Source organism: Rhinoderma darwinii, chromosome 3 (assembly GCF_050947455.1).
Source record: "Rhinoderma darwinii isolate aRhiDar2 chromosome 3, aRhiDar2.hap1, whole genome shotgun sequence".
Taxonomy (NCBI): Eukaryota; Metazoa; Chordata; class Amphibia; order Anura; family Rhinodermatidae; genus Rhinoderma; species Rhinoderma darwinii.
In genome coordinates, this window is record NC_134689.1 from 20841973 (window position 1) to 20899914 (window position 57942).

At 43.7% G+C, this 57942-nt stretch overlaps 1 protein-coding gene across 3 annotated transcripts; it reads right to left on the reverse strand.

Annotated features, from left to right (window-relative positions):
* Positions 1 to 5195: 5195 nt before the first annotated feature.
* On the reverse strand, positions 5196 to 56805 carry CYFIP2 (cytoplasmic FMR1 interacting protein 2). Of its 3 annotated transcripts, none has more exons than XM_075856099.1 (32): positions 56602 to 56805; positions 51593 to 51666; positions 43300 to 43467; positions 37495 to 37584; positions 37166 to 37243; positions 36755 to 36856; positions 35785 to 35966; positions 35038 to 35134; positions 34345 to 34473; positions 33666 to 33770; positions 30912 to 31003; positions 28285 to 28402; positions 27098 to 27217; positions 26793 to 26918; positions 20752 to 20918; positions 19896 to 20043; positions 18606 to 18759; positions 17859 to 18015; positions 15598 to 15694; positions 13725 to 13801; positions 13201 to 13309; positions 12914 to 13033; positions 11642 to 11841; positions 11364 to 11451; positions 10497 to 10640; positions 10158 to 10248; positions 9901 to 10031; positions 9421 to 9493; positions 9026 to 9120; positions 8073 to 8311; positions 7129 to 7276; positions 5196 to 6404 (listed from the first exon to the last, which is right to left on the reverse strand). In XM_075856099.1, the coding sequence occupies exons 3-32, from the start codon at positions 43414 to 43416 to the stop codon at positions 6237 to 6239; spliced, it is 3762 nt and encodes a 1253-aa protein (XP_075712214.1). In that variant the 5' UTR covers positions 43417 to 43467; positions 51593 to 51666; positions 56602 to 56805; the 3' UTR covers positions 5196 to 6236. The 3 variants fall into 3 exon arrangements, with proteins under 3 accessions (XP_075712214.1, XP_075712215.1, XP_075712216.1); XM_075856100.1 differs by lacking the exon at positions 56602 to 56805 and adding an exon at positions 53727 to 53748; XM_075856101.1 differs by lacking the exons at positions 51593 to 51666; positions 56602 to 56805 and adding an exon at positions 46004 to 46140.
* Positions 56806 to 57942: the final 1137 nt, after the last annotated feature.

The following is a 57942-nucleotide window of genomic DNA, read 5'->3' on the forward strand; positions in this document are numbered from 1 at the left end:
GCGCCGTAACTATTGCCAACACTACCTAAACACTAGTACATAAAGTAGGCACATTATGCACAAAGTACACACAGTACACAAAGTACGCACATTATGCACAAAGTACGCACATTATGCACAAAGTACACAAATTAGGCACATTATGCACAAAGTACGCACATTATGCACAAAGTACGCACATTATGCACAAAGTACACACATTATGCACAAAGTAGGCACATTATGCACAAAGTATGCACAGTACACAAAGTACCACATTATGCACAAAGTACGCACATTATGCACAAAGTATGCACATTATGCACAAAGTACGCACAAAGTACGCACATTATGCACAAAGTACACACAGTACACACATTATGCACAAAGTACACAAAGTAGGCACATTATGCACAAAGTACGCACAGTACACAAAGTACCACATTATGCACAAAGTACCCACATTATGCACAAAGTACGCACATTATGCACAAAGTATGCACAGTACACAAAGTACCACATTATGCACAAAGTACGCACATTATGCACAAAGTACGCACAGTACACACATTATGCACAAAGTAGGCACATTATGCACAAAGTACGCACAGTACACAAAGTACCACATTATGCACAAAGTACGCACATTATGCACAAAGTAAGGACATTATGCACAAAGTACGCACATTATGCACAAAGTACGCACATTATGCACAAAGTACGCACATTATGCACAAAGTACGCACATTATGCACAAAGTAGGCACATTATGCACAAAGTATGCACAGTACACAAAGTACCACATTATGCACAAAGTACGCACATTATGCACAAAGTATGCACATTATGCACAAAGTACGCACAGTACACACATTATGCACAAAGTACGCACAGTACACAAAGTACACACATTATGCACAAAGTACACAAAGTAGGCACATTATACACAAAGTATGCATAGTACACAAAGTACACACGAGTATGCACATTATACACAAAGTAGGCACATTACACACGAGTATGCACATTATACACAAAGTACACCTTGTAAACACATGAATATGGACATTAAACATACATGAATATGGACATTAAACACACATGCACTTACCTTTTATGTCTTCACTGCAGCTCTTCTCCTGCTCACAGCACAGAGCCCGCCGACAGTCTCCCCTCCCCCATGTCCCGACAGCTAGCAGCAGAGGAGAGATGTTTAGAGCAGGCAAGGGGGGCTGGAGGGGGAGCTTCTATAGCAGCACAGACCACGGCTGCTAAGTAGAAGCAAAGCTCCCCTTGCCTAACAGGTGCGGTCCTGGCACCGGGGCTCCCTCCGGTGCTAGCGACGCCACTGGGCATGAGGGGGTTCGGGCGGTCATAGGCCCCCTGGGAGCCTTGGGCCCCCTGGCAGCCTTGGGCCCCGGGCGACCGCCCGAAATGCCCTAATGATAATCCGCCACTGGGTCCACCATCCGTTAATACACAACATGTACACGTCCACTTTTAATGTCATTGTAATCTTTGTTGTAATCATTGTACACACAGGACATATGATCAATAATGTTTAATAGGTTATTTGTGAATGATCCCATAAGAAATAGACCCTGGATGGCAAGAGATTGGCTCCAAAATCATCTCCAAATGGGGTTGTCTTTTGCTAAACCTTCGGGGCCTATTATTGTGTCAGAGCCTGGGCCGGGCCCTCTAGTGAGCCTGTCCGACCTTGTTGGTCCATAGAATTTCTCCACTCTAAGGGTATGTTCACACGGCCTATTTACGGACGTAATTCGGGCATTTTTGCCCCGAATTACGTCTGAAAATAGCGCCTCAATAGCGCTGACAAACATCTGCCCATTGAAAGCAATGGGCAGACGTTTGTCTGTTCACACGAGGCGTATATTTACGCGCCGCTGTCAAATGACGGCGCGTAAATAGACGCCCGCGTAGAAGAAGTGACCTGTCACTTCTTTGGCCGTAATTGGAGCCGCTATTCATTGACTCCAATGAATAGCAGCGCTAATTACGGCCGTAATTGACGCGGCGTTCAAGCGCCTGCACATGCCGGTACGGCTGAAATTACGGGGATGTTTTCAGGCTGAAACATCCCCGTAATTTCAGCCGTTACGGACCCCCGCCGTGTGACAGGTCACTTCTTCTACGCGGGCGTCTATTTACGCGCCGTCATTTGACAGCGGCGCGTAAATATACGCCTCGTGTGAACAGACAAACGTCTGCCCATTGCTTTCAATGGGCAGATGTTTGTCAGCGCTATTGAGGCGCTATTTTCAGACGTAATTCGGGGCAAAAACGCCCGAATTACGTCCGTAAATAGGCCGTGTGAACATACCCTAAGGTTTCATGCACACGACCGTGCTCGTAATTACGACCCGTAATTATGGGCACGGCCGGCCGCGGACAGCCGGACGTTTTTACGGGCCGTGCTATTATTATAAAGTATGGGAGCACGGTCCATAAAATAAAAAAATATGACAGGTCATATTTTTTTCGTCAGGTTCCTACGACACGGACACCCTCCCGTAGACATACGGGAAGGTGTCCGTCGGCCATAGAAATGAATGGGCTCGTAATTACGGGTGATTTTACGGTCTTGTGCATCGGACCTAATAGAAGGGAGGTCCGCAGTGGGGAGATCCCCCACTGTCTTACATGCGGTATATGGATAGGGGTTGTCTAATGATCGGGAACGAGCGTTCTGTGAAAACTTGTTTGCCCGATAATTGGCCCGTGTAAAAGGGCCCTAAACCAGACAACCAATTTAGTCTAGATTGGTGGATTTTCAATTCTATGTCCATGTCCCGCACGCTTGTCAGTGGAGTGCACACTTAAGAGAGCACAATTCCAGTAAGAACATTGGAATAAGGAATTATTATTTATGCAGTTTCCTAATATAATCAATGAAGCAGCTCCGAAGGAGTGTTAGGGTATGTTCACACGCAATGTTTTCAGACGTAATTTGGGCGTTTTACGCCTCGAATTGCGCATGAAAAAAACGGCTCCATTACGCCTACAAACATCTGCCCATTGCTTTCAATGGGTTTTACGATGTTCTGTTCCCACGAGGTGTAATTTTACGCATCGCTGTCAAAAGACGGCGCGTAAAAAGACGACCCCGTCAAAGAAGTGCATGTATCATAGGGGTACCCTCCACAGGTCTAGGACATATGTCTAGTGCCCCCAGGCCATGCTGCTGTCACTGACATCCACCTACTTCCATAGTTACAGGCTACCACTGTTAAGGGGGCACTGTTGCAAACTGCCTCCATTTAGGCTGTCTCTGTTGTGGAGGTACTGTTGCACTTTTGAGTAAGCTGTTATAGGAGCACTGTGGTTGGCTCTGTAATGGTGGCACAGGAAAAAGAGGACATATAATTGCTCTGTTGAAGAGGCACTGCTGCAAATAGACTCTAATATGGGGACACCGTGGCTTGCACTGTAATAGTAGCAATGTAATTGGCTCGGTTATGAAGGCACTATTGTACTTGATTGTAAACTTGGGGATACATAGTTGATTTCTTTTGGGGTACGGGGTTCATATGAATGCTCGTTCCTGATCATTACCTTATGTAAACAGTGCAATCAGCCGATGAAAGAGCAAACGGATGTTAATCGGCTGATAGTATCGCCTATGTACACAGGGAGATGTGCCGCCGACATGATGGAAATGTATGGGGATCAGCGATCGTAATAACATTCGCTCGTCCCAATACATAGCTGCTTGTAAAAGGAGCCAACGAGCTCCGATCAACGAGCTGTCTCTTTGATCAGCACTCGTCTTTACGGCCCATATTGATCAGTGAAAAAGCACCCTTAGGCCGAATTCAGACGACCGTAGTATGCGTCTGTATGACGCCCGTTAAAACAATGGCCGTCACACCAACGCATCTATTTCAATGGGGCCATGCACACAGCCATTGTTTTAACGGACCGTGTGAAGGGTGCGTTGAAAAATACAACATGTCCTATTTTCTTCAGTTTTCACGGATCCCTCGATAGACTCAAGTCTATGGGGATCCGTGAAAATGGGACCCGCACGGGTGCAACTGGGATGTGAAAAACGCCAGTTTTTCACGTCCGAGTTTGCACTCGTTCGTGTGAATCTGGCCTTAGCGACATTGAAAAACACTGGCTAGATCTTTTCTGTGAGTGGCATATGTTGGGCATCAAACAATGCATCTGTCTGAGCACTTATCACTTCAATGACCACATTCAAGCTTTATCTCATGTAGATCTGGATACCTCTACATGAATGTGACAAGAAACAGGATGTCTTCTGAGTTTCTGCTCTCAAAGGGGATTAGTACAGGTGGAAAACTCACTGATCTCAGACAAGAAGAATGGAGCTTTATATGCAAAACTGCAGCCAGATAGTTCTGGACGGTGGCTCTATAGTTATGGAGATCCATAACAGGACTGGTTTCTATATGTTTGAAGATCTGACAGACATGATTTAATCTATAGACTTCACTGTGTTTACATTTGCTCGTCACTTCACATACGTAATTGTTGTTTGGCGTCTGTTAGGACTCGTGCACACGTGCGTACAAGTTCCGAAATGTGCAGAGCTATAATACGGCACACATAGAAGTCCATGTATGAAAATGTTATGGACATGCTTATTCTTGGTCCAGTTGTGATGCTCACGTGCCCATAGTAGACGCTTTAGGCATTGGACAGGGTACAGCATGGGCATCTGCGAAGTACCGTGTGTTGACACCTTTCTATCACAGACAGCGGTAACCTTTCAGCAAATTGTGTTACGGTAGCTCTTGTGTGGGATCGGACCAGACGGGCTCGCCTTCACTCCCAACACACATCAATGAGACGTGAGCACCCATGACCCTGTCGCCAGTTCACCGTTTGTCCTTCCTTGGGCCCGATTTTGGTAGGTCCTAACCACTGCATAACGGGGACACCACACAAGTCCTGCCATTTTGGAGATGCTCTGACCCAGTCATCACAGTTCGGCCCTTGTCAGAGTCGCTCAGATCCTTACATTTGCCCATTTTTCCTGCTTCCAATACATCAACTTCAAGAACTGAATGTTCACTTGCTGCATAATATACCGCCCCCCCCCACCTTGTCAGGCGCCATTGTAACCACATAATCAATGTTATTCACGTCACCTGTCAGTGGTCATAATGTTATGGCTGAACATAAATATAATGCCCTCGACATAAATAAACTCAGTCACTCGTCTATCTATGAGAATTTAACTTTGTTTTTATTCACAAGCGAGAAAGCAAAATAATTTAACATAAGAACCGTGTTTTGTAACAGTGACTTTATCTTAAAATAAAAAAACAACCCAAAAAAAAACTATAAAAAAATTAAGTTACCACAATCCATGAATACAATTCTGTTGACCAGTGATAAAAAGAAAAAAATATACATCAGCGATACAATATGACTGCGTATGATGAGCGATTAGTGGACGACATTGGTCGGCCTCTCTGCCCCATACTGGTAAACTGAACCCATCAATAACGTGTATAAGTAATAGAGAAGTTGGCGAAATATTCTTCAAGCGCAGATGAGATTACCACAACACTGTACAGTCACAATAAATAGGGCAGGTCACCTGTATGTGGTTAGCCACTGATGGAGCGGCGATTTAAGGGGGTCCTCTGGAATTTACAACTATAGCCAAGATGTGCTTATTTCTATATGTCCCTCAGTAATACGGAGGGCAGATTCCGGGGATCATGGCTATACACGCTGATATGTTTACACACAGCAGGTCTATCGGAAGAAGCAGGTACATAGACTTCTATTTGAACACTCATCTATGGACATGCTGGTAGTGAACATCCGTGCTGATAGCAGTGATCCCCAATATCTAGTCTTGGGGTCCATATGACAAATTTTCCAAAGGTAAAACTCATCCTTTGGTAATTATTAATAGCTTTACAGCAAAATAATGGACAATCCCTTGAAGCCCCGGACTCATGTCTATGTTTATTAGATCAAAAAAATACTTCAAACCAGTATAAAACCATTGATACTGCTCAGTCTTCACGAAAACCTCGGCAAACTCTGGCGGCGATTTAATTATCAGTAATTAACCACCACAGACCCTGATAGGAGTGATAGTCAACACACACCCCTTTACATGGCTACTTCCTGTACAGTCCTGTTGTTTCCATAGCATCGTGAAGGTGTACGGTGAAAACAGGACGAACATGCACCACAACATTATGGAATTTGTCAAAATCGTCCAGTGAGTTTTGTCTGCGATCCCTTCAGCAGGTAGTAGCCAGTGACTGATGGATGGGGGGTTGGAAGCACCGTACATGTTCCACCGTGGAACTGTCGCTCTCTATGGACTTCATGTATTTGTTCAGGACTGCAAATATTTCATTGTTCAGGATCTGATACTTTCGTATTCGGTCTGCCATTTTCTTCAGGGGCTGGAGATAAGATAAGATATAACAATAATTGTTCAAGGCATAATTTACGGTTTATCTTTTCTGAATTACACAATTGTATAACACTCCTGGCAAAATTGATATACTGTGTTATATTTAGTGCAGGGCCTGAGGGGGCGGTGAATGACACAGCGATATCACTGTGGTGTTCTTTGAATTACAGTGTCATGCTCCGCCCCTTGGGCCCTGAATTAGGCATAACACAGTGTATAAATACTGACAGGAGCGTTCCTTTAAAGGGCAATTCCCTGATATGTAAGGAGTTATCTGGGCTGGGGGCTGTTTCTTATACTGATGACGTATCCACAGGATAGGTCATCACTTTATGATCAGTGGGGGGTCCGACATCTGGACCCCACACCGATCATCTATTCCGGGCGCCGTAAGCTATGCAGTAGTACTGCCGGAAGCAGAAGGCTCCGACCACTGTATAGCAACCGTGCTGCAGTACTGTAGCCCTGCTCCTATTCAAGTAAATAGTAACCAACTATCAAGCAACCAACACAGCCGCTATACAGGTCAGAGCATTCTGTCTCCGGCACCGACCACTGCATAGCTTTTGATGCCCGGAACAGCTGATCGGCGGGGGTGCCGGGAGTCGGACCCTGACTGATCACATATTGATGGCCTATCCTAAGGCTAGGCCATCAATTTTGAGGGACTGGAAAACCGCTTTAAATGTCATGCTCCAGGTGACTGTACTTACAACATTTTTTATAATTTCATCCTTCCCATCCTGCCTCTGGACTTTCAGAAGGTGATAGCAGAAGTCAAACAGATCGAATCGGCGCTGCTGTCCAAGAAGCACAATGATGGCACAACCTGCCCAGTTCAACCCATCACCAAAGCACTGTCTACAAGAGGAATCACATAGGTAAATGATAAAAAAAAAAAGGAAACTGTATTTACTGCAAAATAGTTGTTGCCCATAATTTGTTAGCAAGGTGCCCCAAAAAATAAGATTAACTCAGTTTGTCCCACTGCTGGGTCCCCCAGTGATTAGCTGTAATTTGTGGTTTAGCAGCAGCAAGTGTTCAATTTCCCTGCAGCACCTCCGCAGGGGAATCTAAGTATTACATGGTGCCCGTTTAAATCAATAGGCTGTCTGAGTAATTCCCTAAACATGATGGGTCTTCCAGAGCAAGAGAGACTCTCTTTGTAGCTATTCTCTGCTCTGTCTAATAGTTGAACCACCCCAATGGAGGTTTCCCCTTTATTCTCAACACCATAATAATGTGAAGGAAGCCCCCCGCTCCATAACAATAATTATTGTATAAGCTCACACCACTACATTCAGAGACAGTGCTTGCCTACCCCATCTCCACTCTGTTCCTTGCTTTCGATTGGAGGAGAAAAGGGCAGTGTGATCTCTGATCCTTAACCAAAGTATGCCCCCATTATCCCAAGTTATTTTGACTTGCATGCAGTTTTATTTGGGATACAATATATACATACTTTTATATATATATATATATATATATAAATATATGTGTATATATATATATATATATGTGTGTGTGTATATATATATATATATATCTATCTCTATATATATTCGTTTTTTACCATTATGTTTAAGAATCAATAAAATTGATGTTCGCCTCCTAGTGGTGGACCTCCGCTGTCTACCATACAATAAGTTGCACTTACTCAGCTGTAAATTCATTGGTCCCCACAGGAATACAGTAAACAAACTGCATGGCGCTCCAGAGACGGTGAAACTCCACACATTCATCTACATGCATCACTCCATTAGTGGGGGGAGGTCCACGCCATATAGGATCCTGTAGGTAACTGCGTATCCGAGTCAGGATAACTTCAAACATGGAGAGACCACAACAAAGTCTCTCCTTGGTCAGTAGGTCACCTTCCCTGGCGATCGCAATTTGCTGTAATAGATCATTGAAATATAAAACATGGATTTTTCTCTGTGACATGTTATATATATTTTGGTAAACGTTCTCCTGGGAGTTTAAAGGGGAACTCCATTAAAAACTTGTAGCCCATTGTAGTCCACCAAACGAATTTGGGCACTTCTTTTAGTTTGCTAGGCAATATTTGCTTAGCAACAGGAACAGCAACCAGTGGAAGACTATAATGGACTTTTATACTTTTGTAGTAGAATCTTTAGTGGTTCATATTCAAGAAGCTCCACCACAGGATTTCTCCTAGGAAGATCGTTAAAGTGGATCTTTCCGCTCTCCTGACTTGTCAGCTAGTAAATATTTGGATTCCCCATGAAACAACATTGCTGGAGCATCTTTTCTTAGAACGCTACATTGTACCGTTCCTCTGTTACTCCTCATGGAAATGTATGAATAAACTGACAACTAGGTGTTACATTCCTTTTGTCACTTGGGTATGGCCCTGCACAGTCTGACACTGGAAGCACTGATTCAATAGTGTCAGAGTGTATAGAAACACGCCCCATTGACAAGGGGAATGGTAACACCCAGTTGTCAATTTATTTATGCATTTCTAGTAGGAATAAAAGAGGAGCGTCACAAAACAAAATCCTATGAAAAGATACTCCAGAATTTTTACTTCATATGGAATGCAAGCAGCAGTGTCATTATTGGTGGTAGTTGATGAGATTTCTGTACCTGTGGTGTGCCCAGTCTCTCAATTAATGGGACGAGATGCAGTGGAGCATACTTGGCTTCAAGCCGCTTCATCCTCACCTCCAGACGTTCCCCCTCTAAGTGAGACAAAACCAAATGTGAATACATCACATATAACAGGTTTTGCACAGCAAAATATTAGCCCCAGTGCACACGACCGTCTGTGCCGCCCGTGTCCCTTCCGTGATCCGTGGAAAGACAGGACATGTGAATGAGTCCACTCGGATGCCGTGAAAAACCGTGAAAAACTTGGTCGTGTGCAAGCGGGCTTAGAGAGTCCAGGTGTCCTCAACCCAATGGTGGATATCTAGGACATATTAAGTACATTTTCCAGATCTTTCTATTTGCTTATCCATATTCTGACAGATAGGACATACCTTTGATGTACACACGAGGTAGGATATTCTGGAATGGAGCTGCATGAAGGAGATCACATACCTCCTCCTGGGACTAGCAAAGGGAACAAGAAGAAAATGTGTATAGCAAAAAAATATAGTGTGGAGGATAAATTATACTGTAAAGGGGAGACTTATCAGGACACTCTCTTTTCTAAATGTAGACACGATGGCGATAAAACTGATCCAGCAACTGAAACAGCCGTTACTGCCGCGTAAAACTAAGGACGGCCGCACATTAGCATTGGTGAAATGTAGGATTATATGGTGTCCATTTATAATCATGAATAGCTTTCTACTCTGGTTAATACAGGGTGGTCCCAAGCGACGCCAACTTGCCCTAATGTGGCATATGGAAAGGGGTAACTGAATGGACAACCCCTTTAAGAATTATTTTTATATACAATTTTCTATAACTTATAGGTGCAGTTATTTACTTAATATAGTTCATGAAGTTCTCACCAAAGCTTGTTCGATTAGCAGACAGAAGAGCACTGCGTTTCCCACTTCTCTCAGGCTCTGGAACACATCGGTCTTCAGTTCAGCATACTCAATGATGTCCTTCAGCTGATGGTGGAAGAACTCCAGGATGCCTGCAAGTGACAATAAATGATATACTGTCCTGCAATGTACAATATAATCGTCAGGGAGAAATGGCTACCACTGTATTAGAATGATCCCTTCTCCCAAAACCTTACAAATTCTATTCTATGCTTTACCTGGAGATCCGTACTCATGGCGAGGCAGGCGACAAATTTTTGGCATGACCTCAATGAGAGTCTTCACATACTGCAATATAGTTCCTTGAAGCTGTAGAAGGGAAGATAGAGATGTAACAATGATAATATCATAACGTGACAATATTACACTCCGCGAGTCTTCTTGTAGTCAGAGATCGCCTACCATGTACTGAACCACACACATTATTTAGATCGATCCAGTCACCCGACCGAATAATTTCTCTACAATTGCTCTGTTTATTTATTGTGTCCACCCCACTGTATCTGCCCAGCCCAAGGTTAAAATAACCACAAAAAAACATGGTAACCGCATCTTACCAGGCTTTTGACGATCTTCAGTAGCTCCTCCATCACCACAGCAATCCCCTGGTAACCCAGCAAGCGGCAAATGGTTTTGAAGTGGGGTGGACCCACAAAATTTCGGTATGAGCTGTATATGTGGCTGTAGGCTATATTGAGAGGCTAAAGATAAGCAGTAAAGAAAAAAAAACCATCAAAATTAAACTGTAAGGCCCCATGCAACGACCTTATTTTCATCTATCCGTAAATACGGATCCGTATCTACGGAAGGGAGTCCGTATTTGATCCCAGGTCCGTATTTGATCCGTATATAGGGATATGTAAAAAAAAGAGGGAGGCTGCAAATGATGCCACCAACATGTTGCATAGCAACGCTACGGATGTGCATCCGTAAACGTCCATATTTACGGAAGCACCCATAGGCTTCTATGGGAGAGTCCGTGCCGTAATTACAGACAAGAATAGGACAGGTTCTATCATTTTTTCACCATCCGTAAAAATACTGAAAGGTGTCCGTGGCCAATAGAAAGGAATGGGTCCGTAATTACGGATGAAATATACGGTCATGTGTATGGGGCCTATGAAAGAAGTGTAGTAATATTGGAGTACCCCAGTCCATGTCTCAATGTAACCTCAATTACTCTTTAGGAATAAGATAATGACATGTATCAACTGTGTGGAATAGTGTAATCGAACATTACGCCGCATCCTGCATATAAAGGTATACCATACAGTATCAATTTTTGTTTTAACATGGGAACCTATGGGGGACGCATGTCTCTGTATGCCCATATAGTGACATATGTCAGAGGTTTCTGTCAGGACATCCTCGTGACGTATAGAATATACCCTTACGGACCGATTTCTATACTAGTAAACACTTACCTTTGACCCATACAAATAATAAGGCTGAACATTGGCTGGCTTGTCTCTCTGCGGCTCCTGTGTGAAAGGGATAGCTGTACGGACAAACCTGAGGAGTAAATGGAACAAGTTAGAAACGTCCAAACTGATTCATAAAATGAATAAACTAAACTAAGTAGGCGAATAAATTAACAGCCATGGAGCACACCGGTAAGTGCTGGCCGTAAGATACACCGTCATGTGCAGAGTAAATAAGGTTTTCATCCCATTTATGGGTATATACACAGTATTTAACCCACCGGTTGGTTGAGCCGTTGTAGCAATAGTTGGGTAAGAAGTCAAAGTTGAGTTCCCAGAAGACGTGCAGTGTGTTTCTCCCATATGGAGCAGATACATTGTGATTGGCCTCCCGAAACATGGCGTCAAAGCTGTCCAATGTTAAGTGCTTGGAAAGCAGACGGTGTGTCAGACGATTGATGTCAAGAAGCCACTCCAATTCCTAATGACATGAAAAACAGGGAAGATGGTTATTATTAAGGGATGATTATGAAAGGTCATGGAAGGGAAACATTTCCTTACCCACAGAAATCCACAAAAAAAGCACTAGAAAAATGACATCCTGAGTAGTTGTTTTAGAGCATTTCTTATATAGTAAAATTCTGATAATCCAGCATCCCTGGAACCACTCAATTGCCGGATTATTGGATCTTGCAACCAAGCAGATAAGTCCATGATGGTACTGAATTTGACATGTCAGCACATTACCCTCAGCACCCCTCTATGGGTTTTTGGTGCTTCAACATCAGCACTTTCTCATTAAAGCGGTTTTCCCATAATCAGTATTCATCACCTATCCACAGAATAGGTGATAAACAACTGATCGGTGGGGGTCCAACCGCTGGGACCCCTAACAATCACGAGAACGGGCTTAAATTGCCGTTCCCAGGAGCCCCATAGGAATGGAGCAGTAATGCTCATATGCTCAGCCACTGCTCCATTAATTTCTATATGGCACTCAGCCGCCCACAGAAATAAATGGAACGGTGGTCATGCATGCACACTCACGCTTCATTCCTATGGGATAGGTAATAAATAATGATTATGGGGAAACCCCTTTAATGTGTGCGCGTGAGTCAGACACAGCTGGGGTGCCAAGATATGGCACAGACAAGTCATCGCAGACCCCCTGAAAAAGGCAAGTGTCTTGTAAATTTTTGCAAATCCAGCATTACACAATTTTTATGATGCATGCCAGATTAGAAGAATTTTCTGAACCATTATTACCGAAATTTTACTGAAATTTGTATTACTGCAGATGTAGTACATCTCAAAATGGACACCAGGCAATATTTCATTTCCCCTGAGGTGGCGCTGCAGTAGAATTGAACACTTGGTGACGGATTGCCTAACAGATTTCGACTGATTGCTGGGGGTCTCAGCAGTAGGAAACCCTTTGATTTTTAGCCTATTTTTGGAGGATCCTTCCCAAAAAAAAAAATATGATTTATTTTTTTAAAGCAGACAACCCCATTAAGGACTTAACCTGATATTACCGCTGACAGATTACTCACCACAATAGAGGTTAGATCCTCACTCTCAAAGCGACTGATCGCCTGATCCAGAGATTTGTACATGGCGGCTGAGATTCGCTGAGTGATCAGCCTGTTTAGGTCAATAGATCGGCCCAGCAGCTGTAAGGAGGATAAATATATGGATGCAGAATTTCAGGCATAGGAAAACTCAACTATTTATATATTTTAGGGGAAAATCTTGATATCTATTGTATGAAGTCAGTACAACGAGGTCCAACGACAAAGGCATTGTAAGGTTCTTAATATACAGATGAAGGACTATGCACCTGTACGTGTCGCTGTTTCAGCAGTGTCTCGTAGCGATTAGATGGCGGGTATGGGATGATCACTCCATAGTTCTTACATTCTGCCCGGAAGCGTTTATCCAGCAATACACTAGACGAAAGAAAGACCCTATTACCCCGGCCAATTTTGGCTGTTGCAACGAGCGCCGATCAACGAGACATCATTGATCGGCGCTCGTTTGCCCCTGTCACACGGAGCTATGTATGGGGTGAGCGGTCGTTACTCTGATCGCTCGTCCCCATACATTATTATCATGTCGGCAGCGTGTCTCCCTGTTTACACAGGTGGATGTGCAGCCGACAACGATGATATTTCAGTTTTTTAAAACGATACTATCAGCAGATGATCGAGCGTTTGCTCGTTCATCTGCTGATCGCTGCTCTGTTTACACAGGGCAATTACCAGCAACGAGCGTTATATGAACACTTGTCTGCCCAATAATTGCCCAGAGACAGTTTACATATAGCTCATCCATACAATCTATAGTACTAATACTTATCTATACCTGCCAGACATGGCCTTGTAGTAGGCGAAGATCTGGTCTGATAACTTGTACACAAACTGGTCAAAGCACAAATTCACCTGGAATAGAAGGAAGGAGTTAAATTGAATTATGCTGAAATCCTAGAATATAAGTGTGTGAAGTTGTAAAAACAGTTAAAATATGTCACAAAATAAACTATCTGGCCAAAAGTATGTGGATACCCCTCCTAATTATTGAGTTAAAGTGTTTCACCCACACCCATTGCAAACAGGGCCATAAAATCAAGCACACAGCCATGCGATCCCCATAGACAAAACATTACTAACAGTATGGGTCATACAGAGGAGTTCAGTGACTTTCGACGTCGCACTGTCATAGGATGCCACCTTTGCCACAAGTGAATTTGTGAAATTTCTGATCTGAAAGATCTAACCTGGTCACTTGTAAGTGTCATCATTAGTGGATGCGTCTAGGAGTAACAGCTCAGCCACATAGAGGTAGACCACGCAAATTCACAGAGCGGGTCCTAAAGTGCGTGGTGCATAAAAATGGCCTATCCTCTGTTGCATCAATTACTGAAGATCCAAACTGCCTCTGGTAGTGACATCAGCACAAGAACTGAGCGTCGGGAGCTTCACGAAATGGGTCTCCATGGTCCAACAACTGCGCACAAGCCTAAGATCACCATGCACAATGCCAAGAGTAGGCTGGAGTGGTGTAAAGCACATCGTCACTGGACTCTGGAGCATCGTGTTTTCCGAAGTGGTTAACCACGTTTCACTATCTGGCAGCCTGATGGATGAATCTGGCTTTGGCGGTGAAGGGAAATCTTAATGCTTCCGCATACAAAGATATTTTAGACAATTGTAGCTTCCAACTTTGTGGGAATATTTTGGGGTTTGGCCCTTTTCTATTCCAGCATGACTGTGCCCTAGTGCACACAGCGAGCTCCATAAGACCGCTTTTCCACGTAGCGTAAACGCAAATTACAGCAATCGCATTGTGTGCGGAAATTCCGCAGCATTTAGTGGATGAAATTAAGAAAATCTCATGCCCACGCTGCGGAAGAAAACGCTGCGTAAACGTTAATAAATTGATCTGCGGTGCGGAATTTAATTCGGCAGCATGTCCATTTATGCTGCGTTTTTGTTGATTTTCTGTGGGTTTTCCCTACAAAAAAAAAATCATATTTACTCAGAATGTCCTCCTTCTTCCTGCCGTCCGCCCTCCTGGGATGACGTTTCATCCCATGTGACCACTGCAGCCAACCACAGACTGCAGTGTTACATAGCCTGCAACGTCATTGTTGGAGGCCGGACTATGCGGAGAGAAGACGGAGGGGGTAAGTATGAGCGCTTTTTTACGTAGTGGAAATTCTGTCCGAAAAACCGCACCATAATGTGGTGCGATTTTTTAGACAAAAGGTGCTGCGTGTTCTCGGTCGGATACGCTGCGTGATTTTTACGCAGCGCATCCGACCCGTGGAAACCTGGCCTAAAGATATGGTGTGAGGTGTTTGGTGTAGAAAAACTTGAGTGGCTGAAAAGAGTCCTGACCTCAACGCCATCCAACACCTTTGCGATGAACTGGAACTGGAACTGATTACAATTCAGACCTTTTCATCCAACATAAGTGCCTGACTCACAAACACACTCCAAAATCTTGTGGATAGCCTTCCCAGAAGAGTGGGGGCTGTTATAGCAACTCCATATTAACACCTGTAGTTATGGAATGTGATGTACAACAAGCTCATATAGGTCTAATAGTCAAGTGTCCACATACATTTGGCCACATAGTGTAGCATTCATAATAAAATAATGTCATCACGTATCACGTGGAGATCGCTGCTGTTTGTCAAGTAAGAACTGACAGTCGCACAGAGATTGCCACTTACCTCAGCTTCAATCTCATCATAGAGGAACTGCTTCTTAAACTTGGTTAAGGCGTAATAGGCACTATCATTATACAGGTCAAGGGGATACAGAACGTACCTGAAGAAGGAGCAGATTATACCAATTATTTTATGTATTTCTATTCAAAATACAATTCACCACAATGAAACATGTTGCACATAGTAAAGCAAGTACAGATAATTCCTCCAATACAACTGTAAAGTACAGAGAAACAAAAGGCACCGACAATGCACCTGGCTGAGTTTTCAGTTTGAGCTGCCATATTGTATTTTCCAGGGTTATGTAAAGAAAGCTTAACCACTGTATAGTGAAAAGATCTGCAGCTTTCTAATATACTTGATGTTTCCGTTCTTCGTCCCTTTTAAGATTTCTGCTCTGAAGAATTTATGTTTGTATCCACGGGCTGGAAACACGCATAATAGATTTTACCTACTCATTAATACATTGTAGCAAACTATGACGGAGTTTGGTGCTGATGATATATTTAGCTCACAGAGGAATTGTCTACATTTGCAAACTCTCAACTGCGAGGAGCCGTTCACATATGTCCGTTGTCCCTTTCAGTTTCCCTCCAGCTTGTTGCAGAGAATCCGGAGGGAAACTGATGCTAGAACGGATCCCATAGCTTCCTATGGGATCTGTTCTAGCACATGCCACATAAGTTGTGGCGCCGTATGGCGCTCGACCTGTGCAGAAGCCGGATCCAAAAACGTTACCTGCAGCATTTTTGGGTCCGGCTCCCAGGGAGGTCCGGCGCCGTATCCTATCTTAATTCACTGTTAGCCGAATGAACGACGGGTGCTGCCGCATCCAACTTCCGGCAGCATCCGGTGTGGGAATCCCCGGCCAGAGCATTGGCAATGCTCTGGCCAGAGAGCAGGAACGGAATTTAGTGGCAACTATTCCACCCCTATAGATAGCGCCACCACCCACTGTATATAGCGCTACCTCCCCCTGTAGATAGCGCCACAGTTGCTCCCTCGACGAGTGGAATCCCCGGCCAGAGCAGGGGAGCCCCTGACGTCACTGTCCATATATGAGCAGTGATGTCAGGGGCTACTCCTGTAGCGGAATGCCCTGCCAGAGCGTCAGCAACACTCTGGCCAAAGAGTACGCTCTTAGAGGTAACCCCTGATGTCAATGCTCATATATGGACAGCGACATCAGGGGCTCCCCCAGGTGGGGCGGTGGGTTGTACTATCTACAGGGGGGTATGGATGACACTATCTACAGAGGGGCATAGGTGGCACTATCTACAGAGGGCACTGTGGCATTATCTACACATGAAATTCATCCGTTTTTAAAACGAACAGTTAAAATTGGATACACAAATGGGTGACATTCGGCTATAAAAAACGGAAACACAGAACGGATACAAAACAGATGCAAAACGGCTGTCAAAAACTGACCGAGACGCCAGTTTTTAAGGGCTGACACCTGGACCCTGTCGTGTGAATAGAAATAACAGCAATCCCTGCGTGGTGTGGGGTGGGTAGGAAATGTGGGGTGGGATTGGGTAGCTGTAAAGGTGCCAAAAACTAGCTACTCCCTGAAGTTAGGGCTAGTGTTTGGAGTCTTTGCAGGCTCCCTTGACTGCTTCGAAGATCTGATCTGAGGTCAGTGGACAGCAGCTGCCTTCTGGGCTCTCCCTCTGAGCGCCGGCCTTGGCGCTGCAGTGAATATGACACACATGACATTACAATGTGTGTGTCAGACTTCAGTGTAGCCCCGAGGCTGGAGCAGAGGAGAGCCCTGACACAACAAGTATCTAATCTATCATGTATCCAATCTATCACAAACTATGCACCACTCTGATAAAATTGGCACATTTTCAGACCCTAGACGACCCTTTTGGTGGACCATTGTGGTAAAAACTGATGACAACTAACAACAACTGACGACAACTGATGGTTTTGTAGTAATAATTGTGAAAAAGCCTGATGGCAACTGATACATTTTTGCATCAGTTTTTGGATCAGTTGTCATCACTTGAGAGACAAAAAAACCGGATATATGTGAAGACACCCTGAGAAGTATTGGGTCAGTTCACACTGAGTTTGTTTGCCACTGATTACGACACAGAAACGGTGTGGGAATCTGCGCCAAAAAGTGGGGGGTCTAACCACTGGAACACCCACCAATACTGAGAACCAGGTGCTCTGTCCTTGCTTGGTCAATGCATGCACAGCCAATATCTATTGAAATGAATAATATTAAAATGGACATCTCTGCAGTATCTTACTCCATCATAGAAGGCTCCTTGGTCTCCAGGATGTGGTCAGTAAGAATCCAAGGCATGGACATCTCAATGGGGAACTGAATGCGTCGTCCCATGGTGAGTTCAAGGAAGAATTCTCGGAACCAGAGCTGAGACAGGTCACAACACTGCTGGAGAGCCTCTGTAATAAATCAAGATTAAATCTATCAGTCCCAGTATAAATACATGTAGCAAACATGAAACACCCTCATGGCAGTTTTCGTTGTAGAAACCCGCAGGTAGAAATACTGTCAAGAGGACCCTGACATGTGTGCTTTAGTAAATACCAGCATTCCCCATAAAATAACAATTCTGGATTTTTTCTTAAAAAGTTGTGTTGTGCTGTTCCTCTGTTATTCCTCCTGGAAATGTTTTAATAAATTGACAGCTGGGTGTTACCGTTTCCCTTGTCAATGGAGCATGTCCTTACACCCTCTGCCACTGTCCAGACACACCCTATTGACAAGGGCAACGATAACACCAATTTGGCAATTTATTCATACCTTTCCAAGGAGGAAAAAAACAAAGGAACGGCACAACGCAGAGTTATAAGAAAAGATGCTCCAGGATTTTTATTTTATGGGGAATTCAAATATTTAGTAAAACAGACATGTCAGGAGAACTTACAGGTAATCTTTAAAAGAATACGAGAGAATAAGGCGAGCCTTATTGTTCAACTCACAGAATGGCAAATACTGTTTTTGTGTAGGGACAGTTTAACCCCTTACGCACCGCTGAAGTTGAGCAGGTGAGTGAAGAAGAAGGAATGTTTGTGGAACTCCTCGATAGCCTGTACGATTGGTCCATCCAGGCTGCTTCGTAATGTCTTTTTAGAGCCGCTTTTATCCGCTATGAGGGATTCCAGCATTGTGCGCACCATGTACAACTATAAGAAGATACAAGTCATTAACTATACATGAGAGTAAGGGTCTTTTTACACCGGCCAATATGGGCCGTCTAAACGAGCGCCGATCAACGAGACAGCACTTGATTGGCGCTAGTTTGCTGCTTTCACAAGGAGCTATGATCAGTAATGTATGGGGAGGAGCGATCATTACTACGATCGCTCGTCCCCATGCATTTCCATTATGGGAGATGTGCTGCTGACAACGATAATATTTTGTGCTGCATAAACGATACGATCAGCCGATGAACATGCGTTTATTAGTTCAACGGCGGATCGTTGCCCTGTTTACACAGGGCAATGATCATGAACAAGCTTTTATATGAACGCTCGTTTGCCAGATTATTGGCCTGTGTAAAAGGGCCTTTAAAGTAGCAGCTTCTATAAAGGACAAAAATATGGAAAATACTAAATAATAAGAAAGGTTCAGTCACCTTATCCCCCCTTTTGCATATACCCTGCTGCCAGGGCATGTAATAGAGGGGATTCTCTCTGGAAGGCCCATTTCATTTGTAAATTACATGGATGGCCCAATTCAATGGCACTGTGTGATGTTTCATTTCTCCTGCAAGATGAACACATTCACCAGCAACATCCGTGGCAATAGCAGATGATGCGGGGATCGGTAGGGGACCATTAATGTGAATGGGGCTCTGAACACCTCAACTGCCTACTAATGCAGTGATACAGGAACAGGAGATGTATCACTAAATACTCATTGTTGTTTCACGGGGAAAGCAAGGATTTACTAAAATGTCCTCAATGGATTCAACAAGAAAGGAATTTTACGATGAGCACAAAAATCCAAATCCTGCAGCTAGTGGAAAAATATAAATAAGTAAAAAAAATTAAAAAATAAAATAGCAGCAGACCTGAGTATCAGGTCATTTCTGCCTCCTACGAACACTAGGCTAAAACGAATTAAGCCGGTGTCTGTGGGAAGGGTACGGCAGGCCTGGGCCTGGTCATGACTCTTTCCTACCTAGTATCTGCCTCCTAGTGGCAAGGCCTAAGCCCATGGTGCTGTGTTCCCCAATGATATTAATGAGAAATGTAGTTATTTATGCGTTGAGATTTCCTAGGCCACAGAAAATATTGATATGAAATGTCATACAGACCTGCGTGCTTGATGGCCCCACTGCCCTCCGAGGAACTTTGATGTCAAAGCCACCTTTGGGGTCCTTTTCTCCCCTTAGACATGGGTCATTGGGGGGCTCGCGGCCCGCTTCCCAGTCACAGATAGTTTTACGAATAGCTTGCAGAACACTAAGAATAAGCAGATTATTATACTATTGACAGTAATCTATTAAAAAACGATTTCTAACACACATGGGTTCTCTACCAGATGGCTATTGATGCCAGGGGTAACCTGTGTTAAAGGTTGGCCTCTCCTCAGGGTCATATAATAGTTCATGTATTGGGAATTGTGTGGTCGGTTTCATTTAGTACTTTTACACAAACGATGTAGCTCTAAGGGTATGTTCACATGGCAAACAAGAAACGGCTGTAAAATACAGAGCTGTTTTCAGGAGAAAACAGCCTCCGATTATCAGCTGTTTTTTATGCGTCATGTTGTTTTTTACGGCCGTTTTTGGAGCTGTTTTTCTATTGACCAAATAAAAAACGGCTCCAAAAACGGCTCAAGAAGTGACATGCACTTCTTTTTTACGGGGCGTTTTTTTACGCGACATTTTTACAAACGGCCGCGTAAAAAAACACCCCATGGGAGCGAAACACAGTTTTTCCCATTGAAATCAATTGGCAGATGTTTGGAGGCATTCAGCCTCCGTATTTTCAGCTGTTTTTCGGGGCGTCTACGGCCCGAAGAACGGTTGAAAATAAGCAGTGTGAACATACCCTAATGGTTCTTGTATCCTCAATAATGTAATTTTGTACCTATATCTGACATTACCTCTCAGGCACAACCTTTAAAGTAAATAACGTATATATTCTCATGTCTCTGATTCCTCTCACCTTATCAGCACATTTTTCTTTTTGCGCACGGCCTGGCGGAGTGGTTCTCGTAGGGTGCTTTGAGCAAAGTCTTGAAGGGCAGCGTATATGGTATTTCTTATGGCTTGATTAAATACACTTTCCATGCGGCCCATAAGTACCTGCAGACCCTTCACCATGGCAATCACCTTAAAGAAATTCACAAGAACAATAAAATGCAAGGTGTGAAATTCGCATTCATTTACATGTAACATATAGGCATTCTAGAAAATTAGATTTTTGTAATCACTGTAAATCCCCTTCTCGTTGTATTAATTGGGAGACACAGCGCTATGAGTATAGGCCCTTCCCACTAGGAGGCTGACACGAGGTAAGCAAAATACTCTTCCCACAGACATTGGCCTAATCACTTTGTACAGCAGCAGCAGTAGGAGAAGAAAACAAAACAGCATATCCAGGGTCCTGGGAGAACAATAAAGTAACCATAACCAAAGTACCAGACACAGGACAATGAGCAAGGAAGCGGGGTCCGTAGCCCCCCCCCCCCAATGAATACAACGAGAAAGACCTTACGATTACATAAATCCAATTTTCTCGTTTATATCATTGAGGGACTCAGTGCCATTGGACATCCTGAAGCAGTCTCAGAGGGTTGGCAAAGAAAAAACTACCCTGTGACCTACCTAACGTACAGCAGCTTGGAGTATCTTGCAACCCAGGCTGGAATCGGAGGAAGTCAGAGAATGCATCTGGTAGAACTTTATGAAGGTGTGAACTGAAGCCCAGGTAGCAGTCTTGCAAACCTGAGAGACGAAGCTTGATGTCGTACCGCCCAGAATGCGACCAAGTGGAATGGGCTGTAACCCGAAAGGGGGGAACCTTACCCTCGGACCAATAGGATTCCTCAGACCTAATTCAATGAGCAATGGTAGCCTTGGAACCTGTCAAGCCCTTGCGCGGCCCTTTAGCAATCACAAACAGAAAATCAGAGCATCTGAAGGATTTAGTTACCGCAAGGTAGAAGCAAACTGGTCTGACCACATCAGAAGGGAGGACAATCTCCTCATTGATGTAAAAGGCAGACTACCTTCAGGAGAAAGAATGGAATGGATTGGAACACCATCTTATCCTTGTGGATAACCAGGAAGGGAGACCTACAGGATAGAGCCGTGAATCCCGAAAGCCGTTGGATGGAGGTAATAGCCACTAGGAAGGCGACCTTCCAGGAAAGAAAACAGAGTGAAATGTCCTGTAATAGCTCAAAAGGAGAAACCTGGAGGGCTTTCAGGACCAGGTTGCAGTCCCAAGGCTCAGAGGGGTGTCGAAAAGGAGGGACAGCATGCGCTACCCTCTGCGAGGTCTTCACCTGGGAACAGAAGGCTAGAATACGCTGAAGAAGCACAGAGAAAAAGGAAACCTGGCCTTTCAGGGAAGCCAAGGTCAAACCCTGCTCTAGACCAGATTGTACAAAAGACAGTGTCCTAGAGGTGGAGGACACCAAGGGATGGAAAGTATGTTGCTAACACCAATGGAAATATGCCTTCCACATCCTATGGTACACCTTAGCAGACTGAGGCTTCCTGGCCTTTAACATCATCTGGATGACAGGTTCGGAGAGACCACAGAATCGCAGAACCGTGGCTTCAACAGCCATACCGTTAAGCGAATCTGAGGTAAAGTGGGGTGGAATAGCGGACTTTGGGACAGGGGGCGTGCCACAGCAGAATGTGTCAATGGGTGTCCGCGAGCAGATGGACCAGTAGGAATACCAAGCCTGGCGAGGCTAGTCTGGGGCTACCAGGATGGCCGGAATGACCTCCTTGATCCACTTAAGAGCTCAGGGAGGAAGAAGAGGATGGAAGAGATACAGGAGGAAGAATATGGTCACATAGGCCAGCACTTTGTGGTCGAGAAAGGAATAGATAGAAATTTGGAGTGCCCCACCTTTGGCAGATTTTGTTTAATATGTCCAGATGAAGCAACCACTCCCACAGATCCAGCTTTTTCCTCACTGAGCAAGTCGGCTGTATAGTTGTCCACATCCGGTACATGGACTGCTGACAGAGCTAGGACATGACTCTTAGTTTGCCCAGTGAATCCTGAGACTTGTTTCAGAGTGCGATGATAGTCCTCTGGAGAGGTGTCGTGTGAAATTGGCCACAGGGAATGACCTTGAAGACCGCCACTATCTTGCAGAAGCGAATAGGAACTGGATCCTAGCCTGGATGCTTTGATCTTGTCCGCCAGAAGAACTCTGCCCAATCTGGTGTAAAAAATAATTCCCATAAACTGAGCTAGTACCAGAGATGACTTCTCGTTGTTGATGATACAGCCAAAAATCTTCAGATAGGGATGTGGAGGTAGGCATACCGGATGTCGATCGAAAGGTACTCGCCTTGTTCCAATGAGGCCACCACTGACCGCAGGGACTTCATCCGGAACAGTTGAGCATGTAAAAAAATAGTTAAACTTATTTTAGATCCAGAGTGGATCTGACCGACATGTCCTTTATGGGAACTGTGAAAGGGTTTGAGTAGAATTCTTGGGAGCATTACAATGGTGAAACAGGGACGATCAACTCTTCATGAAAAAGAAAATATACAGTGTGGTAAAAAGCGGAGGCGAGCTCTGGGGCTCGAGGAAAGGTGGACTTGGGGGGACTTTCAGGAACTCTTTTTTGTATCCTGACGACACCACCTCCTGGAACTAGGCATTGTCCATGTGAGCCAGCAACATCTGCTGGAAGGAAAGAAGACCTCCCCCTACCCGGAGAGAAGGCTCAAGTGGGGAGACACCTTCAGGCGGAAGATATCTTGGGAGTGGAGGTCTTATGTGCCCTAGGGCGGCCCTGCCAAAAATGCTTAGGCTTCAAAGAGGGACGACCCAATTACATGGGATGTTTGGTCCACCACTCTGAACTCTGAAAGTTGCAAAAGGAGCCAAAACTATGGGGATGTTGGGAAGAATGCTGGCGTCGAGTACAGTTCAGGAGGAAACTCTTGACACCAGTGGCCTCAGAGATAAGCTTGTCCAGACATTTACCGAAAAGTCTGCTCCCGGTAAAAGGAAGAACAGTGAGTGCCTTTTTAGAAGCAGGATCAGCCGCCTAAGATTTGAGCCAAACCAAGTGGTGGAACAGGCAGACTCCAGAGAGGACTCGCATAGGAATTTTAAGACATGGATAAGCTGAAAGGCCAGATCAGTCAAGTCCTCCTTTGGAGCTCCCTCGCAGATGCCCTGATGTAGCCATTTAGACTGAACTGAGCTAGCTTTGCTGACGCAGGAGACAAATGCTGAATATAGGGCAGAGCCTGATGCCACAAAGGCAGATTTTGCTGAAGATAATCTGACCTCTTGTCAAGGGAGTCACCTAGAGATGCTGCATCTGACAGTGGAGAGTGGGGCGCTTGAAGAGCTTGGACACTGGTGGACCCACCAAGGGAGTGACAATCCATTTGGAAACCAAATCCTCCTGAAAAGGAAATAGCATGTCAGTCCTCTTGGAGATGGGCAAGTGCCTGTCAGGGTGCTTCCATTCTTTAGAAAGGAGATCCTAAAACCTGCCATGGTTTGGGAAAACTAGAACCTGGCGCCTGTGGTGGCGGAAAGAAACCTGTCCCTGAGGAGCATGAATCAATTTCTGCATAGCAGCCACCATCTTAGTGTCTTGTTCGGACGCAGAACGGAGATAGATTAATCCTTCTGAAAGGCAGCTTCACCAGTGCTAGTCCTAACAGGGGATGCTGGTGAAGAACTAGAAGAGGAACGGGACCTGTACATTGAGCCCCTAGGTCTCTTGCAGGATAGAATTACAACAGAGGGAAATTACAGGGGGATATTGAGATCTGGGCCGCAATCTGGAATGGCAGGCATTCCAGAGACTGTGCCATATACTAGCAGTCTAGAAAGGTCACCTAAGGTCTAGGTGAAGGATAATGCCAGTCAGAGGAACCACACTCCGGAAGGGTGCAGGATCCTAGGAGCCCTGGGTTGGAGGCACTGAGAGCATAGCGGAATAGGCTGGCCGCATGTGAATTTAGTATTACAGCAACTACAGCTATAGTGAGACATTAAGGCCACAGGGGCTGGTTGTCTGAAATCCTCATGCTGGGATAATAACTTCCACACTGAGTAGATGAGTGTCAGAGAGAGCCCTCCTAAGGGAGAAAAAATGGACGACTTAGAAGAAAAACATAGCTCATAGAGCTGGCCTGCCGGACCAAGTCCTACCTGGTGCTGTGTACTGGGCAAGGCTAGAGAGAAAACGGAGGATCCTATAGCTGACAGACTGGAGCAAGCTTAAAGAGGATTGCGCTGACCGCAGCAATGGCGCTGACAAAAGAGAGAATACTGTCCGCCCTGAAGAGAGAGAACGCCCAGGAGATAGCGTGCGTAAAAGAAAACCAGGCCCTGCCCCCTCAGCAGTAGAACACAGCAGCCAAACATTTGATAGGTTCAGAGGACGCACATGACCAGGTTGGGCAGTATAACTGCTGAGAACCCTGCGGCCTAGTCTTCCAATAATTCGGGAACTAAACTAATAAGGCCCCACGGTGGCAGTGGTGACGCGGCCAATAGCGGTCAGTTTTATACCCCTCTTTTTACTCCCAGTGGTCTTCAGGTGTGCGCAGGGTCACCTCTTTGGTAACCACTTAAATTTAGTAGGGTTAACGGCATGCCATCTGCGGAAGCAGAGACAAATATTAGCTGACTGGCAAAAGAGGAAGCACAGAGCAGAATACTGCCTGGTTTCCAGACACCCTGAGAGGGTTGACTAGGCTGGCGACTGACAATCCACCCTGAACCTAGAGGGAAAGAAAAAAATACTAAAATAAAAGCACATCGAGCCTGTCCCCTTCGGATTAAAAACTGATTAAATTTGTGTCATTGGGGAGGGAGATGAGTAGGCTGAGTTAAGGCCCTGTTCACAGAGCAGAATTTTTTTTTGTCCGAGGATTCCACCACAAAACTCTGCCTCCCATTCATTTCAATGGGAGTTGGCCGCTTCTTTTTCCCGCTAGCTGATATTTTCAGCTAGTGGGACAAAGAAGCGCCCCGCTCGATCCTCAGGCGGATTTCGCCCGAACCTCCCATTGAAGCAGGGCTGCCAACCGTCCGTAAATTTACGGACTGTCCGCAAAAATAGGTTTTTTTGTCTGCCGTCCGTAGCGTCCGACAGAAAAAAGCACCGTCCAGGATTTTTCCTTATTTTCCCGGAACTTTGCACTGCGCATGCGCCAAAATGTAGAAGCGCAGTGCAAACGAAGAGTGGCCACGGCTGGGCATATTTTCAGATTCCGCTTGACTTCTGCAGAATCTGAAATTATGCAGACCGGCCGCAGGCAAGTGAGGTCGGTGCCAGGAGTGGACCAAGCTAGTCATCTGACCTGTCACCTGACCTCACGTCAGCGACATAAGATCAGGTGACTCAGGTCAGGTGACTGGACTGGTCCACTCCTGGGCCGTCACCGACCCCAGTCAGAAGTGGAACGCCGCCGCTGCATGACCTGACCTCCTCGGCTCCTCTTAACAGTAAATCATGTCAGGCAGAGCGGAGAGCGGTACGCTACCACTAACGCTCTCCGCTCTGTTTGAAGTGTGGTGTTTTTTTCAAGGTGGGGGGCTGTGTGGTGCTATTTTCAAGGTGGGGGTGGTGTGGTGCTATTTTCAAGGTGGGGGCTGTGTGGTGCTATTTTCAAGGTGGGGGTGGTGTGGTGCTATTTTCAAGAGGGGGCTGTGGTGCTATTTTCAAGGGGGGCTGTGGTGCTATTTTCAAGGGGGGCTGTGTGGTGCTATTTTCAAGGGGGGGGGCTGTGTGATGCTATTTTCAAGGGGGGGCTGTGGTGCTATTTTCAAGGGGGGCTTCCTTTACATTTCTTTGTACAGCCAATTGGACTCTGTGTCCGTGATGCTGATAATGCTGCAGGTGCCGAGGACGATGAAGCCTTTTCTTCAGGGCGACAACAGGCAATTTAAGTTGTCCATCCGACAGCTATAATGCCGAACTTAAGGGAACGAGGGGTCACATACTAAAACACAGTGGCTAGCTATGTAAGTCTTACCTCAACAAAGGCAAATTTCTCCTCACTGGTGTAGTTATACCTCGTAGCTCGCTCATATTCTTCTGCTGTGCCTGGACAGTCCTTGTTACAGAACTTGTCTGTAGGGTGAACCAACTTCCAAGAATACTAAGGGTTAAAAAGAGTCAACGCTGTAAGTTTTATAGGTCAGGTAGGGTATATATAAAAAAGAGAGCAACAGTAAAAAAAGTGAGGGGTCGGAAGCTCAATAATGTGTTCTGCTGATTTATTTTTGGGGATGGGTTATCAGGGACAATCAGGCCCCTTTTTATAAATACCAAACTCACCACTTCCATGACATGGGCGCTCCATTTAGATAAAAGCTGCAAACCCCTCAGTGCCAGGTCAAACAACTCTCTGTACTCTTCATCTGACTTTTGGCTGTCCAGACCGGAGCCTGTAACAACCTGCCAAAAACAGGACACAGTTATAACATCCAGTCTTTGCCACTTATATCTATCTAACTGTACCCAACTGTGCCAGTGACCAAACACTGCCAGCGTCTCCTATGTAGAGATAAAGAAAGCTGCACTGAAAACTCACAAAAACGTAATACAACTCAAGTTGCACAAATACTCTATTTCCAATCTATCGATTCATCCATCCCATATCTATCTGATATCTAATTATATATCTCGTATCTATCTATGCATCTCATATTTATTCAGCTCATATCTATCTATCTATCTATCTATCTATCTATCTATCTATCTATCTATCTATCTCATATCTATCTATCTATCTATCTCATATCTATCTATCTATCTATCTATCTATCTATCTATCTATCTATCTATCTATCTATCTATCTATCTATCTATCTATCTATCTATCTATCTATCTATCTATCTATCTATCTCATATCTATCTATCTATCTCATATCTATCTATCTATCTATCTATCTATCTATCTATCTCATATCTATCTATCTATCTATCTATCTATCTATCTATCTATCTATCTATCTATCTATCTATCTATCTATCTATCTATCTATCTATCTATCTATCTATCTATCTATCTATCTCATATCTATCTATCTAATATCTATCTCATATCTATCTATCTATCTATCTATCTATCTATCTATCTATCTATCTATCTATCTATCTATCTATCTATCTATCTATCTATCTATCTATCTATCTATCTCATATCTATCTATCTATCTATCTATCTATCTATCTATCTATCTATCTATCTATCTATCTATCTATCTATCTATCTCATATCTATCTATCTATCTATCTATCTATCTATCTATCTATCTATCTATCTATCTATCTATCTCATATCTATCTATCTATCTATCTATCTATCTATCTATCTATCTATCTATCTATCTATCTATCTATCTATCTATCTATCTATCTATCTATCTATCGCATATTTATCTATCCATCCCATATCTATCTCTTGGTATGTCATATATAGCATAACTATAACATGTCAATATCCTAGGGATGTCCTTACCTCACTGTTGCTGTAGCGTGCCAGTTCAGAGATAAAACGGATGTGGTCGTCTCGAATCTGTACCATCTGCTCACAAATATTGTACTGGGGACTGATACTGCTCTGTGTGCAGGTCCACCTGGGCAGGAAACAGCTGCTTAGAGCCTTCTGATCGGCCTCAATAGGGCACGTGGAAAGAGTCTAGGAGCACTTGTTAGGAAGGTGCTACACTGATGGAGACCGCTAACTACAATACATACATACATGTAAACATCGATAATAACATTTATAAACATCTCCACATGTTCCTTGTGAGAAAACCTTAGATATGTTGAGTGTCGATTCACACATTTTGAATAAGGTTTTCTCACAAGGAACATGTGGAGATGTTTATAAATGGTATTATCGATGTTTACAAGAAATAATGTACAGGAAATGATGTCACGTATTTTGTACTATATAAAGTGTGCACTGAATCTATGTCACCGTGCTTGATGAAGACCCATTTATGGGTTGAAACGTTGCAAGTGTTTTTATGCTTGGTGAATAAATCAAATACACTATTTCTTATATAGACTTTAAAAAGTAAAAGGGACATTAGACGCAGGATGGGCACAATGTTTTCCCGCTTATAACTGGTCCATGGAAAAGGAATTTGGTAGAGACGTAAGCAAACAATGCGCCCAACCTTCCTGTAGCAGAGGTCCTGCTAGATGGGGGCCCATCCTTGTCTGCGCTATGGTGCCCTAGAAATCCTAGTTACACCTCTGACCTGACACACGGCCCATCAATCACCGCTGACCGGGACGGGTGGAGGGCTCCTCTCATGACACACCGGACTCATAACTATGACCGGCTGCTACTGGAAACTCTTTACTTTTATTTCCTGCACTAGTTTTCATAAATTACTTCCATCTGTCATAAAATCCGAATACCTTATCCCATGCCTAGTGCTGTATGTACGTATGCCCTCTTGGAGGGCACAGAAAATAGCACAAATACCCTTTTTATGCAACTCTAATATACTCGGATGAGGATTAAGATGAGGCTGCAATTGCAATTATATCCATTAAATCCCTCAAAAAGTTTCATTAAGGGGGCAGATAATTATCTCGCTACATACGACCCACTACCTAGCAGCCATTCACAATGTCCAAGAAGGTGCAGGTAAGACACCTCCATGCCCCCTTCTCTCTTGAACAACTGTTTCTAAAGGGGGTTTTACACTGGGCGATTATCGGGCAAATTATCGTTCATAGAACACTTGCTGCCGATAATTGCCCTGTGTAAACAGAGGAACGATCAGCAGATGAACCATCAAACGCTCGATCATCTGCTGATCGTATAGTTCTAAAAAAGTAAAATATTATCGTTGTCGGCAGCTCATCTACCGGTGTAAACAGGGACACGCGCTGCCGACATGATAATAACGTATGGGAACGAGTGATCTGAGTAACGACCGTTCGTCCCCATCCATAGCTTCTTGTGACCGGAGCAAACAAGCGCCGATGAACGAGCTGTTTCGTTGATCGGCGTTCGCTGCATGGGCCAAAATCGGCCGATGTAATGGGGCCTTAAGAAGTCAGGGTAACTTGGCCCGTTTGCCACTTTCGGAGGACTCTTAGTGGGTGCAATTGAGCCCACTGGTCCAGTCTTGATAGGATATGAGGGCGAGGGAGGGGTAAAGACCCTCTACTCAATACTTTACCCTTCCCTCGCACTCATATGTTATAATTTTGGTGCTGTACACCAGGGTGGATTTTAAAGATCCCTGGAGAGGAATTTTTCATTTTTAATCAGTTTTGATAAGACATTGTACACTAAACTAAAAGAAGCCTGTCCTGGTCAACTACTGTCCAGCTATAATTCGCATGTGGAAATGTGTCCTGTATTTCACCAAATAGATATACTCTTCTACATAAAGGGATATTGCAGCACTTCCTACTTTTTTGCTATAATTAGATAGCAGTGGCGAAATCTTGAGGACTGAGCCGTATAGATATGCATTTTTTTACGCACCAGTCCATACAGCACTGTCCATAGACAGAGTTCATAAAAGTCAATGCATGCAGGGCCACCCATACACAAACAAAACATACACATCCATATGGTTCATAGGCTATCCCAAAGATCTCGGGGCCGATTTCCGATTCCTGGGGATCCCCTAGAAAGATATTCTAACGTGCAAAATCGAATGTACGACAGTGAAGTGCTAAATTAAATAATTATATAAGATGTAATAAATCGTATACTGCTCCTGGTCATTTTAGCAGCAAAATGTTCCCATATCTGGCTTTTACTAGGCATATCTGGAAAACATTTGGAAACATTTCAAGTCTTTACCAAATATGCTCAGAGTAGTACCAGGATTCGGGTAACTGACACTAAAATGCCCAGGAGCAGTATTAGTTGCCCAGCCTCCTACCTGCAAAGGCCGGGCAGATACGACCTTGAATTACTGCAGCAATAAGCAGCTTTTGGCAGTAAAGCAGTAAATATATTAAATGCATTTTACGACCACGAGCTGCTTAGTTCCGTCAATAATTATTTCATCCGCAAACGCCAGAATCTATGATTCATAAGTTGTCCTGCAACCACTCTGATCCGGTTACTCTCCAGCGCCAAGAGACATTACGGCTTGCACTCACTTTGACTTGTTCTCCTCATAGTGAGCACTGGTCTTAATGTATCTGGCCAGCTCTATCTGCATGTCTCCAAAGAGCGGGACCACCTGCAGCTGCTGCAAGAGAAAACAAAGATGGACTGAATAGACGGACACGCACACGGGAGGCGCTCTACGAGACCGCCAGACATAGTCACAATGGGGGTTCATGAAACATAACACTGCTGAGCCTTTCCTCCCGAGTCCCTTCCTTTCTGTTCTGATGTAAATAAAGCTTATTCCTTGTATAACGAAAAGTTAGTTAACTGCCTAATACACTTTGTGTTTCACGACCTCGCCATTTTTATGATCACTGCTTGCTGTAAGTGAATTAGAACATTCTTGTTTACACAGGTGAACAGCTCGTTACAAGCCAGCCATGATGGAGTATATTCACAGATTTGTTGCAGAAATTTTTGCAACTGTCCCATTCAGCCGAACGTGGCTGTCAGAAACAATCCCATTCAGATGTATGGAATAGATCTGAAGTCACAGAAATTTCTACGACAAATCTGCCGCTTATGAATTAACCCATACACTGAGGGCACGTTCAGACATGGCGGAATTGCTGTTGAATTCCGCTGCGGACAGTCCGCAGTGGAAATCTGCAGCAGGTGTGTTTTGTTTTTTTTTCCATTGTTTTCTATACTTTTTTAGGTAACTTAGTTCAGACGCTGTGGAAAATAACGGTGCGGAATTTAGGCTGCGGTGCAGAATTTTCATTCCGCAGCATGCATGGCCGCCAGCAGAGAATCAGCGGATTTTCACTGCGGATTTCAGCCTTTGCAATGCAAAAACTGAAATCCGCAATGATATCCGCAACGTCTGAATTACCTGTCAAATATGCAAATGTTGCTGCAGATTCATTGCGTCATTGCGGCGAATTTGCAGCAACATATGTAGCGGAAAAATTCCGCCACGTGTGAACATGCCCTTAATGAGCCAACCATCTGTGTTGAACATGATGAGAATGGGATTTCAGACTCAATGTACACAATAAATGTGACATTCACTGACAGCAAAAAGTGTAATTGAAATGAAGTTTAAAAGAAAGTGGCGGAACTTTTTTATTCACAATCATAGGGGAGAAATTCTCAGATATTTGGCATCCAATGGAACATGGCACAATATTTTTCTCTCGGATTCCATATTAATTTGTAAAAAAGATGTACTGCGGCAGATTCCACGACGAATCCGATGAAATGGGATTTCCGCAACTCTATTCACATGCAACAGAAATTTTCTGTTTCGAAATTTGCCCGCATGACGGAAAAAAATAAGTAAAAATCAACCACAGAAATAAGTAGCATGCTACTTAATTCCGCAGATTCCACATGGAAAATACGAGGATTAGCCTCACTGAATAACAATGGGGTTAATCCTTGTGTAGATCTGCTGCAAACCCATAGCAGAAATCTAAGCGCATGCCACGGAAATATACGCTGGACTTAAATGCAACGTGTGAACGGCGCCTTGAAAATTGGAGGTATATGGAGGTACAGTATGGGCCCACTTTTTTGGGTGCCACATTATAGCTCTGTACAACTCAGAACTTATAAATATATGGTCGTGTGCATGAGGTCTAAAGTGTAATATCTGAATGTCATACTTTAGGAGTATATAACACCATACTCTATGTCTTCCCTTTTGTGATGTTTGTGTGTCTTCTGTGATACAGTTACATCCCATCATGCCTAAGTCCCGGATCCATCGCTCGCAGCATAACTCATCCACCTGGATACAAAATTGGAAGACGGCAACATTTCCTCTCCAGTCTGCCCATACGTTGCACCAGTCATAAATGGATCTGTAAGGCAGTACTGTCCCTGCGGCTACACTAACTATTGCCACTGAGGTAGTAGTGATGCCGCCTTCAGGGCTATAGTCTGCGTATAGACTGATATGACCTAGGTATAAGCTTCATGTATAAAACACAAGCTTTTTTTTGTTGATAATGACTAGTCAAAGAGCTCTGCGCTCCAAAACTCATGGAGAGTCAAGTAACTTATTCGTCCAGAGCTTTACTAACTAAGGCCCCATGCACATGACTGTAGATTTCATTCGTAATTACGGACCCATTCATTTCTATGGCCGACGGACACCTTCCCGTTTATTTACGGGAAGGTGTCCGGGCTGAAGAAAGCTTCCGTAAGAAGTAGGACATGCGCTATTTTTTGGACCGTGCTTCCATCCTTTATAATGGGAGCACGGGCCGCAAATGTCGACGACTGTCCGCGACCGTAGCCATAATCACGGACCGGGATTACGGCTACGGCTGTGTGAAGGGGGCCTAAGACTTGTCAACTCTTTGAAGCTTCAGAGGGAACAGTGGCCGTGGTCACAGACCTAGAAGAGAAGAAGAAAAAGCAGGAGATGCCTAGCAGGGTGTGCAGTGGTCTCTGGCTACTATAAAGACCAGCAACGAGAAGTTCAAGGTGCTGGAAATTATAAACTGCATGGTAAAGAAAAGGCTGATACACCGTGCTATGCCTAGTGGACATAGGGGGCGCTGCATGACAAAGGGATTCTATCCTTGGTGTTCCTTGAATCCCTGTGTCATGTACCAGCTCTTCAGGCACTGTACTAGGCATCATACAATGTAGGATTCCACATGGAGTGTTCCTTTAAATAATCCTTCAATGTTGAAAGTATTCTTTGAGGAACGTAAAATGATGCTTGTGATCATAAAATACGTATCGTCTAATACACACGTCACTCTGTAATAAACTTTACTCCTCACCTTAAAGAATTTGTCAATTTTACTCAGATTTATTCTTTTCTTAGCATCCAGCTTGTAGATGTTACTGACGTTTCCATCCATCAGGTACAGTCCAAAACCCATCACCTGTAAGAAACAGTGGAAGCGATTGTAAAATCTTGTGTGGGACTCGAGTCATTAGGCAAAGTTCAGACAAAAATCTGCAATGAATACAGTTTTTAAAACCCTATTGACATGTAGCAGAAAACAAATCTGCGGATTTCAGTGCACCCTACAGATTTTCACCCTACAGATTTTCACTCTACAGATTTTTGAAATGCAAAGCAAAATCGGTGGCATGACTGTAAGTGACCTTACATTAAAGGGATCATGAAAAAAATCTGCGTCATACACTTTTCTATAAAACGCCTACTTGGTGAATAGAAAAAAAACGCCCAGTTGGGCATTTAGAAAAAAATTTGCATAAATCAAAAACTGTTCATAACTTGGTCAATAATGAACATTTTTTTTTTATTTTTAAAAACAGTAGTATTTTTTTTTTACATTAAAGCGCGTATTAGATTAGGTAGGAGATAGGGAAGTTATAAACTGGTGACGGAGACTCTTTGAATCATAAGCAAACCAAATTTTCCATCCACAATCAAAATTGGAAACCTGAATTATTGAGCAAAAAACCACGGACTGTCTGAGAATAACTTACCTTCAGCAGCATGTGCTTCTCGCTTGGTGTCAGGTACATTTTGTTCTCATAGTAATCCACACAGATATTGACAATGTCGGCCAGTAGCTCTTCATAACCCGGAATCACCTCGAGCTGCTGGTGCAGGCACTGTACAGACAGAAAGCCCTCATATGACTGACACATTCTAGACATCCACTTCCCAATGTAGAAGTCACTTGTAATAATCGACATTATAATGAATACAAATTTTCAATTGTTTTTCAATCGTTCCTTCTCCTTCGCCTTAAAAAAATGGCACCCTATGAGGCTGCGTTCACACAGAGTTTTTTGCAGGCAGAAAAATCTGACTCAAAATTCCTTCAGGAATTTTGAGGCAGATTTTGACCTGCCTGCACTCTCTTTGCTGCGTTTTTTGCCTGCGGCCATTGAGCGTTGCCGGCAAAAAAATGCTGCAAAAACCTCTTTCTCTGCCTCCCATTGATGTCAATGGGAGTTCAGAGACGGAAACGCCTGAAGAAAGAGCATGATGCTTCTTTTTCCCACGAGTGTTTTCTTCCACTCGTGGGAAAAAAATGCCTCCGTCTCTTATTGAAATCAATGGGTGACGTTTTCGGACATTTTTTGGCTCGGTTTCCGCATCAAAAACAGCGCCAAAAAGCTAGGCCTAAAAGATGCATAACAGAAATAAAATATATAATTAAAAAAAGCTACCTGAGTGATCCTGTTATGGTTGGCCAAGAACATGGAGAGGTTCTGTGACTCTTGGATAGACTGAGGGTCAGCCATCTTTCTTAGGAACTGGGCAGCACTGCAAAGAAGAAGATGCAAACAACATTAGAATAATAATAAAATCAAAATTAATTCCAATACACACGCCTATTCACCTACGTTAAATAATATATTTGACAATCCTTTAAGGGGGTTATTGGGTAAATTAAGTTAATGGCCTATCTTCAGTATGGGCCATCAATATCTGAGTGGTGGGGGTCCCACTCTCCACACTCCCATCGATCCGTTGTTTGAGGGGCCGTATCACTCTGCCGAGTGCCGCTTCCCCTTCATTTCTTACACAGCTCCATACTGTACAATGCAGGGGTGCATAGTATTACAGCCGCCTTCCATTCAAGCTGTATTACCATACAACTATGTCGCCCCCCGGAAGCCATGGAGCTATTTTGCTCTTTTCTTTTTCAAGACTTTATCACAGAGAAGGACAACATGTCCCGCGGGTGAGTTTGTCCTGTCGTTTGCCGGTTACAAATGCCGGGAGCCAGTGGGAAGGTGGAGTTCTGTGCAGGATCGTAATACATTCAAGGGCAAGGAGGGTGGTTTATCCTCTTCTTGCCGTCCAGCTGGTAGATGTTAATGAAGTTTCCTCAAACTGAGCAATCCCCCCCCCCCCCAACAATCACCGCTACAGACCAATATCTCATAATGGCAGCTCTCATAGTTCCTCACCGTTTATATGCAGAATGGTCATTCTTCACACTGCACTTCATGTTTTTAAGCTCATCCAGTACAGCAAACATGTTGATAAACTTTCCTAAGGTGAGTAGATAGGCCTCCGACACAAAATCCTTTCTCCGCTCAGCATGACACAGACGCTTCACCTCATTGCAGAATCTCTCAATTGCTTTACGCTGTGAGGGAGCACAAGACATGTCTTAGTAATACTTCAAGGGGTATTCTATATCTTCAACATTTATGGCATATCTACATATCTATATGCTTGATAGGAGAGGGTCCCACTTCTGAGAAAACGGGAGCCCTGTCTCCAATTCATGGCCACCACAGACTCCATAGGATTCAATAAATATTTGTCCATGCTTGCACATGGCCCTCTAAATTGGAGTTTACTGGGAGCTATCATGTGGAGACAACGGCAGCTGGGAATTGGCAAATAGGGGTCATGGGACCCCTGTTCTTCTGATAGGTGAGGGACCCAGAGGTGGGATCGGAAACCCTTCAGGCAGTACATTATGTTGCAATATTAGTTTCATACAATAAATTACATTAAAATATCCCATTTTATTGATGGGTAACTTGTACTGTATGACCTTACTTACAGTAAAGTGATCAAGTCAAGGTCAGACAGATAGTTTAAACATTGTTAAAGGTATATTGAGAACTATTTTACAAGTTGAGTCATTTAGTAAATACATTCGTAGATTTATTTTGCCCTGATCTTAAGTTACAGCCTGTTTTATAGCCCAGAGCTGCATTCAAAACTGCTGCCATCATTGGAAACAGTCAACAAGCTTATTGTGGGAGATATCTTAGCTTATCTAAACTCCTCTAATGCAGCAGCAAAACCACACAAAAATACCACCTGTGAATGAACCCTTTTACGTTCTTAGAATATTACAGAAAAAGTGATTTAGAGTCTATAAAACTTCATGAGGGTCAAATATGGGGAAACACAACTAACCTGAAAATACATGAACTTCATCAATTTAGTGACCTCGGGTTCCAAGACTTCTACTGTCTTCTCATAAATTTCCACACGGTTTGGCTGTTCATTACATTTTACCTGCAAATAAACATCAGACACTGGTTATGTATTCATGTGTTTCATGTAGAGCACTGCAGGAAAACAGGAAAAGTAAAGCCAAGGAGAAGAGGCTGCAAATGTGTTCTCAGAGACCCAGCAGTGCCAAGTGGAGGAAGGTTTGCAGCTCATCCAATAAGTGACGATGTACCAAGGTGAACCTAAAAGTAGTAAGCAATCACTGGGGTCAAGGACCAAAGGAGGACAAGAGTTGCAATGCACAGGCCCATGATACTGTAGATGAGCATCATTGGCCTAAATATTAGATTTGGCCTCAACGTCTTTACTTACTTGTGGTATGGCTCGAGAACAGCTCCTCCATGTGTACAACATAACAGCATACTCCTGCCCCTCCTCCAACATCTCATTCTGCAGATAATAAGGAGAAAACATACTCTTAACACACTTATTAAATAACTGCACCAGAAACTATCTTCTGACTTCTGCGCTATTGTTTACGTTTACGGTAAAACCACGGACACACGGACGGAATTAAAGTCATTGGGTTCCATCGGCTGCCAGTGGTGTCCGTGGTGCAATGGAGACATTAATACAGTTTTTTTTGCTTGTTCTCCTTCTCTGATGTGCTTGCACGTTAGAACTGGACCTGTTTTACTTACCATGCTAGAATGAACAGTAGCTTGCTCTATGTATCTAGCTATACCAGTAACAAACGCATTCCGATCCTCAAAGTTGGTATCAAAGTTAGCCTGCAAAAAAACAAAGGCAATGTAAGGTAATAATTTAAAAAAAATGCAGTATAAAAAACATAGAACATTTTCTCCAATGCCTTCCAAAAAAAGATGTGGGGTTTAGGTTGACGATCTACAGACATGTGATTTATACCGACCAACAGACGCACAACCAATCAGTTATCTGACTGTACTTTTGGACAATAGCATTACAAAAATGTCTGTCACTTATTGAAGAAACATGACCCAAAAAGGTATTTTTGGGGTACTCGCCGTAAAGTTATTTTCTTTTCGAGTTCTTTGGGGGACAGAGGCACCTTGGGTATAGGCTACTCCGACTAGGAGGCTGATACTAAGCACAAAATTGTGTTATCAATTCCTACATATTCCTAAATGTTCCTTCTGCAGGCACTGAGCTAGACCAGTATGTACTCAAGAAGTAGGAGAAACTCTGGAACAATGACAGGGGAGTCCGAACAGTGAAAGTGACACAGGTGAATTCGTAATGTCCAAACAAATATAGTGAAGGGAATGTTCCCTAGAATGAAATGGAGACTGGCAAGAAGAGGGTAAGATTATATCCTCGTTTAGGTGAAAGGAGGAAACCACCTTGGACAAGAAAGAGAGAACTGGACATCGCACCACCTTGTCCTAGTGGAGGTTTAGAAAAGGAGGACGACATGACAGGGCCGCCAGTTCAAAGACCCGCTGGATGGAACTGCTTGCCAGATGGAAGACCACCTTTCAAGCCAGCAGACGGAACGAAGAGTTCAAAGGTAATGGATTGAAGAGCGTCGAGGACTAGGTTCAGGTTCCACTGAGGTGTCGGATGTCTGAATAGAGGCACCGCATGGGCTTCACACTGAAAAAAAGGTACAGATGTCCGAATTAGAGGTCAAGACTTGAAAAAGGATAGAAACGGCAGAAACCTGTCCCTTGAGGGAATTCAAGGCCATTCCAAGTCCCAGACCCTCTTGGAGGAAGGACAACACTCTAGATATGGAGAAGCACAGTGGATGTGGATGAAGTCTCCTTGCCTCACACTATTTGAAATATGGTTCCCAGGTTCAGTGGTAGATCTGAGATGAGAATGGTTCTCCGGCCTTCAGAATGGTTTGAATAACAGGCTCTGAAAACCCATGATCTCATAAGACTGGGGCTTTAAGAGCCTGCCTTAAACATATTGACTAACAATTTATCCTACATACTTATGTGAACAAACTCATCCATAAAGTTTAATTGTCTATTAAAAACAAACAACATAGTGACTCTAAACTTTGGTGGAAGAGCGGTCCTTGAGAGATAAGAACATCGCAAGGGGCAGGCGCCAGATGGCATCTACCATTCGAGACACCACCTCACGTGAAGGGATGACTCCCCTTGCTTGAATTGCTCACGGCTGAGGTATTTTACAACCCAGTTGACGGACCTGGGGATGTGAATGGCGGAAAGAGCCAGAATGTGATTCTCTGGTCATTTCAGGAGTCTTGCTGCTTCCGCTATGGCCGCTGTACTGCGGGTCCCACCCTGGTGATTGAGACTGTTGATGGGAAGAGACCCTTGACCTTGAGATTCAGGAAGGATCTCCCCCAGCCCTGGAGGTTACATCCGTGGAGAGGATGAGCAAGTGAAGGGGAAGGAAGGAGTCGACACTGAAAATGGTTGGGTAGGAGAACCACCAGTATAGGGAACGACAGTCCAGAAGGGAAAAAAAAATCAGCGGATCCACCGAACACAGAGAGTAGTTTCAGTAAGAGAGAATCGCCCTCAGGAGGGGCGGGTGTAAAGTCAGAATTTGTGACTGGCTCAAAAGAGCCCACCATGGTGCACAGAACCCAAATGCAAAAGTGAAAGGAAGCTGGAATGCCCCTTTAAAGGGTCCTGGCCCCCTGTTTCAGGGAAGAGACTTTTTCCTGGAGTAGGAGAACTCTTGCTCCAACAGTGGTGAAAGACATACCCAGAAAAGAGATCTTTTGCAAAGGAGACAGAAAGGACTTAGGAAGATTGATTATCCAACCAAAGCAAGACAAGGTGTCCAGTGTAATGGAAAGGCTGGATATTTTTTCCGGCCTGGATGGAGCAGCCTTTTACAAAGATGTCATCCAAATACAGAATGACCGTCATTCCCTTGGAGTGGAGAAGTGTCATTACTACATAGAGCACCTTGGGGAACGACTGGGGAGCTTTTGCCAGGCTGAAGGCAAGGGCATGAACTGAAAGTGGAAGGAGAGAAAGTGTAAATAGGAACTCCCCTTGCTCCATGGTGGTAATCACTGATCTCAAAGACTCCATGTGAAAATGACGGAGATGGACATATTTGTTAAGATGCTTGAGGTCCAGCATGGAGAAAACTATTCTGTCCTTCATGGGTACCACAAACAGGTTGAAGTAGAAACCCCAAAATCTTTGATCTGGTAGCACAGGGAGGATCACACCCTCGATGTAGGGGAGTCTCCACTGCCTGAAAAAAAGCGGAGGCCTTGTAAGGGAGATGGGGAGGAGCGGTTTGGAACTGGATCAGGGGGCATGATAGAAAACTCAATGTTGTTGCATGAAAAGACCAGCTCGCGGACCAAGGCATCGGAAAGTCAGACGTCCTGAAAAAAGAAGGAGTCTGCTCCCCACCCGAGGAGACTCGAGTTGGGGTTGCCCTTCAGGCAGAATTGGGCCTGTCAATGCCGTGTTTGAAAAACTGAGGGCAGCAGGAAGGGTAAGTTTGAAGGAAGATTTGTTCTTTGTTCCTTGCTGAAAGGGACGCCGAGTGGAGCAAGGGTTGGGGAAGTTGTGAAAGGACCCAAAATGGGAGCCTGTTTTCCCAGAAGGGCCAGAACGACAGGCCCTGGTCTGGGGCAAATGGGAACGCTTACTGATTGTGACTACAAATATAATCTTGTCCAATCAAGCCCCAAAAAGACGGGAACCCTCAAAAGGTAGAGCTGTCAAAAATCATTTAGAAGCTGTGTCTGCCGACTAGCATTTGAGTCAAGCTGTTCTACTGATAGCTACAACGTAAGCTGAGGCCCGAGAGACAAAACTCGCCGCAGATGGGAGGACTAGTTCCAACAATTCTTCCTGATGTGCTCCTGAAATAATGCATTGGCGAAGTTAACAGGCCCATTCAGTGGAGGCCCTGCTCACCCAGGCCCACGCGAAAATTGGCATGAGGGCCTAGCCCTGTTCTGCTCTGGCGGAGCAGAAAAACGGAAAGCCCTGACGCAAGTTTGAACATAGCCTAAGCTAAAATCTGGTTTAGCGCAGTACCCGCAGGTGGTGTATAGCCTCTTTATTGCTTTGTGTCAGTCTCCTAGTGGCGGCATCCTATACCCCAAGTACCTGCGTCCCCCAATGAAACCAGCGAGAAAAATGGATGACGTTGGCTGAGATAGCTATAATCATTTGTTTCGGACATTTGCTTCTGTCTTACAGACAGAACACTTGGGGAAGGTTTTGTCTGCAGCAAGCTGCCTCCTAGCCAGTTACAATGCAGCACATGACAGGTTGTCTTTGCATCGTGATTTGGGTAAATATGTTAGTCTTGTTAGTATTCTACACATGACAGGATAACAGACACTTCATGGATCTGGTTTAGCAGCAAAAATTTATTTTCATTCCATATACAGTACATATGAATGTCTAATATGCAAATCAATACAAAGTATGGAATACATTGGAGAAATGAGCAAAGGACAACAAAAACAAAAAGAGATATAACAACTAGACAAATACAAGAATAGAACAACTCAGGCTAGGCAGAAACCGGGATGTTTAATATATGTAGCATGGTGCGTAAGAGGAGCTATACCCTATGAGACACAGTTATAAACACTACTTAGCCAAGGTCCCCACAACTTTTCAAACTTGGAGTAGGAGTGGTCCCTAAATGCCATCATTTTCTCGTGAGAGCACATACCATTGACATGCGCAATAATTTCCTGCATGGAAGGGACTGTAAGACTTTTCCAGTGTCTAGTAATGACTAACTTAGTCGCGAGAAATAAATGAGCCGATATGACTTTATACTCAGACGGTATGGAATTAATGTCGAGAAAATGTAATGCTAATGCCGGGGAAGGAGTAATAGCTGTCCCCGCAATTCTTAATAATAATGCGAAGGAAGATGTCCAGAGATCTGTGAGCAATGGACAGTCCCATAAAATGTGAAGAAGGGTGCCGCTGTGGCCACAATTTCTCCAACATACAGTAGGTGGGATGTACTAGGAAACATATGTTGAAGTCTGTTTGTATTGTTGTATGGTTTTCATCTTTAGGGTATGTTCACACGAGGGCGTCCGTAACGGCTGAAATTACGGGGATGTTTCAGCCTGAAAACATCCCCGTAATTTCAGCCGTAACGGCATGTGCAGGCGCTTGAACGCCGCATCCATTACGGACGTAATTGGCACTGCTATTCATTGGAGTCAATGAATAACGGCTCCAATTACGGCCAAAGAAGTGACAGGTCACTTCTTTGACGCGGGCGTCTATTTACGCGCCGTCATTTGACAGCGGCGCTTATATTACGCCTCGTGTGAACAGACAAACGTCTGCCCATTGCTTTCAATGGGCAGATGTTTGTCAGCGCTATTGAGGCGCTATTTTCGGACGTAATTCGGGGCAAAAACGCCCGAATTACGTCCGTAATTAGTGCGTGTGAACATACCCTGAGGGTATGTGCATACGGTAGCTGCCTTTTACGTCTGAAAAGACAGACTGTTTTCAGGAGAAAACAGCTGAGTCGTTTCAGACGTAAATGCTGCTCCTCACATTTTGCGAGGTGTCTTTGATGGCCGAACATTTGAGCTGTTCTTCATTGAATTCAATGAAGAACGGCTCAAATTACGTTTCAAAGAAGTGTCCTGCACTTCTTTGACGAGGCAGGCATTTTACGCGTCATCGTTTGACAGCTGTCAAACTACGACGTGTAAATGACAGGTCGTCGGCACAGTACGTCGGCAAACCCATTCAAATGAATGGGCAGATGTTTGCCGACGTATTTGAGCCGTATTTTCAGGCGTAAATCGAGGCATAATACGCCTCGTTTACGTCTGAAAATAGGTCGTGTGAACCCAGCTTTAGGGTATGCTCACACGCTGAGCCAAAAACGTCTGAAAATACGGAGCTGTTTTCAAGGGAAAACAGCACCTGATTTTCAGAAGTTTTTGGAGCAACTCACGTTTTTCGCGCCGTTTTTTCAGCCGTTTTTGGAGCTGTTTTCAATACAGTCTATGAGAAAACGGCTCCAAAAACGTCCCAAGAAGTGTCCTGCACTTCTTTTGACGAGGCTGTAATTTTACGCGTCGTCGTTTGACAGCTGTCAAACGACGACACGTAAATGACAGGTTGTCGGCACAGTACGTCGGCAAACCCATTCAAATGAATGGGCAGATGTTTGCCGACATATTGTAGCCCTATTTTCAGACATAAAACGAGGCATAATACGCCTCGTTTACGTCTGAAAATAGGTCGTGTGAACCCAGCCTTAGAGTACTCACTCCCCAAAGTTCACTCTCTCTCCAGTTTACAAACATTCTTACTTCCATAAATAACTCACAAGCTTCAGTGGGCCATTATATAGGGATTTATGTAAAGAGCAAAGTTAGAGGGCATTTGGCAAGGAATCTGAAGTCCACATCATCATTCTTCATCGCTGCTAGCCCATCAATCGTACTAAGGAGACCAGGATCACGTGTTTCAGTATTGTGGACAAGATCATCTGATTTAATTTAGGCTTACCTGGTACATTATGGAGGACGGCGGAGGCTCGATGCATGGCTGCTGGTCAGGGAGGGGCAGCTCCTCCAGTAGGTCCACGTTAGATAACGCATCTTCCAGCGTCACGTGGGTGGTCATGCTGAGTAAATCCGGTAGCACCAGTCTCTAGGGATTTTATGACAAATTTATCTGTTCCGTAGAGAAAGATATCAACAGTTAAATCCATTATGACTTCCTTTTAAATGTTTTTATTTTATATGGGTTTTTTTGACAAAAAAAACCACAGAAAAAACAATAAAAGGAGTTTTCCCATCTCAAACATTATGTCAAAAAACAGGTGCGTGTCCTACCTCTGAAACCTGCACCTATCTGGGGAACTTGTCCCCCATTCTCCAGAGAGGTGCCCGTCCTCAGAGGATGCTGCTAATTCACAGATCTCATAATTTTTCACATTTTTTCAGACAACTTCTACTCATGAATAGGAACATACGAATATGACTTTATTTCTATTTCATTTTGGCACTCTTCTAATGTAAGATGAAGAAATGTATAATGTTTATCAATGGTAAAGCAGCTGTTTTTAGGAGCAGACACCTCTGACAAATTTGTAGTTTGGAGGTCATGTATTGATTACACGAATTATACAAATTGATAGCATCTTTTAAATGTAAAGAGACGAGACCCCCACAAACAGACATGAGTACAGGGGAAAATGTAGTTTTACATGGCGGCCATTCAGTATTTTCCTGTAAAAAAAATATTTAAGGCCCTGTTCACATTTCACTTTTGCCCTACGTACATGCTAAATGTGTCCATAGGGCTCCACTAGCCCAACGGAGGCCCTTTGGTCTTTGTTGGGCCGGTATACGTTAGTATACCTTTTTTTTTTTTTAGAATCAAATAACGTAGTAGACTATGTTAGGCTTTGTTCACATCTGCGTCGGGACTCCGTTCATAGGTTCCGTCGGAGCTTTCTGTTCTGATGTGCCGTTTTTTACGCGCCCGTTTTGAAAAACGGCCGTGTAAAAAAAAAGCCGCGAAAAAGAAGTGCAGGTCACTTCTTGGGACGTTTTTGGAGCCGTTTTTCATTGACTCTATGGAAAACAGCTCCAAAAATGGCCTTAAAAAACGCTGCGAAAATCGCGAGAGGCATAAAAAAACTTTTGAAAATCAGGAGCCGTTTTCCCTTGAAAACAGCTCTGCATTTTCAGACGTTTTTGAGTTTGCGTGTGAACATACCCTAAGGAGAAAACGGCTCCTGAATTTCAGACGTAAATGCATGTACTGGCGTTTTTCGCCGCGTCTTTTATGGACATAATTTGGAGCTGTTCTTCTGTGAAGTCAATGAAAAACGGCTCCAATTACATCCCAAGAAGTGTCCTGCACTTCTTTGACGAGGCTGTTATTTTACGCGCCGTCTTTTGACAGCGACGCGTAAAATGACAGGTCGTCGGCACAGTACATCGTAAGACCCATTGAAAGTAATGGGCAGATGTTTGCCGACATATTGGAGGCGTTTTTTCAGACGTAATTTGAGGCGTAAAACGTCTGAAAATAGGTCGTGTGAACCCAGCCTTAGTGTGACGGACGCAACTGAATGGTATCCGTCACAGGTATATGTTAAATGTATACCTCGGGGAGCTTTCCCAGGGCTGAAGTTACCATCAGGTAGCGCTCGGCCCAGGGGAGTCTGGCCTTGGGAAGCCCCTGACATCACTGTCCATATATGTACAGTGATGTCAGTGGATTTCAACTACAGAGTTCCAGGCCAGAGCATCGGTGGTAGCGCTCTGGCCGGGGAATCCGGGGCTGGAGAAGCTCCTGACTTGACTGTCCATTATGATGACGTCATATGCACCCTCCAGTAGCGGAATCACCAGCCAGTGCGTTTTTCCCTGTTGAAGTCAATAAAAGACTTTAAAGCACTGCCAAAAAGCGCTTGCTCGCTTCTTTCATTGTTTTTGAATGGGGAAACATGCGAATTTTAAGGAAGTAGATTTTTAAACGTAAAAAATATGTGTTTTTGAAGCAGATTACAAATTTTTTCTGCCTACAAATAATCCCTTATGCACATACATTTGTAACATACCAATGACGCCACTGACCCAAAAAACAGAACCAAATGGCCACAAAAACATTGTTTGTAGTGTGTTTTATATTTTACATCTGGCTGCAGCATTATTCGCCCAAAAAACATTAAACTCTGGAAAATACGCCAAGAAAAATGTGTAAAAAGCACTCGAGACGAAATTCACACGGACGTTTTTGCGAGTTGCAGTTCAGTGTGTCATAAGTGTTTGGTGCGTGGCTGCGTGATTTTCATGTATATGCTATCCTTATGACACGCGGTTTTGAGGTTTAGAAAAATAAATAAAGGAGGTGGTTTTATTTTTCCCTTCATTTCTTGATCTACAGTTGCACGAATCACGCGCAGCACACGGAAGTGCGTCCGTGTGCTGCACGTGATTTTCACGCACCCATTGACTTCAATGGGTGCTTGATGCGCAAAATGCTCTCAAGTATAGGACATGTCGTGAGTTTTACACGTTGCGTGAAAATCACGGACTGTCTGAACGGCCCCATTGAGTTACATAGGTCAGTGCGACACGCGTGATTTTCACGCGCGTATCACGGACGTGTAACACGTTCGTGTAAATAAGGCCTGAGGCACACTTTGCTAGTAGCTTATCTTGTCTAACCTCAAGGGATGTTTTTGCAAACCTACACACAGGAAATAAACAGAAAACACAGCAGTTCCTCTTGCAGGTCTAAGAATTGGCCTTCATAGAATTAAATTACTCGCTGTACTCTATACTGAACACTTCATCTTGGGTAATTTTATAATTGGGAGAGATTTCTCAAAACTAGGAGCAGCCAATCAGGTCACTACTTTCATTTTCCAAAGGACCCCTGAAAATTGAGTGCTGATAACTGATTGGTTGCCGTGGGCAACTGCTCCTCTTTTCTGTTCCTTTTAATAAGTCCCCCATTTACGGCAGACAAAAACTGTAGCAGCTGCTCATTCAACCAATAGGATTCCAGCTTTCATTTTTCAAAGGCAGACCTTTTCTAATCAGTGATCTGATTGGTTGCTATGTGTAACGTCTCCATGTTTTGCTTGCACTAGTTTACCTGAGTAACTAAAGCTAGAGATACACTTAGGCTCTGTTCACACTGGCATACAAAAAGTAATACATTTTTTGGTGCAATTTGAGACAGAATTCTGGCACAATGGCACAGATTTATTAATAATGTGGAGAGGGTAGTTGGCGATATTTGAGCCAAATTAATTAAAAAGTTAATTTGATGTTATTAAAATTAAAATTTTAAATAAAAAAAATTAATGAACAACCCTTCTGATAACTGAATGCATCAGAAACACGCAGAGGGTATACAAAAACAATACGAAGAGTGAACAAAGCCCTTGTAGGATTAAAGATATTGGAACACATTAATAGTGGTTAGTAGAAAATGGCGCAAGCATGTGCGCCATTTATGAAGCATCTGGGTGCCATATTTTCAGTATGGAGTGCGATCTGTCACAAAAGTGCGCCAAGTTTTCAAAGCATGTTACATTTTCTATACCAGGGTTGTCTATGCCAGTCGTACACGGCTGAAGGATTTTGTAAAATGCAGTAGGTGCTCCGGTTTTATATTTTTATAAATCTGGTGCAAATCCCGCCATTACTCTCAAGCTAAAACCTGTCAGATAAGGGGTGAATTCAGCAGATCGCCCACAGACGACGAACAATGCTGACCAGCAATTCCATGATGCAGATATAATGAAATTAATAACACGTGGTTGCGCGATAGTGATGAACGCCAATCACGGGTTCATGCAGTAAAAGACGCTACAATAACAAAGCACATCTACATGTCCGGGCTTATACCGACAAACATAGAACGTTCTCACACTATCTGAGGCCGTGGCTTCAACACAATATTTGTGTTATGTATATCTATGCAAAGGGAGCCTCACAATATTATATAGCAATGCGAAAAAATACGTTTAAACTCTCATCTGTCCAAGCAGCTCAACACTAAATATATATTAGGCCGCAAGTACAAGGCAAAAGCATGTGCACGGAGGCTGTACAGAGGTACACGGAGTCCCCGCGGTTTCTTACTACGAAGCTGCTGTATGTTGCCTTTGTGCCTGTCTCTTCCGCCAGTAGCAATAGTTTCGTTATATGGCGTCCAATGTTGTATGTTGGAAAAAAAACTCCATAGGAAAATCTATGGGTGCAATATGAACTCTAAGGCTGCGTTCACACGACCTATTTTCAGGCGTAATGGAGGCGTTTTACACCTCGATTTACGCCTGAAAAGACGGCTCCAATACGTCGGCAAACATCTGCCCATTCATTTCAATGGGTTTGCCGATGTACTGTGCCGACGACCTGTCATTTTACGCGTCGCTGTCAAAAGACGGCGCGTAAAATTACAGCCTCGTCAAAGAAGTGCAGGACACTTCTTGGGACGTAATTGGAGCCGTTTTTCAGTGACTTCAATGAAGAACAGCTCCAAATTACGTCCGTAAAAGACGCGGCGAAAAACGCCAGTACATGCATTTACGTCTCAAATTCAGGAGCTGTTTTCTCCTGAAAACAGCTCTGTAATTTCAGACGTAAATGCAGTTATCGTGTGCACATACCCTTAGGATATGTTCACACGTAGTGTTTTCAGCTGTTTTTCGGGCCGTAAACATCCCGAAAAACGGCAGAAAAATCGGAAGCAGAACGCCTACAAACATCTACCCATTGATTTCAATGGAAAATATGGCGTTCTGTTCCGACAAGGTGTTTTTTTTTACGCCTCGTTTTACGAAAAAGGCGCGTAAAATGACGCCTGCGAAAAAGAAGTGCATGTCACTTCTTGGGACGTTTTTGGAGCCGTTTTTCATTGACTCTATAAAAAAAACAGCTCCAAAAACGGCCGCAAAAAACGCATCGAAAAACGTCTGAAAATCAGGAGCTGTTTTCCCTTGAAAACAGCTCCGTATTTTCAGACGTTTTTGGTTAAGCGTGTGAACATACCCTAAGGACTGACATGTATGAACAATGGACGACTTACGCAGTAAGGGTATGTTCACACGCTTAACCAAAAACGGCTGAAAACACTACGTGTGAACATACCCTTTTTACACAGAGAGATGTGCTGCCGACAACGATGATTTTTAATGCTGCATAAAAGAGCAGATGAGCCGATGAACGAGCGTTTACCATCGTGTTGGCAGAACGTTTGCTCGTTCATCGGCTGATCGTTGAATGATCGGGAAGAACTGTTCATATGAACGCTCGTTTGTCCGGTCATTGGCCCATCTATTAGGGCCTTCAGGCTTTATCTAGAACCAAATTCAATGATCACTGTCCTGATATTAAAAATGGAGAAGATTAGACAGATCTTCATGTGGATTTATGAGGCCACATCACTCATAAAGATGGTTTGTAAGACCTAGTTCACACTATTAAAATACTGTACAGTCATTTAACTGTAAGGCCCTGTTCAGACTGAGATTTCTTTGCGTATATTTTGGCGCATCTTATGTGCCGAAATGCACGTTAAAAAACGCCTGTCTTCAGTGTTCCATTGTCTTCAATAAAAAATGTGCCAATAGTGCATGCAGCACTTCTTTTTTACATGTGTATAATAAAATTACATGTGGTGTAAGAAAAAAAGTGTCATGTCAATTCTCGGTGTGTTTCACACGTCGATTATCCCATTGAATTCAATGGGAGACAAAAAACACATGAAAAATCAATCCAAAAAAAGCGTCAGAAACACAGCAAAATACACGTATTCATTTAAAAACAAAGAAAAAGAACGTGCGTGTTTTTTACGTGTTTTATACATTGGGTTTTTTTTTAGCCTCCAAATTATGTCGTGTGAACACAGTTTTATGGTGCTTTAAAGCGATTTTCCATAACATATGAATATATAACCTTATTATTACATATATGCACACGACCATATATTTAATCCGTAATTAGGGACCGTAATTAGGGACCCATTCATTTCTATTGGCCACGGACACCTTTCAGTATTTTTACTGATGGGTGTCCGTGCTGAAAAAATGATAGAACCTGTCCTATTCTTGTCCGTAATTACGGCACGGACTCTCCCATAGAAGCCTACGGGCGCCTCCGTAAATACGGACAGCTACGGATGCGCATCCGTAAACCGTCTGTATTTACGGAAGCGTTGCTATGCAACATGTTGGTGTAATTCTTTGCAGCCTCCCTCCTTTTTTACAGATCTGTATATACAGATGAAATACAGATGCAATACGGACCATATTTACGAACAGTATTTACGGATAGATGAAAATCCGGTCGTGTGCATGGGGCCTTACTATTTATAGATTGAACTAATTTCCAATGATAAGCTAAAAATCGTATGACTCAGAAAACCCCTTTAACTGATGCACTACGGTGAATCAGCTAAACCTTCCATTATCTATGGCAGATAGTGGGCCTCATTTATCAAAAATATCCAAAAGAACAACTGCATTGTTGCCCGCAGCAACCAATCAGAGCTCAGCTTTCATTTCTGCAACTGCTCTGGAAAAATTAAAGCTGCCCTGTGATTGGTTGCTATGGCCAACAAGGCCAGTTTTTCTGTTTTCTGATTTTTTTAGTAAATGAGGGCCAATGTTCCCTTTTATTTAGACAAAGTCTAACGGCCTCAAGTGCCACTGACATGTTCGCCAATAACTTCTAGGAAGGCTATAGACAACATTGGTATTAAACTATGGTACTGTTATGGAGCTTTTATGAAAACTGAAAGGGGTTTTCCACCTTCTGACAACTGATGACCAATTCACCGGATAGGTCATCAGTACATTATCTGTGGGGGTCCGACACCCGGACCGCGCACAGATCAGCTGGTCCGGTGCCTCCGTGCACCAGATGTACATGCCAGAAGCAGTTGGCTACGGCCACGGAATAGTGGCCGAGTTGCAGATCTGTACCTATTCAAGTGAATAGGAGCAGACCTGCAGCACGGCCGCTATGCTATATACGGAGCCAACTGCTTCGGGCTCCATACATAGCATTATGGGTCATAACATCAGGTGCCCGCAGGGCAGCGGAGCAGCTTAAAGGTGCGGTGTCCGGGTGTTGGACCCGCACCGATGATATACTGATGACCTATCCGGTGAATAGGTCATCAGCTGTCAGAAGGTGGAAAACCCCTTTAATTACATTGAGTGGGTAATTCCCCCCTATGTAGAGGGGGTAATCACAGAGTACTATGGAATTTTAGGTCATTAATTTTATATTAGAAAAATAATAATATTTCTCTGCCTACTATGCTCCATTTTATTTGTATTCTAAGGTGGATTTAAGCCATGAATTTCAAACAGTACATAAAGGGGTTGTTTAGACTCGTACGAGTGCCTCGGCCCCTTCAAACTAGCTGATCGTCGAGGGTGCTAGTAGTTGGACCCCACCGATCAGATATTGATGGCCTATCCTGAGGATTGGCCATCCATTTCTAATGACTGGGCAATCCCTTTAAAAAGGTTAATTAGAAAAAGATGGCTTCTTTTGTCCAAAAACAGTGCCACACCTATTCACGGGTTGTGTGTGGTATTGCAGCTCAGTCTCATTCACTTCAATGGAGCTGAGCTGCAACAGCAGACACAAACCAGGACAAGTTGGGTCTGTCTCTGGAAGAAAGCAGCCATATTGTTCTAATCCTGGACAACCCCATTAACTACACTTGTAGAGTACATGTTCACTCCCGCCTGTGCATAATCACAGAAACATTTACAAGTCTACACAAACCAAATTCATGGGGGGAGTGCTCCCCAGCCCCTCTCTCTATTGATTCATGGCTGCCGTGTGCACATTCGGTGGTCATCAGTTACTGATGAGAGAGGCGGGGGATCGCTCGTCTCATGAATATTGCTCCTCTCATATCTATGAGCCCACTGTATTCTTTGCTAGCTGCTATTAGCAAACTGGCGCAATACTTTTTTGTGCCCTTTGGGCTTATAGTACAGCGGACGGGGCAGAATATGACGACATCCGCTCTATATGGCTGACCTGGCAATCGTCAAGATTATTCCCATAAAATAGCTCAAATGAAACATGACTAAACTTCATCCCACTGGTAACGGGGAATAATGCCGCTGTGTGTGGGGTCCTTTCAGTGAGAGGCATTACTTCATGTTACCATGGCAACGTACTTAAAAGAAGGCCGTATAAGCCCAGAAGAAGATCTCCGCACGTATATATTTTCTACTTTAACGCATAATAAAATAGGCGATAATTCCCATTTGTACTGCTTATGACGATTGAATAAACCTTACCTGAAGAAATGGTAATGTATATAAAGGTTTTAGTGATTTCACGTCTCTTCACGAGTGACGGATCATCGACTTTTCTGAAAGACAGAAGAGAATGGAATAGTCTGTTACATGTCGTACACAGGAAACTGTTTCTTATTGCATATAAGCCGCTGCTGTATTTCACCGCAAAGGACAGATTTTACATTGTAACTAATCAATTGAGCAAATTATTTGGTACAATCTACAAATATCGACATCTCCTGTATATCTGTACCGAACAAGCTATAGCAACTTGTCACACCGTGCACCACCGTGTTGAGGACATCGTCAATATATCGCCTCATTTTACAGTGGGTAGTGCCAACCTATCTCAACTTATTTGCTTTGAGAAATCTTAGAGGTTTTTTATGTAACACTATGTACATTTTTAATTAAAGTAATTTATTCTGTATTCAACGATCCATAGACGCCGACAATGAATGGAAGCCTTCAGGCAAACCAAGCCAGCAAGACCTACAAAGAGTCTAAAAATTGAGATACAAGTGTGTTACTCTGCAACCCAATGAATAGGCCAGATGTGTTGTTAGAGTACCATTGTGCAGGTTTTACAGAAAATGGGGCCCTGGGCATCAAGCAAAGTAAGCCCCCTCTTGTAATTTTTAGTCAGTTTTTCGCGGTTCTTAAGCCCACATAAAACCGAAATACTGCCATATAGTGGAAAGATAATACTGCCACATTCAGCCCACATAATACCACCATATAGTGCCCATATATTATGCAGTATCCTATAATACTCCCTTATAAAACTGCCATATAGTTCCCACATATTACTACACATTAATTGCACAATAATACCAGTATACACCAGTAAATTATACTGAGTGGTTTAGTTTGCTCCTGGGGCTCCTGTCCTCGGGGAGCCCGCTAAGAGATGGCAGTCCTGGGCAACTGCCCAGTTTGCCACCCCCTAAAGTAAGACCTGCCATTGTGGCTGCGGGTGTCTGACATCCCGGGATAATATCAGTTCACATGAAACCAAATCTCCCGGCAACATGCACAAGTGCAGAGCTCTGGACGCTTGTCAATGTACTGCCACTCTTTCCAGGATGCTTGGATTTTCCTGTAAGTCTACAATGCCAATGCCGCACCTGTATGGGAAACACCTGCAGCCAATCAGGGTGCTCCGCCGCTCTTAAAGGCATTGTGTACCGCACTACTGACTGCATCACTGCTACTTTACAACTTACTTTATTACCATCATTACTACTTTACTTGCATCACTACTACTAATCTACATGCGTCACAACTACTACTCCTTTACAACTACTACACCTGTCCAATCACATGTCTTAGCCTCCCCCCTGCGACTATTTCACTAATACTCCCTACTAAAAGTCAAGGAGCACTAATGATGGCTGACACTTTCAGAAAGTACCAGGATTTTCTTAGAAGACCATGGATGTGTGGATGCACCCCACATTGCGTTTAGACAAGTTATTTGACATAGACGTTGGAAAATGCAACCGTATACCGTAGAGATGCGTGTTTACCATAGACCGCCACTGTAAAAAAAAAAATGCATTCTGCGTGGATTACGTTTTTTGCAGTTTTTGGCTGTGTAGGAAAGAAAGTAAAGTAGGTCAACCTTCAAGCGGCACTGCCCTGGAAAGTCCATGCAGTCCAAGGCACTGCGTCTATTTGCTTTAATGCCCCCATGTACCACCCTCTCTTAGCCCAGCACAAAGCCATTACACAGACGGTCTCTCGCACCGAAGGAACTGGCGTGCCCGTGTTTTCTCCGAACGCCCACTGACGATACCACATAATGCTGCAGCGGGAATTTAAAAGTGGCTGCTAGACAGGGACTGCACACAGTGATCTCTATGGGTATATTGATAAATGCAATAAAGCCAGTTTACACATAATAATACACAATGCAAATAAATAAAAATCTGGTTGTTACACCTGAGAACTAACAGATTATACACCGATTACCGTACTAAAATATAGCAAAAAAAACAACAGGATTATCTAGAATAAGCGAAATGTCAGCCATAATAGACCATTCTCCATATGAGATTTGCATTGTGGATGGATCATAATGTATGGTCGGGTCCCTATATGTTCTAAAGTGTCACCCCACTTGTGTTAATACCTCTCTGGGTGGCGTGCAGGAACTCGGCTGCTGTGGGTGGATGTTTTCTGGCTCAGATGCTGCGGATGTGAGAACTGTGTAAAGAGATCCGTCAGCTCAGTACAGCTAAGCCCGGCCCTTCCTGTGTGAGCACCTGCTGCACGGCCCATCACATGCACTGCCATAATAATACTCCAGGGCTGTGGAAATACTGGCCTGGCACAAAACACAGCTGGTACAGGGCCAGGAGGGGGCAAATAATGATGACGGAGCAGTAGAACGGGCAAATACCGGGCTTGTGTACAGAAAATAAGGGTTTGGATGCCAAACAATATTCTAATACTGCACAGATAAAAGGAACTTGTGGCCAGATGATGAGCAAACACTGTCCTGGTGCACAGAAAACAAGTATTCAAGTGCTAGACAAACACGTACCGGGTGCATATATAATAGTAAGATAGATGATGAGTATACACTGTACGGGCACCAGCGACTAAAAATCCCAGGTGCCCAGTTTCCATGTAGAATTATGCAAGACGCAGTTGCACAAAAAATAAGATTTGGATTCTAAGCAGACACTAAGGGTCAATGCACACGATGCGTATTACGTGCGGTTTTGCCGCACATATTTGCGCACGGCAGGATCGCTACGTAATGCAGTACCAGCATAGTCAATGAGATTCCAGGAAATCTCATGTACACGCTGCGGTATTTTTCTGCACGTAAATTGACGTGCGGATTTTAAAATCTGCAGCATGTCAATTTATCTTGCAATTCCACTTGCGAATTGTAAATGACCAGTGAGGAAAATCACACCAAAATCCGCGCCGAAATACGCATCAGAACAAAAAAAAAAACGCACTGAAAATCGCAAGATTAAGTGCGGTTTTCACTTGCGAATTTCCTGTGTATTGCTGCGGTTTTGGTGCGTATTTTCCATAGCAAAATACGCAACATGTAGCCTAAGGCTCACATCTGCGTCAGCGCTCTGTTCAAGGCTTCCGTCTGAGCTTTCCGCCAGGGGAACCCATGAACGGAATGCAAAGTGAAACAAACAGAAAACCATAGGTATCCGTTTGCATCACCACTGATTTCAATGGTGACGGATCCGGTGCAAATGGTTTCCGTTTGTCACTGTTGTGCAAGGGTTCCGTCGTTTTGACACAATGAATACCGTAGTCGATTTTGCTTATGTCAAAACGACGGAACCCTTGCACAACGGTGACAAACGGAAACCATTTGCACCGGATCCATCACCATTGAAATCAGTGGTGATGCAAACAGATACCTATGGTTTCTGTTTGTTTCACATTGCATTCCGTTCATGAGTTCCCCTGGCGGAAAGCTCAGACGGAACCCATGAACGGAGCCCTGACGCAGATGTGAACGAAGCCTAAACTGGAATATACAGATGTAGCCAAGTTTATCTTGACTCTGATAACTTTTTTCTAGGGTTGAGCAAACACTTCTTAGTACACAGGTAATAGGGATTTCGATGCCAGGGACTGGACTTGTACAATACCCAGCTATAAGATGGGTGAAGCTCTGGTTAACAGCGAATCAAGCTGGACGTAGACACTAGTCGGAAGTTGGCGTAATAGATTACTGGATGAAACTGTTACACAACTGAGTATTCCTGAGCCGGACACCCACAGGTATCTGCCAAGAAATGGCATTTCACGCTATTTTGACGGGAGGGGAATATCAATGTCCGTCAGTACTGTTCAGACATAGTTGAATATGTTGGACATTGTCCGCTGGCTTCAGTGACATATCCAGACCCGTACATTAATATATAGGTGATAAGTTAGGTGAGCTGGTCATAGTCGGAATGAAATATCATCTTATGTGCAAATATGCCTAATCATGAGCAAATACTGTATTGGTGCAGATGTAATAAGGATCCAGATACCAGGCAGACAATCAGCTTGAAGCAAATGTACCCGATGATGGCCAAAGACTATAATGGTGCACAAGTAATAAGAATCCAGGAGTTTGGTAGACACCGGCCTGACACCAAGATTTCTGATGATGAGCAAACACTCGAATGGTAAGTAATAGGGATCAGATACCTGGTAGACACTAGGGTGGCGCATATAAACCTGATCATGAGCAAATAGTGTCCTGGTGCACAAGTAGTAAGGTACTAGGCAGACACCTGCAACAAATATGCCCAATAATGTGCAAACACTGTACTACAACAGACTGGTACACTAGGCTGGTGCATATATATCTGATGGTAAGCAAACACTACATCAGATGATAGGCTGGTGTAAATACACCAGGCTGGTGTAAATGTGCCTGATGATGAGCAAACACTGCGATGGTACATATGTAATAGAGTTCAGATACTCCGTATGCTACGCTGGTGCAAATGTGCCTGATGATGAGCAAACACTGTACTAGAGCAGAGGTAACAAGGATCCAGATGATAGGCAGACATGGTGCATGTTCTTCTAGGCCAAAGATGGGGCAAACACTGGCCTGGTATAAGGAAAATACTGAGTCACAGGCTGTATACATCCATGTTTAGCATCTACGGGCAGCAAATAATCAGCATTATATGGGTCCATTATAAACAAATGTCACCCCCAATTTACAGGGAAGAGTTTGTACTTAATGGGTACTGGTGGGGGTGATGCCACCAAGAGCCTGAGAAGAGCTAGCACCAGCTTGTGGCACATTGCAGTATTGATGGCATCAAAAGGAATGTACATAAGATAAACAATCTGCAACAATGTATCATGTCTGCAGTGGTGGGTGCTGTGTACAAGGTGGATGACATCAGCATCTATGATCTAAAGCAAAACCTCACACAATGTGAACACAGCCTAGAGAGAGGGAGGGAAGAGATCCGGTTACCAAAATACCCCATGATGTCAGCACCATGACTTACCAGGCAGAGCAGGGGCTCATGGTCCAGGGAGTGCTGCAGTGGAGGAGGAGGAAGAGGAGGATGCTGCTGGGCTGCAGGTGTCTGTTCCCTGTGTGGACTATAGGTTATCTTCTGCTCTAGTCAGGGACTGATGTCTGCCACCATCCTCCAGCTCTCTCCTCTCATCGTCTGCTCTCTCCTCCCCTCTCTCCCACCCCCTCACAAAGAGCTCAACATGGCTGCAGCAGATGGGAAGTGCTGTGCAAAACTGATGATGCTCCCCCACCCACCACCCACCTCACACAGCAGTCACCCTGCAGCTGAGGTCAAGTGATGGACAATTTTCATATACATGCTTCCAGTTGTATCCCCTGTAGTTACTGTAGATAAGGTACAAGTAGAAGAAATAGACAGACAGACAGACAGACAGATAGCTATGAGATAGATAGATAGATAGATAGATAGATAGATAGATAGATAGATAGATAGATAGATAGATAGATAGATAGATAGATAGATAGATAGATAGATATGAGATTAGATAGATAGATAGATAGATAGATAGATAGATAGATAGATAGATAGATAGATAGATAGATAGATAGATAGATAGATAGATAGATACGAGATAGATAGATAGATAGATATGAGATAGATAGATAGATAGATAGATAGATAGATAGATAGATAGATAGATAGATAGATACGAGATAGATAGATAGATAGATAGATAGATATGAGATAGATAGATAGATAGATAGATAGATAGATAGATAGATAGATAGATAGATAGATAGATACATAGATAGATAGATAGATAGATAGATAGATAGATATGGGAGAGAGAAAGAGAGATTAAAATAGAAATATAGTGCGAGAGATAGTGAGATAAAAAAGAAAGATATATAAATAGCATTAAACCAGCATCTATCCATTATGAAGATTAACAATAGAAAGAAAAACCTGACAATTCAGTTCCACTCTTTCCCATTGTCGTGGAAATCAATGGCTCAAAATATATTAGACTGAAATTTATACGAGTCCAAACAGACTCCCAGGCCAGGCCCCATTAGTCAGTATCCTAATTAGGATATTTCACCGATATATATCGAGAGAGGAGAAGAAAACACACAGACGCTGCTGATATGCTCAAAGTACTCCTCTGAGGTTTATGTTCCAAACTCAAACTGTGATACTGAAATTCAGAAGGGGTGTAGGCTTGAGGTTAACCAATCAGAGACAATGTGACAATATTTGTTATTCAGTAAAAAGCCTACAATAAAATACATCCCAGATACATCATTATAATTCTTCACACATTAGGTTTGCAGGTGCCTTATCTCTCTTAGACAGAATATTCTC

Bases quoted from the DNA above. Each gene is read 5' to 3' on its own strand.
- CYFIP2 (XM_075856099.1), bottom strand. From the start codon at position 43,416: ATGACCACCCACGTGACGCTGGAAGATGCGTTATCTAACGTGGACCTA. The intron at 37,585-43,299 runs GTAAGCCTAAAT...GTTTTTTTGCAG, and splicing joins CGTCCTCCATAATGTACCAG to GCTAACTTTGATACCAACTT. The intron at 18,760-19,895 runs GTCTGTATGACA...ATCTTCTTATAG, and splicing joins TGGGGCCATCAAGCACGCAG to TTGTACATGGTGCGCACAAT.